Source organism: Panthera uncia, assembly GCF_023721935.1.
Source record: "Panthera uncia isolate 11264 chromosome A1 unlocalized genomic scaffold, Puncia_PCG_1.0 HiC_scaffold_17, whole genome shotgun sequence".
In the NCBI taxonomy this organism is placed as follows: Eukaryota; Metazoa; Chordata; class Mammalia; order Carnivora; family Felidae; genus Panthera; species Panthera uncia.
In genome coordinates, this window is record NW_026057577.1 from 114,615,529 (window position 1) to 114,680,879 (window position 65,351).

The window sequence follows — 65,351 nt, forward strand, 5'->3', positions numbered from 1 at the left end:
ATATAGATATAGATATAGATATAGATATAGATATAGATATAGATATATGTATAGATACAGATACAGATATAGACACACACATACATCCTATTGATTCTGTTCCTCTGGAGAACCCTAACACATTCATTGATTGATTAACTTCTTACTTTCATATATTTCTTATAATGTTTTATATTATAAACATTAGTATCATTTAAATTTTAGTATCATTTAAATTTTAAATTTAAATTTCAGTATCATTTAAATTTTAAATAATACCTTATTTTTTCATATATTCTAATGATAATTTTGAGATGGAATTTTAATGAGACATCTTAGAACTTTTTATATATTAGCATTATGAAACAATAACATGTACCCTTATAAGATAAATGATATTTATAGACACTATCACACCAGGAGAATGGGTTATTTCTTTCTTGAAAATTGAACTGAAACATATAAATTTATAATTCAATGTCTACTTTTGTGATTCAATGCATAATTACCATCTTCAATGTATGTAGCTATAGAAGAAATTTTTTTTGCAAAAGTATAAAGTAAATGAAAGGTGTGGTGTTTTATCGTTAGTTGGACTTTATTCCATTGCAAAAACAAACCCGTGTTTCTTCAAGTGAAGCAATGTATTTAAAAGATGATAGAGAATTAAGGGAAAGAGGAGAAGTCACATTGCCCAGCTTAATAGAATGATGGAACTGAAAGGTACATTTGGGAACAGTGCAAATGGAGATGGATTATCCAGTCCTTTGTATTTTGTTTCATATCCTGAGCATCACTATTTGGATTAATCATGTATATATGTTTAGCTTCTGCTCTGGATCAGTTTCTTCACGAATAAGGTCCGGGAATTAATTTTCAAAAACTTCCCCTAGTTCCAGTTATGCAGTCAAATGAGCACTTCCCCATGACTGGGCCTTGCAAAGCACTGCTCTTCTCTAGTGATCCATCAGGAGCTTGTTGTACAGTTTTTGTTTCTGCTACTAATCACCAATTGATTTTACCTTATGTATATCTCTCATTTAGCCTCACAAAGGGGGACCAGATCACTTCTATCAAACGCAATCATTTATTAAATAGTCTATTCATAAATTTATATTTGTACATGTATGTGAATATGAACATATATAAAGGTGCATGTGTATGTATATGCACACTTAAGTATATGCTCATACACAGTATACACATATGTATATGAATATGCTCATGTACAATTGCATGTATATATGCACATACTCATGCATGCAACTGTACAAGAGCAAATATATTTTTCCAACTTATCTTTTTGGGCCTAGATCTTGAATTTCCTTTTTTACTGCTTCTACTCTCCTTTTTCTGTCCTTTTTGAACATTTGCTATTCATTAAACACAATGGTTCTGTGTTGTATCTTTGCCAAAGAAGGGTCATACTGGGTCAATATTTTGGAGAGAGCTAGATTTACTTCTCAGTCTACTTTTATGTTGTTGTCCCAGGTTTATTGACAATATTACAGTATAGCAGAAAGATTCAAATGGCTCCATATGGTGTTTTGAAATCCATTCCAACTATGGGCTGAGAGTAACCTTAAGGTTGGACAGATTGCCAAAGTTCAAGAGATTCAACATTTCTTTAGTGTCAGAATCTACTTAAATGATTTCCTGATCCAGGGCTGAGACTCAGGAACATAATTATTCCTTTCTCTCTCCTTCTTCTGTAACAAAATAGGGATAATTCTCATGAGGCCACTCTGAAGCCCCTTCATCAGATGTGTGGCACAGCGTACTATCTTGTTGTGGACATTCTTGCTGGGAATAATGGTGACCTCTTGCTCATGTGCTTGTTCACATGGAAAGTTGTTACCCAGACACATGTAGTATGTCTCTATGAAGACCTAGGCTATATTCTTCAGTTTGGTGTGAATGCTGCCCAATTGGTGGGTCCCTAGTAAAAGATTTTGTTCTACATTTGTGAATTCATTTTTTACTGCCTTATTTTTGGTAGGAGCTACATTGTCCTATAAGATGTGGCAGCAGGTGAAATAATAGGTCTTTATCAAAAAACAGAGATTGATGAGCACCTGGGTGGTTCAGTCAGTTAAGCGTCCAACTCTTGGTTTCTGCTCAGGTCATGATCTCACAGTTTGTGAATTCAAGCCCTGCATCAGGCTTCATGCTGACAGTGTGGAGCTTGCTTGGGATTCTCTGACTCCCTTTCTGCCCCTTGCCTGCTCATTCTGTATCTCTCTCAAAATAATTAATAAACATTAAAAAAAAAAAAAAACAGAGATTGAGCCTGCCCAGTAGGATCACAAATGTATAAGTAACAGATCTGATGGATGTTTTTGCAGTTTTTAAAATAGCAAGACTAGCTACACATTAGAAGCAAAAATATTATTGAGATCAAAAGTTTAATGGTAAAAATGGTAGAAAGTTTATTGGTGGAAATCGGAAGATAGTGTCAACATTGAGTTCATTGTTCTCAGCATGGTAGACTTTGATCATGATTAGGAGCTTTATACTTTGCCATAAGATAATTTTGATTGGACAGTGTGTCACAGATGGTGAATGATTCTTCAACAATATTATAAGGAGTCTGTACTTAGTGTCTTTTTAATACTCAACTGAGATTAGATCTTTGAAAATAAATCCATAGGCATTTATTTACAACTTTTGCTCACCTGTGTACAATGTATAATGTAATGTAAATGCTGAACTTGCAGAGAAGAAGCAGAGATGGAAAGGACTGAATCAGTATGCATGAAGCTTGAGAAACATTGCTATAAGGAAAATCATGGTGGTCCTATTCTTTTGTCAATCAAACATGAGGGCAATCAGTGGGGATTTGTTTTCTTCAATCTTAAAAATACATTAAAAAGGAAATAGCTGCTTTTTCTGGCTTCCAGATGCTGTCATGTCTGCATGTGGAACATAGAATCACAGAAACCCCTTGGTACCATAGTGTTAGATTAAAGAGCCATACTCAGGACTTTCCATTTTTTTCCTTCAGAGAGGAAAAGGGAAAGACCACTTTCTCAATGACCCAATTATATTGTCAAGTCACTGAATTAATAAAACGTGGAGCCTCCCTTCCTCCTAATTCCTTTTTATTTGAGACAATATATCTCATTGTTCAAACTATTTTAAACTGGCCATTCTCTTACTTGCAGCCAAATTCTTTGCAACTTATTTGCATAGATTAATAACATTTGTTCTTTTCAAAAAATCTGTGACATAAAGCAAATATTAATAGCTTCATTTTAAAAGATGAGTCTCTTGCAGTTCAGAAAAATCAAATGAGCTGCTTAGAGCAAATCTATGATTAGAATTCTGCTAATTAATCCTGGAGCTTAAGGGGTATTATTATACAGTGTCACATTGCTTTTCAAAAAGAACACATGCAGAATGACTGAATGCTAATGAGTACACTTTTACAGTATACAGTGCCTCTCAGAAGAAAGGCATTTCAACGGGGGAGACCCATTCTGCTCTAAGTAGGTAGTAGAAGTAAAAAGTGATAATGGAACAATTGCCAAGTAGGAAAAACCAATTATTGTATGTACATTCTTTCACTTGCTCATTCATTAATTTTTTCATTCATTCATTCATTCAACATACACTTATTGAGTATCTTTTATATATCATGAAATATACTAGCATCTGGTGTTACAGAAATAAAGTATAAGTAGCCTTGCCTCAAAGAATATACTGTAATATACTATAAAGTATATAAATCTTATAAACATGTAAAATGTGGAATGAAATATTTCCCATCCAATGGATTTGATCCTGGATGATATTTCACCCTGACTCAGGGAGTCAGAGGTGATTAGCAATGAGAAGAAGAGCTAAGGACCCAGTGGATAAATTTGAGAGGCAGTAGTATTAGTGATTAATATATATATATATTTGTCAAGGAAGAACATTAATCAAGGGACATCAAGACTCCAAAAGAGATAACTAAGCAAACGAGCAGGTTGATTTACCACAACTTCAAAGGTGCTAAAAGTAGATAAAGAGTCCCAATAGATGAGGGTACTGATCTATTCATTGCTCACAGCACAGCAAACACTGAAAGCATCAGCATTGTGACATTTTTTCCCATCATGAGATGGTTCCACACAGACCATATAATGGCTTCACACTCAGTAGGTTGCACAGTAGTTAAAGAACCAGGAGTAAGTCTTAACACCTATTGCAGCAGGCAATAAGCAAGCCAACCAACCTCCCTTGAGAAGCAAGATCTTACATGGCAATCACAATGTAGATGCCTTGACTAGTTTAATTGTCTTTGTGACTAGCTACCAGAGGATGCCTCAGGGTCAGAGGATGGTGAAGCTTACAGCAGTCCAGTCTACTCAGCAAAGTGTCAATCTGACTCTTGCTTAGAGTCAGATTTCCTGAAGGAAGTCTGACATTTTACCTTTACCATTTAATGGCTCTACATACTTTGGCAACTTATTCCACCTCTTTGTCTCTCCATTTGTAATGTGAAATTTTAATAGTGTCTTGTCCATGAGATTGTTTAAAATAGGGCCTGACATTTAGTAAATACTAAATGAATGTTCATTTTTACTATCATTCAGTGCAGCGACAGTTTCAGGTTGCTGAAAGAAAGAATGAATATAATTAAAATGTAAAAATGCCAGTTGTGCTTTTGCCAGAGATATACTAACGCGTATATATGGTTGGAAAAATGAAATCAAGGACCTAATGTTGAGTGAGAAAGAGGAGGATGGCAAATGTACCCAAATGGTCACAAAGCCCAAAGAATCAATGTAGATGGATCATTTGTAATTCCAATACACTTTTTTTTTTCCAGTAGAGGATCAATGCCTATGTCCATCTGTTTTTTTTTACCTTTAAAAAAAAAAAAAACTTAGAAAATTGAACATTTTCTCTTACATTGTGTTTCTGATTATTACTGAAAGATCAATAACCGGATTTAAAAATTGATATATTGACTTGTAGAAATTTCAATAAAGGGCATAAAAATTAGTTATATTCCTAAAAATGTAAACACTTACTTCCTTCTCATGCCTGAAGTATTATATATAATATTGCTACCCTGGTCATTTTACCATTAATAATAATGACAATAATGTAACAGTAATAGATTATAGCTACTGAGTGCTTACTCCAGCCCTGGCTTTTTTTTTTCCAGCTTTAAGTACTATGCACAGACTAATTTATTTAACTCTCAAAACTATTATATAAGCAAGTGCTATTACTACCTCATTTTATAGATAAAGGAACTGAGGCATAGAGAGATTAAATTGTTCAAGGTCACAGAACTAGTTAGTAAGTGTCTGAATTATGACACAGAGACTGAACTATAGAATGTAAACACACAACATTAAGAAGGATAGAACCTGTTAGCAAATGTCAAGTAAGGAGATTGTTTTCTGAAAAAATGTAATCCACTTTTTGATATACCTTATTTATGCACAAAAAACCCATGATCAGTAAACAAATCCTTAATGAGTAAGTCATTTTGAACAGCCCTGCCCAAATTTACTGCTAGAGGTCCAGTGACCTATCTGCTGACCTGGAACTTTGGTGTCAAAAGTTCTTGCTGAGCTTTAACCATGCATATCTTATAGATTCCCAGACTAGTAAAGGGGCTTTATTTTCTGTCTTGATAGATTTATGGATTTATTTATTGTAAATTACTCACAAGAGAGAGACATTTCATTGTAAAACACCCCCAGTATTGATTCAGTAAAATGAGGGTGTCATCATTAAACAAATCTTCCCGAATACCCAAACTATTAAAACTAATTGACTGTGTCTCTTCTTGAAGGTTAGCTAGGCGTTTCATGTGCTCACTAAGGAAGGTTTTGTCTGGCATTTCCACCCCATTCACACACTATCTCAGATGACACCTCTTGCTCAAGGCTTCATGAAGATTTTCCCCGTCTTTTTATAGAAGAAAAGTAATCTAGGAATGCTAAAAACGAGAACTTTTAAAATTATAATCACTGTAATATACTCATTTCTGTTTATTTTTTAATAGTTTAATAGTTCAGTTATCTAAACTACAAACAATCTGTTTTTTAAGGGAAAAAACAATTATTTTACTTATAGTGTTTCCTATGGAGCGTTTTAGAATTTTTTTTCCAGTGTTGTTTTCCGTTATCCTGTATTAATTCTTTGATTTGACTAGTGGCTTAGAGGAGGGGCTGGTGTCCTCCTCGTTGTTGATTGCTTCTTCAGACAATTATTCCCAATTCACGTTATTTAAAATAAAGTAAAGGGATGTCTGGCTGGCTCAGTTAGTAGAGCACCTGACTCTTTTTTTTTTTTTTTAATTAATGTTTATTTATTTTTAAGAGAGAGACAGAGTACGAGTGGGGGAGGGGGAGAGAGAGAGGGAAACAGAATCCAAAGCAAGCTCCAGGCTCTGAGCTGTCAGCACAGAGTACAACACGGAGCTCGAGCCCATGAACTCTTAGATCGTGACCTGAGCCCAAGTCAGATGCTTAACTGACTGAGCCCCCCCAGGCACCCTGAGCATCTGACTTTTGATATCAGAGCCATGAGTTCAAGCCCCCACATTGGGCATGGATCCTACTTAAAATAAGTAAATAAAATAAAGTAAAAATAACCTATTTGGGGGGCTAGTGCTCTATAGCTGAATCACTGGCTCCTTCTTCATAAAGGTTAATGTTGGCGCATGAGGGTTTTCTCTGTCTTCTGTGGACGTGTCAATATCCACAGGACTGACTCATCCAGTTCCCTGACATACATGTTTCTTGATTTAACTTTACTTCATCCACACTACCAAAGTCACATGTTGAACACTGTCATTGCCGGAAATAACTCTACAACCCCAAATCACTGAAATAGAGCATGGGATTCTCTGATTAAATTTTCCTATAATTCTAGCTTGAGAGCTCCAATATCCCTACTGGGACTTTTCCTGAGTTCTTGGAGACTCTCTTCTTTTTATCAGTTATGTCCCCTTCTCCTTTTGTTTTTGTTCACATTCAGTTTAGTTTCCATGGTCTATCATTACAGTAACAATCTTGCTTCTTTATCTTAGATTATTAATTTGGCAAAACCCAAACCATGGGTGAACAAAAATATTTACTAACTTTCTATTATTTTGCAGCTGATTACTGTTCAAGAAAATTATGGATTAGAATAAAATTGGTACCACTGTCAATTTACGATTACCAGTCTCAAATGTTCTTTAATCAGCACAGAATTTCTACTATGTTTTTCCAGTTGACTCACTCTCCTGGCACTTACAACAAAAACTATTTTAAATCTTCTTTAGTCAGTTCAAAAACAATCTGCCATTCCACTGTAATTACTGTCAACAACTGGGCATGTTTTCTCCATCACAAAGACAATAGAGAACATAGACAAAAATTCACTCAAATTATTATTTAATTATTTGACATTTGCATATGTTTTCTCCTTGTTCCCTTCTTTAAGAGAAGTTGTATATTTTTTCTCTATAGCCAGTCTTTTCACCATTAATTGCTCTGGATCCCGCACATCCTAAATTTCTCAAAATTTAAGAAGGATAGTAGTTTGGAAACCACCCTGCCCTCATTCTGTGTAAGGGGAGATTTGGAGGGCCAAGAAAGAAAGAGTAGTTTACACTAGTGTGGTAGGACCTATAATACCTTACCCAAGAAAAAAAAAATATTTATTTGCAAATAATAGTTATGTAATTTTCCCACACAAGTGAAATCAAAATCATGTTCAAAGAAGGAATATGTTCTATGCAAATGAGATTAGACTGCATTACCACTGAAGTCAGATGAGTTTGATTTTTAGGTAAACAAGTGAAAAACTTAGTTATAGCTCATCTCAATAGGGAAGTAAGCTAGAACGGGAGCATCTGCTTTTGCCCTCACTTCTTGCCTACAGGCCATAGCACTTTCTATTTAGAACCAAAAGACATAAGCAAAACACAACCTTCATGATCATCCGACTAAGTTGAAATACTTTACTCTGTAAGGCACAGAAAAGAGACCAAGGTTGAATACAAGAATTGTGGGGAAGGGAGGGACTCAAAATTCAGGAAGCAAGGAGGGATTTCCTGAGGGCAGGTGGTAGGAGAAGATTTGGAAGCATGAAAATAGAAAATGGGAGGGTAAAAAAAGAAGGAACATACTCATAGCAAAGGTCCAAGTCTGTGAATTAAGAGAGAATATAAAAAGTCAAAGGTACCTTCTCCATATTCTCTATGCTGTATTATTCTGTTTTTATCATGTTTTTCTATGAAGAACATGATTTTCTATCTTATAACCTATGTTGTGTTAGGTCTACAGAAAATTAGCCTAACAAGCAGAATTTAGGAATAAAGGTGTAATTTCACCTTAATCATTTTGTGGGAGTTCCGACGGAGACAGAGACAAAGCTTGCTAGGCTTACCTGAGAATTGCTACACTATTTCTACTGGTCATCATAGTTATAGGGTTACCCAAGTGCCATGAGCATCTGAGAAAACTCTCAGGGACTGAAAACCATAAGAATAAACTTCCTACCTGTTTATACCCTTACCACCCCTAAACACCACTTCAACTCTCTCAGAGTTGGTTTCCATCTATTTTCATTATTCTCTTGGAATAGTTCTGTTCACTTTCCTATAAGTCAGTATATCGAGTTTCCCCCCCAATCCTCTCAATACTGGATCTTCTGATTGTATTCAAGTGGTTTTTCCATTTTCCAAAAATCCCTTGGCATTGGCATTGGCACATTTGCCACTTTTTCTTGTACTCTTTTGCCATTTCTTCTCAGTTTTCTTTCCATTTCAAATTTTTCTAACTGGTTCCTAAATGTTGAAATTCCTCAAGGCTTGTTCCTGATTTTCACTCCTCTCTCATGTTCCATTCTCTCTTTACACTGTCTCATCCATGCCTATGACTTCAATTACTGTCTCTGGAATAATGATTCTGAGATTTCAATTTTTAGCTCCAAGTTGTCTGAATTTCAGACCTATCACACTGGCTAGCTACATCTTCACTTGGATATCTCAAAGACACCTGCTGTATATGCTAGAATTGAACCCATAGCTTTCTTTCCAATCTTTGCCATCTTCCATTATTTCCTTGTGGGATAAATTGACATAATGATATTGAAAATTTATATTCAGAATTTGTGAGTTTTTTTAAGTTTATTTATTTATTTTGAGAGAGACAGAGGCAGTATGGGTGGGGGAGGGACAGAGAGAGAGGAAAGAGAGAGAATTCCAAGCAGCCTCCATGCTGCCAGCAGAGAGCATGGGGCTTGAACCCAGAAAGCTGTGAGATCATGACCTGAACCGAAACCAAGGGTCACACGTTTAACTGATTGAGCCACCCAGGCACCCCTACATTCAGAATTTGTGATGATAGATACTTGAGCCATCATTAAGGAAGAATTCATCGAAAGATAAATTTATAAATGGAAACAGTTTCTAGAGTGGTCTTATTTCAGTAAGATGGCTTCTCAACTGCTGTAGGCTATCCAGGGCAGCTGAATTAAAAGAAATTTCATTTAGTTCATAATATCTCACTGCAATGTTGTTTTTTTTAAAAAAAAAAAATAACGTTACAACTTGTGTTGTCAGAAAAAAATTATTCTTCCGAAGTAATGCAACAATGAAATATAGGACATTTTCATTTTGGATGAAATTCTTATAATAGGAATTGAAAAATATAATTGAGAAATACAGGATGCTTTAAAAATATGTATCATGCCATTTTGTTTAAAAAGAATTTTTAGTAAAATTGGAGGAAATGAAAAGTCATCATTTTGAATATTACATTTTGGATCTCCTGAGCAGGACCATATTAATAATAGGATCTCCACTATGAGGATAAAGGAAGATGCTAATTAATTTTAATTAAGTAAACCAGCCTATGGATTGGCTTTTGAAAAAAAAATTCTTAAGAATTTTATATCTCCTTTCAAATTACTGACACGGACAGAAGTGTGAGGTTATTTCTTACACTTTTTCATCGTACCCAAAGTGAAAGGGAAGTGGAAGCATGATGAAAATCGGCCTCATTTGCCCGTTTTGAGCATAATAAGGCACTTTTACACAGACACTTAGGGCTCTCTTGTGGTTGTGCTAGTTCTAATTAATGCCTGCCACCTACCATCCCTGGGCTGAAGAACGAAACCAAGAGAATCCCTTCAGGGGGAGGAAAACGAATTTTTAAAAATGTCTCTCTGAAAGATTTCCTGTAAGCACTTTACGAAACAACATGAAGTGATTGAAAAGGTGTCTCTATAGTTTTCATTAATATGCTCACACTCATGCTATGTATGTGGAATAATCAACAAAAAATAAGGGAGCATTTCTTTCCATGTAGGATGCAAACATTATGGGCAAGTCACATTTTAATTTCATACTTGATGTTTCAGCTTATGCTATGTTTTTAGTTAGTGCTGGCCTATTAAGCTGCTAATTTATCTACCGTTGTGAAGGCCTCTGGAAATGCTGCTCCATAAATAATAGAGCAGTGATCCATAACCACCTCCCATGTAACAGCATCGAGTCCACTGCAGCTAATAGGAACGAACTGTTGGTTGCTAGGTGCCAAAATGCTGCTTGCCTATTTAGGAAGTGATATAGTTTTGTCTCCCTGCTAAGATGACAAAACTGTAATTAGAGATTAATCAAGAGCTACATTAGTGCCACAGTTTCCTGCAGTCTGACTTTTGTTGCCCACCAGCAGTTAAGTGCATCTGCCTGTATTTACCAGTTCTCTGGAGATTTAGAAATTTATTGTCATATTTACGGGAACAGCTGCCGTGCAAGTTGTCAAATCATAAAGAACTAACTCAAGAGAATGCATATAATTAACTAGTCTGTCTTTAGTGTATTTATTTCTAAAATGACGCTTCATTTAAAACGATTAAATAACATATTACATAACCAGCTATTTTTTTTTTGTCCTTGGATTTTGTTATTTTTCATTAAAACATTTCCATAGTAATTTATACTGAATAAATAAAGATCAATTCAAATATTGGAAGGGAGACAAATACATGCTGATAGCAAAGGAAACTTGGATCTTGTGATTTTTCTGAGAGCTGGGCTGTTGATGTATGTTAACATCATTTAAGATCTAAACTGCTATGGTTTTTAAAGAAAAATAATGTGGAGTTATTATGGAATTCATCTTTGTTTAAGTTTCATTTGCTATTCCTTTAGAACTTTTGCTGTGTTTGCTTTGGGGCAAATTTTTCTGTCATTTCTCTTTACATATACTGGATTTTTACTTTTTCAAATGCTGTAATATTTGGGCATGCTAATGACAAACATTTTTCTTTGTTGAAAGCCTGATATTCCTAGATGAATTTTTGGTTTAGTTGATTACTATAGCAAATACAGTATCAAAATTAAGACTATTGAAATATTTTAAATCTTAATAAAGTTATGACCAACATTAAGTAATGAATGCCTTGTTATTTTTATCTATCTATCATCTATCTATCTATCTATTATTATCTTAAACCTTGAAGTGGAATTAAATATAATATGTATTTTTTTATTGTTTTAGTTGTCACAGTAAACAGATAAATAGTTTTAAATGAAATCATTGGAAAATTGTATTTGTATAAGTACACTTTATAAAACTATATATATATCAGACACAGACACAACACACATTTTTAAGCAGATTCATAGTACGTATATTATTTTGCATTTAAAGAAAATACACTTTGATTCCATTTTGATTCTTCTGACTTACATCAGAATTTTGTAGCAGTTGTAATTCACTCTACTATTCAATCTGTTAATACAAAACTAGTTGCATTACAACTTATAAGTCTTTAATCACATTAAAAACTAAAAGCTACTTTGCAGTAAGTTGAGGTTTTATGCTCAGATTTTTAATTACAGTGCTGTATTTCAAGTATAAAATACTCTTAGACATCCATTTCACTAATTTTGGGCTCCGTAGGAAAAGTACAATTTTCTCAGGATGTTTGAGACTTTATTTACTCTTCCTCCCTAAAAGCAAAGAAAACAAAATAGACTGTTATTGCTGCAATTGTCCTGTTTCTAAAAAATACATAACATACAAGTATATGTATATGTATATAGTCTTATTCCTATATATTCAGATAAAACCTCTGTCAGAAGTCTTTAGAAATATAATAAAAAAGAACTACAAGATCAGCTACAGAAGAATTTGTGCTGTCAAATTCATTTTGATGTTTGCATTTTTGTTTTCAGTCTAATGTGACAAACTTCCATCTATTTGAGAAGTATTGTAAATTTAGAAAAAATATGAAATCGAAGAAATGAAATATAGGAAGAAATTTTGCATCATTACTGAAAGAGCCCTGCAGGGACTGAACTGAGAGCTTGAAACGGATTCCCGGCTGCTAACTACACTTTTGTTTGTTTGTTCAGGAAAGCACCAGAGCCAACTCTAACACTGACAGTACAGAAGAAGCTGGCCGTTAAAAAAAATATGAAATGAGACTTCTACTGATAATTTATATATATTGGAGTACACACTATATAATTTTCGAAGAATATGGATTTTGGTTGAAATCAGGTAAGTTCGTTTTTGGAAATACCAGAGACTCATTTGGCAATTTTATAATTCATTTAGCTAGCATAGAATACATTGATTTTGAATAAAAAGACAACACCCTACTAATGTGTGTAGTTACTTGCAGGTATTTTAAATACTAATATTTGCTTCAAATAACTTCTTATATTTTTAATCACACTGCTAGCATCTGTTAGTAAATATATATTTAAAATGTAGAGTGTTATAAAATGAAAACGCTATTAAATAGAATCTTCTGGCAAAAGTGTAACAAACTGTTAAAAATAATTAATAGGAATTTTTCTCCCTCTCAGTATGTTCCCTTCTATTGAAGATATGGTTAGGACTCACAGTTCTTCAATAATGTTAATTATAAGCAGCCTAGTTATAAGCTGAGGTCACAAATTATTTTACATAACACATTATTACCAATGCAGAAAAGCATTTCTGTGCAATGGAAGGGGGAGTGCTTTAGAAGCTAATCACTAGACATGTTTTCAATACTATGTTATTTGTTCTACAGGTTATTTTAGAAACAATAATAATAGTAATAAAACTTGTTATTTTTCTTTTAGGAAGAAATTTAACACAATTATTAAAACCTAGAAAATGTCCATGAGCCTTGAATTATCAAATTCCAATGATTTAGTGTAGACTGAGGCTGAATATTCTTTCAACTTTGATGTACGAAATACTTCATATGTTAATTCATTTATTAGTGTGATGTGTTAATTAATTAGTGTTATAAACACTATACACAAACAATGAACACTATAACTTAGAGGATTAAACTAAATTCATCAGAGTCGGGCGCCTGAGTGACTCATTTGGTTAAGCGTCCAACTCTTGATTTTGGCTCAGTTCATGATATCATGGTTTGTGGGTTTGAGCCCCACATCGGCTTTCTACTGATAGCTCGAACCTGCTTGGGGTTTTCTATCTCCTTCTCTTTCTGCCCCTCCTCTGCTCTCTTTCTCTCTCTCTCCTTCTCTCTCTCAAAATAGATAAATAAGCGTTAAAAAATAAATTCATCAGATTCAAACATGTCTTGGAGTTGAATGCTATTTTGCTGTATTTTCATTTTATGGTCTCAGGAGAATTAATTTCCTTTGACTCAGTTTCCCCATCTGAAAACAAAGAGAGAAAATAAAAATCTAGCATACAAAGTGGTTGGAGATTTATACTGTTTGAAACATGTAAAATGCTTAAGGTTCTTGGCACATCTTACTGTTTCAAATAGTCCTTTAGATATGGTTATTATTCCTAAGAGTGAATGTCCTTAAAACCTACTCCTGAGGCCAGGGTTCTTCTCGGATCCAGGATCAAGAGGCTTTGAGTTGCTGGAGCTGAAGCTCCAGGAAGGAAGGTGAGGGAGCTGCAAGAATATGGCCCAAGGACAGGGCCACACACACCACCATGTTGCCTTCACTCTTCCTTCTTTCTCACATCAAGTTGCCGGGCCCTCTCTGCTGTCTGCTTCTTGGCTTTCTTAACCTTGTCATATGCAGCTGGCAGGAGAAAGGAACCCCGAGGAGCTCAGCCATCTTCCTGGCCCTGCTGTCTAGCCCCAGAGCTATGGATTGGCAGCTTAGTGACTGGGTCTGCAGACTGGAACAACAAGGACTGTGCCACAAGACAGAGTTTAGTGGACCGAAGTTGGAGGGCAACAGTGTTATCTAACCATGGGGAACAATTTGGAAAAAAGGAGGATGCACTTACCCCAGCTGCCTGTCGATCAGTATCTCCAAGCCTGAAAGCTGGTAGACTCCTTCTGCTAAACATGAGGATCAAAAAAGGGAGAAAAATAAAGTGAGGCTTAGTGATAGTGCGCATCCTCAGGAAGGCACCTCAAAGAAGGCACCAGGCTGCAGAAAAGTCAATGCAGCAAATGACCAACCAACAAGGAAGGGTGAGCACATCAGCAACTGATCAGATGCCTCGAACATGCCAAGTGCAGTGTTACAAGCCAGCTACTCTGTAGCAGTCAGGTGGGAGAGGAGTTGGGGAAGACCCACTTGCCGAAGCAAGTCTTCTTCACATGCCTAGGAGAGTATCACCTGCTCTGGGATAATCTGGATTTTTGTTTAGGCAGCAGGAGGGGAACTCTGTGTACATGCCCTCTTCATCTGAATGAGTTAGAGGATGTGGTTCTTCACTCTCCCACCTTGGGCCAGTCAGAACAACCATGCTAACATGATGAGGGAAATCTAAGGTATGCTTCCTATACCCAAAGAGAGGCTGCTGGCTCCCACATTGAGACTGTCACCTCACAATCACCAAGATTTGCAGTGGAGGAGGCAAAGTGTATAGAGGGGGCCAGCTGCTGCCCCCAGCAGAGGGGGTGCATCTGCTTCCTGGTGAGTACCTATTCTCAACCCTACAGATGTTAAAGGGCTCCTGGAAGAGGCAAGAGTCTCCACCACCAAAAGGAAACAGGAACTCTAAACTGGGACAGCCTTTTGGGAGGTAAATTTTACCATCAATTTTTTTTTAACGTTTATTTATTTTTGAGACAGAGAGAGACAGAGCATGAACAGGGGAGGAGCAGAGAGAGAGGGAGACACAGAATCTGAAACAGGCTCCAGGCTCTGAGCTGTCAGCACAGAGCCCGACGCGGGGCTCGAATTCACGGACCGTGAGATGGTGACCTGAGCCGAAGTCGGACGCCCAACCCACCGAGCCACCCAGGCGCCCCTACCATCAAATTTTAAAATGTACTTTCTCTTTGATCCACTAGTAGGAATTTGGATTTGAAGGAGTATCCCAAAATAAATATACAAGGATGTCCACTGCAGCATTTTTTATAGTAAACCCCCAACTGTAACAAACCAAAATCTTGGTCAACAGGGATTGACATATTAAAAAATTATGGTAGACAGATGACTTTATGGGCAAACTAGAAAGATCTTTAAGGAATAATGAGTGAAAAAAGTGAAGCCTAGTACAATATATAAAATACCACTTTGGGGTTTAAAATAAATGAATGCATGAAATATAAAAGGAGATACTCAGGTATGTGCACAGTCTTTGTCTTCTTTGTTTTCCTCAAAGCAATTATAAGAACTTAACAGTGGTTTCATTCAGAGAGAGGCTGAAGGTGGAAGAGAAGGACACATTTACTACTCATTTTATACCTTTCTGTAATTCAAATTGTCAAACCTTAAATAAGTTTCATTTTATTATCATTTTTCTTGTCAATAGTGGCTCTCTTGATGGGAGATTATGGTCCATTTTTAGTTTGTATCTTTGTCAAAGAGAGAGAGAAACTCATGGTAAGAAATAATTCTTCTTCTTCTAGATGCTGTATATGTCAATGAGATGTTTAGCTGTGATGCAGCCATTTTGTGAACATGAGGTAATCTAGTTAGTGGGTGGCAATCAGAAAGATAGAAAGACCAGGGACCTCAGTTTTCTTGATGAGTAGCTGAATTATCCAACCCTTCACTATTTAGGACATAATATAATGTAAGAGAAAAGATTATCCTTATTGTTAAAGTCAGTGGAGGCAGGATTTTATGTTACTTGCAGTTAAAATAAACCTAAACTGGTACACCATCTATTGAAGAGATAAAAGGCATGTTCTATGTTCTAAAAGGCAGGGATTGAGATGCAAAGGTCAGATTATACTATGCCACAAACTTCAGCTTCAAAGTGAGATACAAATGACTGTTAAATGTGAAAAACTCAACCTCACTCTTAAAGAGAAGGGCATTTTAAAACTACAATGAAATGACATTTTTTATCTCCATGTTGACAAAGAACAAAAAGCTTGATCACATCCAATAGTGTCAAAGGGAAATCCGCATACCCATTTATAAACAGTATAGAGCTACGGAAAGAATTTTGTTAATAATTTTCAAAACTAAAAATCGAAACCCAACAACTCTGCTTTGCAAGAGGATGTACATAATGATAGTCATTACAGCATTGTTTGCAAATTCAAATTAGCTAAAAACTACCCAATTGCCCATCGTAAGGGGAACAATTAATGAATCACATTACATTAATATTGAATTCTTTGAAGTAATTAAAAAAATGAAAATATATCAAATAAATATTGAGAAAAACAATTTGCAGAATAGTACAGAATGGTATACTGCCACTTGTGTTTGTGTGTGTGTGTGTGTGTGTGTGTGTGTGTGTGTGTGTTGGGGGTTATTTTAAAAAGTATAAACCGAATCTGGAATGATAAACAAAAACCCAATAACATCAGTTGCACTAAGGAGGGGGATTAGGTGGATAGGTGGATGCAAGCAAGAGAAGGAAGAAAGACTGACTTTCACTATAATACCTCTATGTACCTACTGAATTTTGTGCCATGCACTTATATTAGCTATTCAGAATGATTCATTAGTAGAAGGAGAGATAATCATAATAATAAAAGAATAGGTAGCTTTGCAGCCTTTTGGCTAAGATCAAGTGTGGTACCTGTTCTTATCCGTTTAATATCTGATTTTTCCTCTATCCAGTAAGAAAATAATAACTTAATGGAGGAATATCACAAGATATTAGCTAGAAAAATTATTATTTCTATAAATGTGAAGGTATATTCAATTTTAAATATTCATTTATTTAAAAATGTTAATAGATGGGTGCCTGGATGGCTCAGTTGGTTAAGCATCCGACTTTGGCTCAGGTCAAGAACTCGCATTTTGTGAGTTCGAGCCCCACATCGGGCTCTGTGCTGACAGCTCAGAGCCTGGAGTCTGCTTCTGATTCTGTGTCTCCCTGTCTCTCTGCCCCTTCCCCACTCATGCTCTGTCTCTGTCTCTCTTTCAGAACAGTAAATATTAAAAAAAATTTAAAAATAAATAACTAAAAAAATATATTAATAGAGATGGAATGAGTCTTCACATAACAAAGTGTGACTAACACGGAAAAAAAAGAAAATCAGGCAAACACAAAAATGTGCAGAGAATCTGAGATATATTTTCACTACCATTCTACAACTACATCGCTTTTAATATTCTTATTGGATTTATTTCAAGAATACACTCATGTTGAATGTACATATTTATTTACACAAAATTCAATTAGGAAACTAGTTTGTATTCTGATTTTTCCCTTTGTCCCATTTAATATATTTTGAGCATTTTTATTGTCATCAATGAACTTTAAGAAATAATTTTAATGGATATATAATAATTCAATGGCTGTGGTATCATTTTTTTAACTCTTTGTCATTATTCATAATTAGAATGCTTGCTATTGTCACATAAGCACTACAATGAAATTTTTCTACATATATTGGTGTCCGTCTCCTTAGGATGAGTTCTGGCAACAACTATTAATTGTTTTGCCAAAAGGTTATGTTGATTTTTACTTATGTAAGTACTTTATGAGAATCCTTGTCCCACCCAACAATTTCTACTTTTGGAAATTTTTTTATGTTTGCCAGTTTTATGAAAGTTAATGGCATCTTTAAAAATCTTGCATTACTTATTTGTAACATAAACCTTTATTTATGTGTTTAGCGTCCATTTGTATTCCTTCTGTTCTAAAATGTCAAATGATTTGGGACATTTTTTCTGTAGCAGAGTTAGTAACTCACTTATTTGACTTGAAAGTTATCTTTGTCTCTCTGTGTCTCTCTCAAAAATAAGTAACATTAATTTTTTTTTTAATTTAAAAACAAGGATGCCTGGGTGGGTCAGTCAGTTAAATGTCCAACATAGGTTCAGGTCATGATCTCATAGTTCGTGAGTTCAAGCCCTACATCAGGTTCTGTGCTGACAACTCAGAGCCTAGAGCCTGCTTCGGATTCTGTGTTCCCTCTCTCTCTGCCCTTCCCCCAGCTCACGCTCTGTCTCTCTGTCTCTGTCTCTCAAAAAATAAATAAACATTAAAAAAATTAAAAATAAAAAAAGAAAGTTATCTGTAGAATACTATTTGTTGCAAACATCGTATCTCATTTTGCCATATGCCTAATGAATTTGGTTTTGAAATTATAGACATGCAACATTTAACATATTGAATTATGTCTATACAAGTTTGCACCTAGAAATTTATCTCCCTTTCCTAAATATATTGATACTCTGTTATTTCTACTAGATCTTTTGAATGATTTTAACTTTTATATCTAATATTTTAGCATATTTGTGCATTATTTCCACCTAAGATATGTAATAAAATCTAGCTTCTCTTCTCTAACTAATTAGCATAATACTTCTAAAATCATTTAGAGAGTAAGCATTTATTTCTTCACTGATTTGTTATATAACATTTTTAGTCATACCAAACTATTATTTATGCTGGAATCTATATCTGATTTCTGAATCTATATATCTGATTTATCTCTATTGAGCCTCCTTATACTTCTTCAAAAATGAGCATGCAGTTTAAAATTTTGTTAGCAAATCTTTAAACTTTAAAATAAGGGTGCATGGATGGCTCAGTCATTGAGTGTTCGACTTCGGTTCAGGTCATGATCTCATGGTTCATGAGTTTAAGCCCCATGTAAGGCTCTGTGCTGACAGCTCAGAGCCTGGAGCCTGCTTCGGATTCTGTGCCTCCCTCTCTCTCTGCCCCTTCCCCACTCACGCTCTGTCTCTCTCTTTCTCAAAAATAAACATTAAAAAAATAAAAATAAAACTTTAGAATTATCTTTCTAAATTTATTTGTATTTATTGTATCCCATTTATTCTTCTACATGACCTTTGTCCATTCCCAAATAAATCCCCTTAGTGTTTTGGTTGGGGGAACACACACTTTGGGGAAAACACACTTTGGGGGAAAAATGCTGTTCCTTACAAAATCAAATCTTTCCATCAAACAACATAATTTTCATCTCTGCATGTAGCCATTTTTTATGTCATACATTATTGGGTTTTTAAAAATATTTTATGAGGATTTTTATGTGTTTAGAACTCCTATAAAATTATTTACTAAGCATTGTGGTAATCCTCTGAGGTAGATATTTTTATTGCTATTATCATGATGTGGTAAGAAAGTTAGGATTTACAGAGATTAACTAATTTACTCAACATCCCATGCTAGTGAGTGGCAGAGGCCAGTTCTATGTAACCCCAAGCCCGTAGGCTTACTTATCATGCCTGCTGCCTCCCAGTTATTATAGGTTTAATAACTCGTGAGGGAATTCTGTTCCCCAAAATACTACTTAATACAATATAATTAAATATAACAGTTTAATGGTCTTTTCCCACTTGCCTTTTTGTATAAAAACTGAATAGTTTTCTGAGAAATAGTTATATGAATAATTATTTTACTGTCCCATCATTTAGCTTTTTTACTTAGACCAGGACTACTCAACTTGCACTTATTTCAAGATTCCATAAATAAGACTCATAAGAAAAAAAAGGGGAAATAAACCTTCATTTTTAATCCCTATACATTTCAAAGGCATTCATACCTAGACTCTCATTTCTCCTGTCACTCTCCATACCCAGGAGACACAAGAGACCATGGAAGGTTAAACATTTCCCATAACAGGCTTGGCAAAACTCCACAATAGCTAGGTGACCAGGGTAGTCTCTGAAGGTGACTCTTTTCCTGAGCATGTTGTTTACTGCTGTACAGGTGTTTTTCAGCTGTATAATTATTTCCATCAGGGCTTTAATTTTAATGTGGATAATTTTGCTCTTCAGACTTCTCTGGTGTCCAAATATGCATCATTTATTAATATGCCCTTAAATTCATAGATAATCTCTGACTACCATTCTTCAGTATAAAATTAAGTACAGTTCAGGATATAACAACCACACTAACACTTAATGTTAGGTTTGCTCTTTTATTAACATGTATATCACACCAGGAAATTAACTTTGTACAGGTTAAGTTTTGCAACTTGAATATGAGATCCCAGGTACATTCTTTTATTAATAAAGGAAAAAAACTGGACCTGGAAGCATCGTTAGTATTCTATTCTTCAACTTCTTCATTGGCTAAGTAACTATTGATGTTCTAGAATTTTACTTCGTGTAACTGAAATCCCGGTGATAAGAGACTTGCTCCTGAATCTTGATAGATATTTCTGAAGGGGTTTCAATTCTTTTTATTTGAATCATGACACTGAACTGTGTTTTTTACTTTTGGTCACAGAGGAAAAGTGGTATCTATGGCAACAGAAAGTTGAAGTGTGGTTCCTGACAGGGTTTTCATGTGACAGAAATGACAGCCATCTTTGTTAAGTAATACTATGTTAAGATGCTATCTTTTGTGTCAGCTTTACTGTGATATCCAAAATTGTGGAATTACAACTTTAAAGAAAAAGACAGCTCAGCAATTAAAGGGGATATTATAGTATCTTTAGACGAAGTTCTTGTGACCTGCCTTTCGGTTCAGTGTTTGATTTATAAAGCAGCATGGACTAGTGTTTCAAAATCATGATTAGTTAATTAAAAGATGTCAGTGTTGTGCCTGCACCAAACATGTTTCTTAGAAAAGTGACTAAAATTACACATGTGGCTAATTTTGACTTCTTTCTTATCTTATGTGTTATAAAAATGAAAAGTTCAAGTTATTCAGAAGTTGTGGTTGGCAAAATTTAATTACTGTTATTTAAGATGGGTTCTTTTTTTCTCCTCATTTTATTTTTTTTAAAAAGATCCCACTATCTTCCTCAACTGCCCCGACATAAAACATAGAAACAGACACAGATAGACACACACCACACTTTTTTTTAAGTTTAAATTGAGTTTTATTTTTTTTTATTTTATTATTTTTTTTTTAACGTTTATTTATTTTTGAGACAGAGAGAGACAAAGCATGAATGGGGGAGGGTCAGAGAGAGAGGGAGACACAGAATCCGAAACAGGCTCCAGGCTCTGAGCTGTCAGCACAGAGCCCGACGCGGGGCTCGAACTCACGGACCGCGAGATCATGACCTGAGCCGAAGTCGGCAGCTTAACCGACTGAGCCACCCAGGCGCCCCGAAATTGAGTTTTATTTTAAAGTTTATTTATTTTGAGAGAGAGAGAGAGAGTAGGGGAGGGGCAGAGGGAGAGGTAGAGAAAGAATCCCAAGAAAGTTCTGTGCTGTCAGCGTGAACCTGACGTGGGGCTCCAACCATGAGCTGTGAGATCATGACATGAGGGGGAAATCAAGAGTCGGTTGCTTAACTGACTGAGTCACTCAGATGCCCTGAGATTGTTTTATTTATTTCGGTTTTGGTTTTGTTTTTTTATTTTTTTGTTCTGTTTTGTTTTGTTTTTTGAATTATAGTGGTGTATACCTAATATAACATGCAGCATTTTAAGTGTACTGTTTGGTGGCATTATTGTACTACCATCACCACTGTTCCTTCGTAGAACTCCTTTCAGTGTGTAAAACTGAAACTCTGGACTTCTTAAGCAATAATTCCCCATTACTCTCCTCCCCACAGCCCCAGGAAACCACCATTCTGCACTCTGTGTCTATACCTTTGACTATGCTAGTGCTGCATATGAGTGGAATCATATGGTACCTATACTCTTGTGTCTTATTTAGCATGATGTCCTCAAGTTTCATCTATTTTGTAGCATGTGTCAGAATCGCCTTCCTTTTTAAGGCTGAATAATATTCCATTGTATGTATATACCACATTTCGTTTATCCATTCTTCCATTGATAGACACGTGGACTTCTTTAATCTTCTGACTATTGTTAAGACGTGGTGCTGTGAACATGAGTGTTTAATTATCTCTTCAAGTTCCTACTTTCAGTTCTTTGGGGTATGTACCCAGAAATGGAATTTTGCTACATCATACAAAAATTCTATTTTTAATTTTTTTAGGAGGTGCCATACAGTTTTTCATAGTGACTATACCATTTTATTGTTTAAAAATTTTTTTTAATGTTTATTTTTAAGAGAGAGAGAGAGAGAGAAAGAGCCTAAGTGGGGGAGGGGTACTGAGAGGGAGACACAGAATCAGAAGCAGGCTCCAGGCTCCAAGCTGTCAGCACAGAGCCTGACACGGGGCTTGAACTCATGAGCTGTGAGATCATGACCTGAGTCAAAGTCAGACACTCAACTGACTGAGCCACCCAGGCACCCCATGAATATGCCATTTTAGATTCCCAACACAACAGTACACAAGTGTTCCAATTTCTCAGCATCCTTACTAACACTTGTTATTAACTGTACATACCACACTTTAAACAGTATCTCAGTATTTGAGGATAATGTAATGAAAGATTATGTGAACTCTGGTATCAATGTTCAAATTCCAGATCTTGAGTTTACTGTATGATATTGGCAGCATTTAACTTCTTTGAACTTTAGTTTTCCTATCTGTAAATAAAGATAATAATAGTACATACTATTGGATATGTTTTTGTAACAGGCAAGCAGGATACTGCATGTAAAATACTTCACACCCAAACCATCATCTATTTAGCCTTTACTAAGGCTCAATTCTTTAAGTGAGGGCAGACAAAGTATCTTAGTTCAGATTGCTGTAACAAAACCACAGACTGAGTAGCTTAAACAACAAACATTTATTTCTCAAAGTTTTAGAGTCTGGTAGCCCAAGATCAAAAGGCTAGCATAGTTGAGCTCTTGGTAAAGTCTCTCTCTCTGTCCATCTTCTCTTTGCATCCTCACGTGGCAAAGAGGGAGAGAGGGAGGGAGTGAGGGAGGGAGAGACTCAGAGAGGGAGGGAAGGAAGGAGGGAGGAAGATTAACTCTTTTCCTCTCCTATCTTGGGGGCTCCACTCTCATGAACTAATTACTTCTCAAAGCTCCCACCTCTAAATGCCATTACATAAAGGCTTCATCATATGAATTTTCAGGGGGCATAAGCATTCAGTCTATAACACGAGGAGACTAATGTTATGAAGATCTCAGTTCCAAGTAACAGAAAACCAGAAAGAATAATTACACTTCATTTTATTTATCTACATCTTTTTCTTTTACAAAGCCCCACTTTGGCTTCCCCACTATCCTTGCCGTGAGGACTCAATAGTCATCTTCCTTTCACTTATGGATTTCTTTCCCATTGTCATATGATTCCTTGATTCAGATCAGTTCATCAAATATTTGTATTAATTATATTTTTATGTGTATATCATCTTTTTACTACATTAGTAGATTCTTTAGGGCAGAAATCATTCCATATATTTTTCCCCTGATATTTTTTTACTTCTGTATGTAACATTGTTATTGATCAGTGTGCATTTCACAGTTTGTTGGTGTTAATATTTGACTAGTCCTAAGGAAACCTTGCTGTCTTATCGAATTTACATGTAGTTTTAAAAGAGGCCAGTCAATAGACTGAATGTTTATATTTAGAAAGTTTTACTAATTATCCTATGTCATTCCCCATATTGAAATTAGGGAACACAAGTGTTATTAATTCACTGATATTTAGAATTCTCATACCTACCAAGGCCAAGTTAGCTTAGTCATTTGCATAGATAAGAGACAAAAAGTTTTGTTTCCTGAAGATCTAGTTCAAGGTTCTAGTCAAACTAAGTTGATCCCCATATTGAAGCTATGCTTATTTTGCAGTTTTGGAGTTTTCTACCTTTTTTTTAGATGCATCTGTTGTGCTGAAATGGTGTTTCTCAAGACTTCCTTTGTTGTGTGTTGAGATGTACATTTTTGACTCTTTATTATGTTTCAGGCGTAAAACATCGGATGGGTTCTAAGGTGACCCTGGACTGGAATATTGAAATACCAACTTGAAAAATTCCTAGCTATATTATATTTGAAAAATGTACTAAACTTGGATAAGTTTTATTTTAATTACATGAAAAATGAGAATAATCCTAGCCATAGAATTAGAAAGATTTGAAAGGATAGCACATGCAGAATACTCATGACAATGCCTATCATAAAATAAGCTCAAAATAAATGTTATTCTGATTGTAATTTTGAATTGTTTAAAATAATGTTTCTCTAAGTCTAGACTTCTATCTCTTGTAGGTTGGATTATATTCGTATTTTGGGGGCCCTGATTTTTTAAGTGAACAGAAATAATTTTACTGAGAAAATGAATGCCTGTAGTTTTGGTATCATACTACCACCACTATTAAGCTATTACTCCTGGTACTCCTTGGTTTTTTCATGGTGAGAACAACTTACTGTCCTTGCAAAGGCAGAGATTTGGGAGAGTGTTTGGGAGAGAAGCAAGTAAAAAGCTAGCATGGGAATCACTGAGGGAGAGAGGATAGTTTATGGCAGCTAAGAACCCATGCCCTAGGCCAATTCAAGGGCTAAGTTCAGACATAGTAGAGGACACAAATGGTGGAGGTCACTCAGGGCTAAAAGTGGGAGAACAGAAAGTATTGTCCTCATGAAGTAATGATTATGAATTTATTATGAATAAATGAATGCCTTTCATATGAATTTTAAGATTTATAGATGACATAAAAGAATTGTTATACTATGTGATATATATGAAATCAAGGCAGAAGCTGAATTTGGAAAATATATCAATTTCTCAAAGATTATTTACTAATGAAGGTCTGTACTTCATGGGGGGCAAGATATATGAGTAAAGCAGAAAACCTATACAAACTGCTCCTTTTTAATATCTACAGACTAGGTTATCTCTCAGATAGTTCTATTTAAAGAAGAAAGATTGAAAATGTCTTTAATAATGGTAACATTTTACATTAAGAAATGTTTGAAATAATGTATTAATATGCAGAATTTAACTTTAGCCAATTGAGCTACACCAATACATAATAGATATCCTGATAGATTATTCAGAATATTAAATAGATTCAACATAAGGGGGAAAAAGTGGGTATAAGTTTTTACATATTCAGCCACACTAATATAAAACTCATTTTATAACTAATTACAATATTTCTGTGTCTTTACTGAAGTGTCAAACATTTATGTTAAAATTTCAAAATCACTATAATTTAATCACACATAAATACAAAAATTTTCCTACCATGTAGAGATTAAAAAGACAACATTAAAAACTGAACCAGAAGCATATTTTAAGTATTCACTGAAAATTAGTAAGAATTATTTCAGTGTCAAATTATCTTGCATTTTATTCAAATGCCTTAAGGTTTACATGTTTTCTACTGAGTTTTTGGATATTTAGATATTATTTTGCTAGGAAGAGTGAAGAAATCAAAACAAGTTTTTAAAAAGTGATATAAAATAAAAAAGTTCCACTGGGTTAGAGAAGAACCCTCGTATAGTTGTAACTTGAGCAATCACTGGGGATCAAACGCTAAATCCAAAAGGCAGCTGCACAGTACAGATGAACAATTTTGTTCTCCACAATTACCTTGATTGTAGATAATCTGATTTGGACTGCTGTGTGTGTGTGTGTGTGTGTGTGTGTGCGTGCGTGTGTGTGCGTGTGTATGTCTAATCTTATATAAGAGTTGATGCCTTTGGTGGCTGAATTAGGTCAAAATACAAAAGACAAAATAGATAATAAGTAAGAAACATTATCAAGATTTTAAATCCACAATTGTACTCTATTTCCCCAAACCCAGAGCTTTGATGAAAATTGTTTATTGCATGGCTAAGTTCTTATCTGAAGACATCTTCTGGGCTTTGAAGATTTTATCATAGTCTTAGAAATAAAAAATTGAGCAAATTGCAGTGCTTTTCTATAATTTTGTAAAACAGGGTGTTTCAAGATAAATTATACCAGTGGACTGTATCTGTCTTGTACCACAAAACACATGTAAAATACCTGTAATTTAGTCATTTCAAGGCATGCATGAAAAAGGTAATAAACACAAACACAGACATCCTAGTTTGCAGACATGCAGACTTCACAAGTTATAAAGATCTCAGGCTTACTAAATATCAAAGATGAAATCTGTACTGCACACCAAACTACTGAAAATTGCCTTCAAATTTAAGGTGCAATTTATTTCAAATGGGGTAAAGTTGTAGCTGGAAGCATTGAAGCAGACAGCTACACCTAGATTGATTATTTTATATTTACAATACAAACCCATATACAAATATGTATAAACAATATATGCCCCAAATTATGTTCTTTATTATTGAGTTTTTAAAGTCTTGAGAGTTCTAATAGTTAATTTATATCAAAAAGCTTTATTTTAAAGCATATTTTGGCCTTCAAAACTTTGAAAAAATTTCCAGTTTTTCTTAAGGTTTTTTGAACATTTTTATTTACAATAAAATAATATTAATGACATTAAATTATAAGACCATCTTGTTCCTTGTAGTAAACTCAGTTCAAAATAAAATGTGATTTTATTACTAAAATAAATATTTTTTTCTTTCACTTGACTGAGAGTAACCATCCTACTCTCATTTTTTCTAATAAATATATATAACCCCAGGTAGAAAGGATATGAAGGCATCAAGGGTGCCTATATATATTATATTAATATAATTAATATATATAAATAATAGAATATATAATTAATATATAATATATATTAATTAATATATATATTATATATATATAATGCAGTAAAACTATAACTGCAATATTTAGGTTTCACTTAACTTTATTGTTACAAGATGCTAATGTAAAGGAAAGAAGATCATCGGATCACTGAAGTACCCTTCCACCTGCTTTCCTTCCTTCCTTCCCCTTACCTGCATCAGATTGTGATCCATGCACTTTCCTCACTATTTCAGGGAAGGATATATCTAAATAAGTGGAAAATTCCTCAACTGCAATATGGATGCAGTTTCAATGGGCAACTTAGCATGTATAGAACATTGAAATTGATCTCTGGAAGAACAGACCTTTTGTCTTTTACCTATTCAAGAGAATGAATTAACTTAATTGACTTCTATTAAGTAAGAGAATTCAAAGTATCAATATGATGATAGCACTTGTCCTACCTATGCCAATTTAGGGAAAGGCATAACATAATTAGTAAAATTCATCTTTTGGTAAAAAGTAAAAAGCTAAGAGTAATGTACATATATAGGAGCAGAAAAGTTTTTACTCACAAAGTGACAATGATGGTAAAGGGTGTAATTGGATTTGTGTTGGAAAACTTCTGGTTTGAGTCAATTTTATAGAGTACTTTCTGACATTGTGTATTCCTCTTGTGATCTTGGTTACTTCAAAGGCTCTCCCTTTCCTTAATAGCCTTGTGTTTAGTGCAATGGTTTTTATGGTAGCCTCAGGAAAGCTTTTCTTATACTTCCATAAGGCAGCCTTCATGAGCTTGTGACCCGTGATGTCAGAAAGGGTTCGCCATTCAAAAGGACCTTGTGCTTGGTTTAATGTTGTCACTGTGTTGAAATTTTTGATAATATAATTGTTGAACTTGTGTTTAGACTTGTAAGTGAAATTCAGTGGAACAATGGGATATGAAGATGAACAGAGGAGATGCTCACATTATACACGTCTGTTGCATTTCATGCTGTGTCATTTGCATAGAGTATTTGCAACACCAGCAGCACAGAATTCCAGAGGACCCAGGAGTGTGGAAGCTCAGTTAGGCTCAGAGTACAAGCTAAGTGTGTTACACTTCCACTGAGTTAATGGGGGTGCTGACAAGAAACCACCCTTTATGTTATTCAAGCCAGAACTTGCTTTGAATATGGAAAGGAGGCAATGGCCTTCTAAAAACCCAGAGGATCAAGGCACCCTATCATTCTTTTTACCTGTATTACTTCCCGATATTAGCCAACACTAAGTTGAAAATGATAACTTAGAAGTAAAGGGCAACACACAGTTCGTCTTTCTTTCCGTTCTTCCTTACTCATTGATAAAATGTGCATGTGTCAAGTGAAATAAAACCAATGAGTTATTTTCTACCAACTTTTTCACTGTTTCAGTAACAGTGAAAGGCATACACAAACACAGCTAAGGAATACAAATTGTGTAATTTTGGTGATTCTGTGAGAGTTAAATGTTCTTATCTTTGCGTTAAAACTGGCATCACACAGTATAAAGACAAATGGTAAAATCCATGATAATATTTTTAACTTTATTTTGTCTTTACGTATAGTAACATTAAATAGTAAAATATATTATGACAAGTTGAGAAAGAGTGTGTGGAAGAAAGAAAAGGCTTTATATTTTAGCACCTTTAATAGTAGTTTTTCATGTTTTTTTTTGAACAAGAGAACTTGTGTTTTTATTTTTCATTGGGTTCCGTAAATTATGCAGCTGGCTTTGTATTTCTAAATATTTGAAAAATATGATTGAGTGTTCCTATGTGTATACAATGGTGACAGAAACCTGGTATGAGGCATGGGAAAGTAAAGAATTTTACAAACACTTCATTGTATCCTCACAAATCCTCACAAATATTCTTGTAAATTAGGTGGTAAGATCCCTGTTTGCCAGATAAAGAAAATGAGGCCCAATGTCATAAAAAAGGTAAAAGACAAAGTCATTATTTACTCTTAAGTCTGTCTGACTCCAATTCCTACACTCTCTCTACTCTTTTCAGTGATCATATAATTAACCCTTTATTTTAATTTCTTTTAAAGTTTATTTATTTATTTTGAGAGAGAGAGAGAGAGAGAGAGAGAGAGAGAGAGAGAGAGAGAGAGAAAGTGAGCATGAGTGGGGGAGGGACAGAAAGAGAAGGAGAGAGAGAGAATCCCAAGCACACTCCTCTGCACTGTTAATGTGGAGCCCAATACAGGGCTCGACCTCATTAACTGTGAGATCACAACCTGAGCCAAAGCCAAGAGCCAGACACTTAACTGACTGAGCCACCCAGGCGCCACCTATAATTAACCTTTTAAATTGGGACACTTCTCACAATGAAATGGGATGATAATAAGAAATACTCCAAGATTATTGACATAAACTGATTTAGGAAGCAAATCAGGATGTGTGTTTACTCTAGTTCTAACCTTCTTCTTCACCTGTAGATGGCCATTGACTTATATTTTATGATTCCCACTATACCCCTAGGACAGCAGATCTTGTTGAAAACTTGTTAGAGACTTCATGATTATTTGCTGAATAAACAATTCTTTGTGGAGTAGATGCTAACTGTCAAATGGTTAAGATTTTCCTGGAAGTATAACAATCACGTTAAACAAGGGTCGAAGTTGAAAAATCAGAAATAGATTAGAGTTGTAGGATATTTTATATTATTTAGTTTTGTGCCTCATAAACTCCAGACATTATTTCAAACAATATGGTATCAGGTTACTAAACAAATGGCAACATTAAGACCCTTTCTAGGCATCAAGGGTTCAAAAGTTTTAGAGAGTATCATCACTAATCCTATGTTGCCATAGGATTCTTTTCCTCTGGGAGATTCAACTCCCAGAGCATTTTATGGAACATTTATGGAAGTATGAATACAATTCTAAGAGTAGCTGTTAAGAAACTTCTTATTAAATGAAATGGTTTGGGGAAAGAGTTAAGATCCTTCCTTGGTAATAAAAGATGTGATTTTCATGCCAGATGAGAGAGACAGAAGTTATATATTCTGCTAGATGTAGCTTGTAATATTTTTAAAATTTAAGCATTAAAAAAAAATTGGATGCTCATAAAAATTTCTTGAGACTTACAATATTTAAGGCATGATTCTCCTTTCTTATTCTATTTCTCTCTTGCCCTAAAATTATTGAATGAGAAAACTTCCTGTCCTTCACTCTACTGATTACCATTTCTGGGAACATTGCCTCTGAATGCAGGACATACAGAAATGACATCTCACTGCTGGATGTGCTGATTCACTGGCACTAATATGTCATTTTCAGAAGCGTTCCCTCTCACAGATATTTCAGCATGGCAGATTCGTGGGTCGAAGGGTAAAAGCAGGTTACCTGTGGGTAGAAGCAGATAATGGGCATTTTATTACCCAGACATCTCTCGTTTTAAAGCTGCTATTCTCAAGGATTAGACAGATGACCTCCAGTCATGATTTTGATTCCATAAATTGAAATTGGTTTTAATACTGTTCATTGCTCACATGTGATTATGCATGAAGTTAATGTTATATGATTTTCCATCTGAGGTGATTTCTTAACCTTTTCTCTGCCTCACTCCCCTTAAGTCCACTGTATTCACATTCCCACAGGAATCTGCTATATTCCATAAAATTATTGAATAATAATGAGCACATTAAGAATATGATTTATATTTCTTTGTTATGTGTAGGATCAAGAAGGCTTAATTTATAACTATCATGTTTACAGTCAGGTACTGGGATAGTACTAAGTGGTAAATATGGTCCCCATCTGGTAAAAGATAATGAATTATAACAAAGTTACAGTGCTTATTATAATAGCAAATCCTTCTGTAGTGCTTACTTTATGCCCTCTCTTGTCATATATTTCAAATATATATATGTCATATATTTCATACATCTATATTTCAAATATATTTATTTAAGAAATATAGTGTTTCAGGTAAAATAAAACAAATGCACATGTAATTAAAGCACAAGTAATTTTGCAGTAAGCATATAAAAAACATACAAAAATGTCAAACAAATTTGGAAGAACTGCCACTTAGCTACTAGAATCACAAAAGGGATGCTACCATGTGCTAGGCATATCGGTAACCTCCAAGAAGAGTATGAGCCTTACCTATCACTCAAAGAAATTCAGGAAACAAGACTCACACATAACATATCATTAGAGAGCCAAAGAAAACAACACATAATTTAAAATTATGTGTATATTTTTATGTTTTTGCACTTAAGAGCTTCTCCTATGTCTTATTCTCTTTATTCTTATTCTTCTCAACTTAATAAAATAGGTACAATTATTTTATTTAACAGCAAACATTAAAATTGAAGAATGAACCTTCCTGATTTAAAGCATGTGCCCATTTAAATAGATGAACCAAAGCAAATAGTAAAAGTAATGAGCATTTGTTATATGCGTACCATACTGATACTCTCTATCATACTAGGTATCATTTACTTAAATCCAAAACAATTCTATGATATAGGCATATAACCGGGAAACCAGAATTTATAGAAGTTAAGCAATTTGCATCCAAAATAGTGCAGCTCTTAATAGGAGGACTGACATTGAACACAGGCTGGGTTACTTGAGAGGTCTCCTTCATGATCACTCTTTAATTCCCTATTCAGATGTTCTCTTAATGTAAACTGGGGACGTAACACAATGGCCTTACATTCACACCTGTTGTTGCTGGGAACATGACTGTCAAAATGGAGAGAAGTCTATGATTCCAAACAGTAAAATGGTTCCTAAAACTTTGTCTTGCTCCCTAACCCCTGTCATCTGGCAAGGCATTTCAGCTTAAATATCTGTTTCTTTCAGAAGCTTTCCCTTACATAACCATGTCAGTTGTCACCATTACTAACAAAGCACTTGGAATTACTCTGTCAAGCACTTGACAGGCCACATTGCATTTTTTTAATTAAAAGATTGGACTTTCTATCAAACACAAGTGAGAAGACTGTCCTAAAGATTATCAGCCAATGTGGGTATTGGCATATCTTGATGATGATTCATGTGAGTGAAATTCCCTAGCAACCTTTTCTTGCTTATGGAAACATGAATATCACCAGGATTTTGAAGGTCCATCAACAATGCAACTGAAGTTCCCACTTTGAAAGTCCATCAACAATGTTATTTAAGATTTGATCTGTACAGGAAAATATGGCAGGCCATCGTGGTGATAGGAATAGTGTATGCGTTATTGAGCAACATTAGGAAAATAAATGAAATTCATAACTAAAATTTCTCCTATAGGAAATGAGACAATAACAATATTCACCTTATAGATTCATTGTGTTTATATTTTTATTAAATGAGACTGTTTGATTAAAGTAATTTGGAATTACTGCCTCATAGTAAACAAATGAAACAAGGTATTCTTATTACAGTACTATTCCTATCATAAAGTTGTGTGCTTCTCTATAAATGTGGTATCTTACATGAAAAGCTTAGCAAGTAATCCTGCCAGGAGATTATAAGGCCCTAATAACATCATAATAAATAAAAATCTCATGGTGTGGAGATTGGTTTGCAATTTATTAATTTACGATGAGAATAATAACTGTCAGACCAATTATACTATTTATGTTGCCATGATCTGCAAATGATAATTGAAAGCAAGTTTGTTAATGTGTCATTAGATATTAAGCCATATTTGGACAGAAATTGATTGTCATCATATTCCTATCATCCAGTGATTAGTGCCAATGCATAGTTTTGAAAGAGTAAATAGAATGGGTTTAACGTAACTCAGACAAAAATAAGCTACCATGTGGTCTGTGTTGCATCAGTATTCAAAAGAAATACCAATTCAATCCCGAGGAAAACAATTTGAATTGCATGACATACGGTATAACGTCAAAATATCCCCTCCCTTTCTTTTGGCAATTCCTAGAAGATATTCTCTTTCTTACCTTCTCATAAATTTCTACTCGAACTCTTTACCTTAATGTTTTCTTCATTATTTTCCTGCTTTCTAACATGCATCACCTTTTCCTACCTTCATAGGCTATCATTTTCTTTGGACATCTGCTTTTAATATTTCTAATTGGGAAGAATCCTAAAATGCTTATTTTCTCTCTCTGTTAAATAACCATTATCTCCTGAAAATCAGAGAACCATTTGTACTTTTTTGCTACCCAGAAGTTCTCTACAGCCTAGCTGTGCCTTCTCCTTTTTCTTCATCTACCTCTCCCCACTTCCCACCCTCTTCCAGGTTGAAGTTGGGTTTCTCTCATATGTGGATGGGGAAAATGTGCATGCAGCTCATCCTGCTGGTGTCTCTCATGGTGTAATACAGCCAAAGCAGATGTTGGAAAATTTGAGCTATTAGAGTAGCAAATGTATCTGAAGCTGGGTTTAATGCTTCCTAAACTCACCAGAGCTAATTCTTCTGCAAGAAAAAATAATGTAAAAGGATCCTTGGCTACTAATTATTTCTCTTTTTTGCAGCTGAATAAAACAAGGACCTCTACATTCTAACCCATAAAATTTCTAGTAAGTTCCAGTTTGTGATTCAATCGTTCTTACATTATCTGGGGGTTCTCTGGAACACTATGGGATTAGCACCACATTAGCCAAAGCAATTTCTTTGTGATCAAATGTTGCCTCTCAATAAAAACAAACAAATCAGGGGGTGCAGTTCCTAACTCAAAATGGTATTGAGCTTATCTTTTGTTTGACTTTGAGCAACAGTATTTACCCTTGCCTATTACAACTTCAGTTATTGTTATCTGATATGAGAAGAGTGAGTTATGCTTATGGACACAAGCATTCATGTTGTGTCCCTATTTGGATGTTTCAAGTCCATGATTCCCTCAGATATCTCTAAGAGTCCTAAGACCCATAAAGAATTACTGATCATCCAAGTCTCTTATTTGCCTGAATCCTGTGGTTTTTGTTGTTGTTGTTTTGCTTCCTTTCTCAAAACAGTACCCTATCCCTCTAGCTAAACTGCTACAAACTCTTAAAGCATAAAGTCCTTAGAACAATAGTTTTCACCTAGAAATGAAGTTGTGAATATCCTTCAAGTATCCTCGAAACTCTCCACCATGAAATATACTCTTTCTGTGTGGTCAAAGTGTCCATCAAAGAAACAGAAGTCCTTAGGAATTTGAGTAAATAGTGTATACTCTAATGCTGGAAGTAAAAAGTCTCACTTGCTTTCCCACATATTTCAAACTTTGAGACCTGCTCTGATAAGCATTTCACTAGCATTTTCCAACCAGCCACTTTTCATCCATTGAAAAGTGTTCTTCATAATTATTTTTAGGTCTTGTAACAAGGCAACAGTGTAATTTTACCTATAGTTGTAAGGGCTGCACAATCTATTGTTTCCCAGTGACAACCTGTTTTCCAGTAGTTGTAGAATAATCCTGGAGAGATGGATTGAATATGACTGCTACCCCATTTATTTTTCTTAAGAGAATGGAAGTCAATGAATGTTAGGCTGAAATTCAATTTCTAATTGAAAATTCTATGGGAAATTCTCATGAGCTTTTCCAATTATGTGAATTTATATAAGTGCATAAATTTAATAATCTGGTATATTCTATTCTGAACAGAGCATTTTTTCCAAAATTATAAATTTTTAATGTTTATTTTGAGAGAGAGAGACAAAGCATGAGAAGGGGAGGGGCAGAGAGAGAAGGACAGAGAGAATCTCAAGCAGGCTCTGCTCTGTTAACATGGGGCTTGACATGGAACCCAACATAGGACTCAATCCCATGAACTGTGAGATCCTGACCTGAGCCAAAATCAAAGGTTATACACTTAACCAACTGAGGCACCCAGGAGCCCCTCCAAAATAGAAATCTCCAACTTCTCTTCTAAGACATTATGCTTAAGTTTTCTCAGTTGCACTTCTGTTGCACCGTAAATCCAACCTCCATCCGAGAATGATTAAGAGTGTGCTCGTGGCTTGTCGTTGTGCTGACAAAATTATCTGTGGATCAGCTAAATGTTATACATATTAAATGGAAAATTCATAGTAGTAACTTCTTTTTTTTAATGTTTATTTGTGGGCTTTTTGTTTGTTTTTTTAGAGAGAGAGAGAGAGCACAAGTGGGGGGGCAGGGTAGAGAGAGAGGGAGACACAGAATCTGAAGCAGGCTCCAGGCTCTGAGCTGTCCGCACAGAGCCCGACGCAGGGCTTGAACCCACAGACTGCGAGATCATGACCTGAGCTGAAGTCAGACGCTCAACCAACTGAGCCACCCAGGCACCCCATAATAGTTACTTTTAGAGTGTATCCTACATAAAAGTGGATCGTCTCAATACTACCCAAATATGAGATTGCATTACGAGTTTTATTATTTAAGAAGTATTTTAAATGATTTTAGACTTCTGCTCTTGGGAATGGTGAATTAGCTTATTTCAGACCAGCCCTCCCATTATAAAGCCTCAACAAATATAAGAAAAATCTCTCTTTGAGAGTACTGGAGAGCAAGCAGTGAAAGACAGAAGCAGGAAGAGCTAAAACATTTGAAAGGAGATAAGCACACTGAGGGGATTCTAGCTACATGTAGCTTCTCTACTGAGGGCATTTGTCAGTTCTTCCCTTACATAGAATATTAAACTCAAACAGAAAATAAAAGTTTTATGGGATAAGAAGTCATAGGTCAAAGTTTGGGACTTCTGTAGCCAATATGCTAAGGTCAAAATTCTGAAAAGGAGGGTGATACAGAGAAAGGAGGCACCCAGGCTTGCAAACAAGCACTTGCTCGTGATTTGTACGTATGCAGTATGAGATTCACAGATGAAAGCAAGAGTGGGAAAGATGACAGACTGAACACAAATTTGGACAACTTCTCAGTTTTGGACTAAGGTGTTGGCATAAGGACATACAAATAGACCAGTGGAACAGAAAAGAAAATCCAGAAATGGGTTTCCAATGGCACAGCACTTTCTATTTCACAAGAGAATAAAAACAGAGGTCCCCAGGCCCTATGCCAATGAGGAGCACAGGCCAAGTCTTGACTCAGGGCAGATTTAGGGCTCATTTGGGGCTCCCTCATTCACTGTCAAGGTCTGGGATGCTCTGGGAAGGAGGATGTTAGCCAGGCTTGGCCAAGCAGTAAGTGCCTATTGAGGTGGGTGTGGAGATATTTGGAAATATTTGTTTCTTAGCTCAAATAAAGTCCAGTTTGTGTGCATGTATGTGTATATATTCCCTATACATAATGTGTGGAGAAGGAAATATTTTCATGAAAAGATGCTGGAGCAATTGCCTAATGTCTGGGAAAAAATAAATCTAGAACCATACCTCATGGTGTACACAAAAAGCAGTTTGAGATGAATCATGGCTTTAAACCTAAAGAGTAAAAATATAGTTTTTTGCACAGAAAAAGACCTTAGTTACGTATTGTAGGAAAATATAGATGATACAGGGTATCAAAACAAAAAAACAGGACAGAATTATGAATTGGACTTAAAAATTTCTGCTCTTTACAAGGCAATTAAGAAAATTAAAAAAAAAGCATGCCATAAGACTGAGAAAATAAAGTTAATACGTATGTCTGACAGAAGTTTATATCCAAAATAGATAAATAATCCCTACAAATCTACATTAAAAAGTTAAAATCTCAATATACAAATAAGCAAAACTTAAGCAACTACTTCATAAAATAAGATATAGTAATGACCAATAAACACAGAAAAGAGTGCTCTCATCATTATTTGTCATCAGGGAAATACGAATTAAAATGGCACTGTGATATCATTATACACCACTAAATGGTTAAAATCGGAAAAGTTGGCAAATCCAAGCCTTGGCAAGAATGAGGAGGAACTTTGGATCTCTCGTACATAGTTGGTAGTGATGTGCACTGTTTAGCAGTAATGTAAATAACTTGGCATATTTTCATAATATTAAATTTGCAAATACCCCATAAATCGTCTGTACCACTCTTAGGAATTTTCTTCAAGAAAAAGGGAAACACAAGTCCACCAAAAGATCTGTATAAAATATTTATAGCAGTTTTATTTTAATTAGACCCAAAGTTGAAATGGTATATTCACACAAGTCAAGGTCTGTAAGAAGATATGAACTACTGATACATGCAGCAGTCTAAATGAGAAAAAAGAAGCCAGTGACAAAACAGTATAAACTGTAGAATTCCCTTTATATAGTGTTGTGGGAACTAAATTGTTTTTCTAGAAATCATCTCTCTCATCAGTTCTGTCGGAGTCAACAGGAATTGGATAGAAATATCTAGGAGTGGGGTGCCTGGGTTAAGCTTCCAACTTCGACTCAGGTCATGATTTCGTGGTTCATGAGTTCAAGCCCCGTGCAGGGCTCTATGCTGACAGCTCAGAGCCTAGAGCCTGCTTCAGATTCTGTATCTCCCTTTCTTTTTGCCCCTCTCCCATTTGTGCTCTCTGTCTCTCGTCTCTCTCTCTCTCTCAAAAATAAATATAAATATTTTTAAAAATTTAAAACAAGAAATATCTAGGATAAATGACAATTTTCTATCTCCTACTTTGGGGACTGATTGCATGGGTATATGTTTGTTAAAATTCATTAAACTACACTCAAGATTTCTGCAATTTTGTGAATTGCAATAAAAAGATTATTGGGAAAATATTATTTTTAATGTTTTATAATTCTATATCCAAGTCTTCCAAGGGGATCCAGATAATACTATTGTGTGGTGCAAAGAATAACCGTAAGGGTATTTTTTACCCATCCATATCCCTAAAGTCTGCAGAACACCTGAGTCAGAATTCCATCCTGTATTCTTGTCCCCCTTTTAAAAATTCTTGTCCCCTATTTCTACTTCTCTGTTGTATTTTCAGCTATAAGCAGCTCCATAATTTTTCTTATGGTAATTAATTTATCCTCCTTGAATCTTTCCATTTTGAAGCTTTATTCTTTAGCAAACAAAAGTCCATGCCTATAATTTTTTTCAAACAGCCAAGAAATCTTTCTCCACAGAGAACTGCGCCAGAAGAATGGATTGAATGCTCTCTGTCCAAGCACAGATAAAACAGGAATAAAATGGTGCTCATGAAACATTTTGTCATGGTAAAAGATGTTTAATGAATTTAATGGTTAATGGCATTGGGTTCAGATCAGCCATAGGAAGAGTTAATACAAAAGATACTGAGTTGGTACCCAAAGTTTTCCTAAGGGTTTTAGATAAGGTTTGGTGGGCACCACCAATGTTTTCTCATGTGCCACTCTACTTTTTCTAAATGCCACAAGTGAAGTACCTGGAGACTGACATTTTCTTTTCCGTTATTTTGTTCATATCCTTAACGTTAATTTTGTATAATTTCCCCCAGGTGTATCACCAGCCTCTGCAGTGCCTTTGTGGAAAGAAGAAAAAGGTTACCTTCTGGAAGATGCAGCCCTGTAAGTGCATGGTTTGGTGGGCAGTGACATTGCAGCGTGTAAGAATGTCTCTTTGGTAGAGGAAGACCTGCACTGGAGCACAAGGTATGTGGATTATGAATTAAATTTTACCCCCACATGTCCTTTCATGTAGGTCCTTTGTGCCATGTGCAAAGTGCACAGATATTCATAGCAACTCCACCTTGGCTCTTTCAGTGACATGTTTTTCCTTCTACCCTAACACTTACATACTCTGTATCAATTTGAGTTCTTGGCTGCAAATAAGAGAAATAACCTAGCTTCAAAGTAATGTTCAAAGTAATGGCTACACTGCTGATTAAAAAATATACATGTGTATGTATCCTTTCTGCTAATTTATTTCATTAGGGCTAAATGAAATTCATATCCATGTATTAAATGGATCTTTCTCTTTACTACTTTCCCTTTATTGATTTAGAGTAGTTGTTTGTACTTCAAGCATGGGAGATCCAAGCTTCTCCCTGTCTGTGTCTCTGAAGATTTAGTAGTAAGACCTTCAATTCTTTCATGCATCCCACCTATCGTAATGTGTCTTGATTATAAATGGTATTGGAAATAACGAGTATGGTTTAATTAGATCTAACTTTATTGTTTTGTACTTTAAATGATTTTTCTATGTAAATATTTCAGTCTCCCTTCTCTATCTTAAATGCCTATAAACTTTGTCAGAACTAAGTGTTGATAATCACACATAACTTTATTTAAAAAAATGAAAATCGGGGTGCCTGATCAGTCAGTTAAGCCTCTGACTCTCGGTTTCAGCTCAGGTCATGATCTCACTCTTCATGGGTTCAAGTCCTGCATCAGGCTCTGTGCTGACACTGAGGGACCTGCTTGGGAATCTCTCTCCCTCCCTCTCTCTCTCTGTCCTTCCCCTGCTCACGCACTTCTCTCTCTTTTAACATAAATAAATAAACGTTAAAAAAATCAAAATCTCAAGAACTTTAGTGCCATTAAAATGAAAGATGGAGGGCTGGGAGATGGCCAGCCTGCTTGTGAGGGTTTCCGCAGGCCAGGCCTGCTGCTGTACAGATGTGGGGCTGGTGGGGCTGTGGCCTCTGCCCCTGGGGTGGCTTGGGCAGCAGTGTCCTAGATGGGAGACAGGACGTGGGTCCCTATTCTGATTCTGCTGCTCCAGCGGATCAGGTCTGTCGCTGGCTAAGGTTTGGGGCAAAGGATGGGTCTCTGTCCTTGGCTCTGTGGCTGCTTCTGTGACTGATTGAATACACTGTGCCCTGGGTGGGGGCCGTGGAGTGGCTCCCCCAGCTAGGTCTCTACTAGGCTGTCTCTTTCCTGGTCCTTTCGCTGAAGAGAGCAGACATTTTGTTTGCTTTGGTCTACAGCCTTTGTTGCTTCCAGCTGGCAGGCGTCCCTGATGCCTGGTTTGGGGTCTGTGAGAGATAAAAAGAAAACCCAAGTTGCTCAGGGCTGGGATACCATCCTTGGCTTTACATTTTTCAGAGTTCTGAGTCCATTTATGATTGTCTGTTGAATTATTTACAGGACTTTGATGAATTTAGAGGGAAGGAGCCAGAAAAGCGACTCTATGTCATCTTGCAACAATAAGCTTTTTAAATAAGATTCAGGTTACAGTGCGTTGTCGAGCAATTTTAGAAACTTCAGTGTCTTCCATCCTGGCCATTTCTCATTGCCCAGATTTTATCAGTAATTTATTTTTAAAAAGTTAGTTCTTCTGGGTCTTTATTCATTAAAATATTCAAAACCTTTTTATCTAATTACAGAATATTTTGTTAGTATAATTTTATCCTTTTCTGCTACAGCTGTTCATATTTATACTAATATTTATGCAAGATATATTTCATTATCCCATTTAGGCAAACATTGTGATAATTATGTGTCTGATAATTAAATGTCTTCTTAACTAAGCCCTAGCAGTTATAATAAATTCAGCTGAGTGATTGACTCTGGGATGAGTACATATGCAGGAGAAGACCATTTGGCTTTGTTTATTAATACATCAGATAAGCTGCCTTTTGACATCCTAATAGAGACAATATTTCTCTTTTGCTTTAAAAATGAATCATTTAGCCTTCTACAGCATAAAAGATTACATTGACTCTGAGCTGACCTAGGTAGCAAAAGGTGAACATATTTGCTTTGTAAATTTGACCAAGTATGAGGACAAGTTTTACTTATAGCAAGAATGGCTTCACTAATACTGAGGCAAATGAGACTTGCCTCCAAGCTTTGCCAAAGCTTTAAAGTCAACTTTAAACAATGGAGTTTTCTAATGTAAAATGCATTTGATTACAAGTGTCAGGCACAGATAAACCACACCTGCCGTAGATAAATTAGTATGCATTGGGTAACAAAGACTTTGCTAATCTGAGCAAGAAGAATTGTATTCCGATCATTTTAAGGTTAGCAGTAAGGTAGCCCCTTTTACAGAGAGCTAATAATGGAGGAACTTGGATAGGGTAGTGGGCTGTACAGGGCACATGAGCACCGTCATCAGAGTCCCCTTCCAAAGGTATGGAGATACTGTATAGAAATCCACTGTCATGCAAAATCCATAGGCTTATGAGGAAGTCTGCTTTGTTAACTAAAAGTGAACAGAATCCTTTAAAGGAAAGATTCAATTTTGAGCTTTTTGATTGCTACTGATCTCTCCCTTTCACAGCCCCATCAGAATAGGATTGCTCAGAAGGTACTTGTAGTAGACTGAATTATGGCCCTCCAGTAATGTCTGTGCCCTACTTTTGGAATCTGTGAATATGTTACTTTACAGAGCAAAAGGGATTTTCAGATGTGATTAATTTAAGGAGCTTGAGATGAGGAAGATTATCCAGGTAGGAACAATGTAATCTCACAAGAGTCCTTATAAAAGGGAGGCAGGGAGGTCAGAGAGAAAAAGAGACATTTAAATCATGCTTGGTTTGAAGATAAACCGTGAGCCATGAGCTAAGTAATGTAGGCAGCCTTTAGAAGCTGGAAAAAGTCCTGCTGGCACACTTCAGACTTCTGACTTCCAGAAATGTAAGATAGTAAATTTGTTTTGTTTTAAACCACTAAGGTCACACTAAGTTTTTACAGCAGCAGCATGAAAGCAATACAGCCCTCTACAACCAACCAGTAGAGTTTGCCATGAAAAAAGGTTTGACCGAGTCTTTACATTTCCAGGAATTCATTCATTTGTATTTACTTGATTTATGTGTACATTTACACATACAAATTTGTGTACATTTATATATGTGAGTTAATATTTTTGCTTTGAAGTTTTGTACTTTTCTATGGACTTTTTTTTTTTACTCTGAGTATAAGTTATTTTTAAAAATAGAAAACAAGTGCTATTTTGACACATAAAATTGAAAGAACATTTCAGTCGTGCGGGGGTATGTCGGTTGTGGAAACACGAAGTAAGGAATCCTATTCAATAATATTTAAATACAATCATCTTTCTTTAGCAGGGGCAATCCTAATGTCAAGAAATACTTAAAAAAATCTCAACAAAGCAATTTGAATATTATTCTCTCTCAGGGGCACCTGGGGTGGCTCACTCTGTTAAGCTCAGGTCACGATCTCGCGGTTCATGAGTTCCAGCCCCTCATCGGGCTCTGTGCTGACAGCTCAGAACCTGGAACCTGCTTTAGATTCTGTGTCTCCCTCTCTGTCTGCCCCTCCCCTGCTCACTCTCTCTCTCTCTCAAAAATAAATAAACATTAAAAAAAATTAAATATTATCCTCTCTTTGACTGGAATTCTTAGGCAGTACCTTAGAACTTTTTTTTTTCTTATGTATGCCAGAAGCCTCGTACAAGTATGTTCATGGCAATATTATCACAAATTCAAGTAACTGGACACTACTCAGATCACCACCAACAGAAAAATAAATGTATTAACTCTGGTATGGATTACTGTGCAGCAGCAAAAATGAATTCACTTCAGCTAAACACAACCAGAACATGATGAAAAATGAAAATACAAGTCAGAGATTTCATATGATTCCTTTTGTATGATGTTCAATACATAGACAACTGAAAATATCATTTATAATACCAATGTTTGTGGGGAAAATATTCAGAAAAGTCAAGGAAATGATAAAATATTTAATATGGTGGTTAACGGAAGAGAAGAGAAGAAACTGTATCAGGGATCAGTGGAGGATACACAAAGAAATTCCCATGTTAAGGTAATTTTCTCCTTTAAATTGATGTGTTTTACTGTACTGTAAGCCTTTATACTTCATACATAGTTTATAGGCTGTTTTTATCTACTCAATATTTGGTAAAAATTGTATAAAAACCTTAATTTATTAAAACTACAGGCTCTGTGAACATGAGCGGTTTGGGGTAAACTGTAGTAATATTTATTTATTTATTTTTTAACCCAAGAGACTTCCTACTGTTATTGTTTTGTTTTGGAAAAAAGATAATTTTTAAAATATTTCAATGAATTTCCAAATAATTTTTTAATGTTATGATAGTGACTTTGAGGTTTAATTTCTATTATATAGTGGTACAACGATATGAACTTATATTCACTCCTCCAAATTTATCAGTTTCCTTCTTTTAGGTTAATAATTGGTCAGTTTTTCACATCCTTTGCCATGAGACTGTTATGTTTAGGGTACGACATGCATTTTGTATAGTTGTTAGATCGAACTGTTAGTTATATTTCCAGATGTTCTACATTCATATTTAACTTTAATTTTAAGACAATGAATGTCCTAAGATTTCTACATCTATGATGTTTTTTAGTTTATTTTAATTTGTAGCACTTTTAAATATTTTTTCATTTATGCATAAGAATTCATGACTACTATAGCATCTTCTCTTTTTCCCATTTTTACGTATACTATTTTGGTCTTGATTCTGAGGTGACTGTCAGTTTTAAACACCTTTTTTTATTTTTTAAATTATTTCTGTTTGCCCATATTTTTCCCTTAACACTTATAAGTCACTTTAATTTGATCTCAAATTGACAGTTTTATTTGGAGGGTGAATTTTAAACTGGATTCTGTTCCTTTTATCAATTTGTTACTCAGTATTCACTATATGTGACAAAAATATTTTTACATTTCTGTGGATTTCATGTGGATTTCAACTTTCTCTGATATCCATTGTGAGTTTTCAATTTTCATTTGCCCCCCTCCACTCTTTTTGTAACATTGTTTGTTGTTTGAATGTGGTAAGGGTGAGTGTGGAATTTTCTCTAAGTTTCTATAAGTACTAATTTAATTGAAGAAAGTCCAACAAATGACAAGACTTGTATTTGGGTGTCCATTTGCTGGACACTGTGCAATCTGGAATGATTAAAATATTAATCTTGCCTCATCTGCTGGTAGTAGACACCTAAATATTATCTCAATTATGACACCTTTGAAGTAAAGTTTAAATATTCACTATAAATAAATATTGGATTCATGCCTCAATCATAACTCGCTATGAAAAGAAATTGTCCCTGACACAATAACTAGAATCATTTGTTATTTAACTTCTTAGTTTTCCTGAAGATAACCCTCATCCTTTGTAGACCTCAGGTGAGTATGCTTATTCTACATCACTTTTCCCTTTCTTCATGAGTCTTTCCCAGCCCTACTCTAACTGCCTCAAATTATTTTAACGAAAGCAACAAAAACCTCTGTGTATTCTCTAATTCCTCCCTGCTCTCATTCATGTGCTTATACTTATGTTTTAGATCTTCTATAGCTTTAAAATTGGTTGTTTGACTCCATAGTCTACAAGGATTAAGGGCTACATCATCCCCTCCCTTTACTAGGCTACAAATTGAGTTTGGGGTGATAGTGATTTGGATGAACCGAGCTGAGCTTAATATCTGGCAGTATGAATTAGATTTAAATTCTCCCTGCCTCTCTCTATCTCTATCTCTCTCTCTCCCTATCTTTATCTCTATCTCTATTTCCATCTCATATCTTCTTTGTCTCTCTCCCCACTCAATTCCCATGTAAGCTATAACTCCTATTAATTGACATTAGATGTTCAAAGGAACATCAAATATGACTTATTAGTAGTCACCCAAATGCAAATCTCTAAGCATTTCAGGAAAGCAAGCCTATATCTTTGATTCAGGTTCTATCTGTGTAAATGAATGAGAAGGAGAAATATTCGTAACTTTTATGGTGTCACCTCTTCACAGAAATGAGAAAAGACTGCCAGCTCAGCTGGAGAGCATTGCACAAAGCAAAGAGATTCTTTTCCTCTTCTACTTTAATATGTAGTTTCTGCCGTCTATAAAGAGGGATTTTCTCATGCAACAAGTTAAAATGGACCTGCTACAGTCACATTTAGTGTAATTTTTGAATTCAGACTAAGTTCAAAGCAGTTGATTCTGTTAACACACAAAATATCCTAAAATGTAAGAAAAATTAATAAATACAATAAAATATAGCTGCATATAGACAATTACTCACTTAAAAAAATATGTACTTTCCATATTAAACCTACCCCCACCCCTGTCAGGTGACATCAAACTCTGGCAAAACTAGTTTGTCCCACTTGATGCTTACAACTTAAATATTGAGTACAAAATATTCGCAGCATATTGACAAGCTTATCACTTGCTTCTCCGCTGAACAGCATGTACAGCCTTTAACTAATCCTTCTCAGCTCTGAAGAACAAACTGTAAGAATCAGTCAATATTTTGTCATTTCAGTATTACTACATTTGCCCACAAAATCCTACACAGATGGAGATAAAAGCTCTCCTACAAGCAAAGAGGGCATTTTTTCCTTTGCCACAAAATATTGATGAAGTGCTTTATTGAGGTGGAGATCTCATTAATTATTTGATTTACAGAAAATGAAGGCAGAGGGAAATGAGTGCCCTGGCTAATACCATGATGTACCATCTTGAGACTTAAGATCTTTTTAATGTATTCATCAGAGGTGCATCTGAAAGGGGAAAGAGTGAGCTGAATGGGTCCATTAATTTAATTGAAGCAAGCTCAGACAAGAGATAAAACATCCCAGCCGGCTTCTTTTCATGCAGCATGAGCACTGTAGTAAACAGGCAGAGATCCAAACACACCAAAAAGAAATAAAGGTACATGGAGACTCTAGAGACTTCAAGGCCATGTAATATCAACAGATGCAGAGGTGAATAAACCCTGAAGAGGCCCTCTCTTCATATACCACCATGTCAGTGTTCCACGGGCACTGTCTAGGCTTTATTATGAAACTCTGAATGACTCGGAGGTTACATGTAAGTAATTTAGACTTCCTAAGGCAAAGTTACATTTGTTCTTTTTCTTTTTTTTCCCAAACTTCTGAGAAATAGACTCCATCTCCTGCTCTTGAAAGGAAGAGATGGAAGAGGGGAAATGGACTTCCACTGATCTCAGAAGCATCTTTAAATGATGTTGCTCTTTTCAGCTATCTGTTTTTGAAATGTAACAGTCAGAAAATTCTTTTAGTCCTGAAGAGGTTGGGGCCTCTCCATGCACTCAACATTTGTTGTCAGCGGTCAGCATAAGGGTACACAGCACATTAATTCAGCCCTTGGCTGTGCACAAGGACACAAAACAACCAAGGCGAGTGTCCCAACTCAACACAGAGCCTGTCTGTTGCAAGTTATTTCATCTGATAAAAGATAATTTCCTGTGTTTAATCAAAATTATATCTTTAGATATTCACCAGTCATTAAATATCATCCTTTAGAGGTAAAATCACAATGTATGCGTTAAAAGTCATTAGTGAGTATTAAACTAAATACTGTGTATAGTTTTCCACGAAAATGTTGGAAAAAACTTAGCATTGAAAATGCTGTTGCCAAACAAATTTTCAGTGCCCGAAAATAAATGAAGTTTGTAAGAGAAACAGGCATCTTTTAGTCAAATTAGATTCTCCTCAATATCACAATTTTAATGGCAATAATAAGCATGACAAAAATACTTTGGTGTCTTGGATTGTAAATGTAAAACCAGTGATAGAAAATAGGCATTTTCATAATGACAACAAAGATATATTTTCAGACCTATAAATTATGATTAAATTTTGGATATCAATTTTACAACCTCATTCCTTAAAATCAAGTAGTTTTAGGAAGAAGAAGTAAACACTCTAACACTTGAAAGCATTATTTTTTTCATTTTTTACCATGCCTATGAGGCATTTCAGTTTTTAAAAAAGTTTCACTATTTTTTATTCTTCAAATGATGACATTGTTTTCTTTCTTATACATGGAAACTGCTTCTTTCTTACCTTAAAATTTATTTTATCTGCAGAACGCATTTTTAAATAGATTTTTTTTAAATTTTTTTTAATGTTTGTTTATTTTTGAAGGAGAGAGAGACAGAGTGTGAGCAGGGGAGGGGAAGAGAGAGAGGGAGACACAGAATCGGAAGCAGGCTCCAGGCTCCGAGCCGTCAGCACAGAGTCCGACGCGGGGCTCAAACTCACAAACCGAGAGATCATGACCTGAGCCGAAGTCGGACGCTTAACCAACTGAGCCACCCAGGCGCCCCTAAATAGATTTTTATGTGGATTAGGAGTATATAAAGTAGGTTAGATAATAGTTGTTATTTAAGTATATAAATTTTACAAGTCCAATATTACAAGTGATTCTAAGGAGTTAAAACGTGTTTTATATTTGAGTAACTTACTTTTTGAATCATCAAAATCAGTGGGAGAAAACTAAGAGGAAGCTATTAACATGCTTTTTGAGACTCCTGAAGTGGTTAAGCAGCACCCTGTCTCATCCTGTTCTGAGACCACACAAGTGCAAGATCGGAGCAGAACAAGTACAGTAGCACTTTCCAGATAACACCTCTGAGAACAGAGCAGGCCCTTTGCACAGACTCAATCACTGAACAACTCCTGATAGATTTTGTATTAACAGTTAACTTACTTACATTGGTGGTTCCACTGAAGCACAGGTTTGTTTACTTTCTCTACCTTGCCTTGAATCACCAGAAACTACATATGGGAGAAATTCTATGCATTACTCTAAAAGTTGGCATATATGTAGCATTTGTCCAATATTGCATTTAAGAAAAAAAAGAAGTAAATGTGGTCCGTAAGTAGCATCAGTTCTCTGACTCATAAAACTAAGGCATTTAATCAGTTTTTACAACCTGTAATAATAAGTAAGCAATTTAGCACTGATTCATTACTACAGGGGCACCTGGGTGGCTCAGTTGGTTAAGCATCAGACTCTATTTTGGCTCAGGTCATGATCTCCTGGTTCCTCAGTTCCAGCGGAGCGGGGCATGGGACTCTGTGCTGATAGCCAGACCCTGCTTCCGGTCCTCTGTCCCTGTCTCTTTCTGCCCCTCCCCCACTCACACGTGCTCACTCACTTTCAAAATAAATAAATAAACTTTAAAGCAAATCATCTCACTAAATGTTTTCTCTGTTTATAATTATTTAAGTAACTATTATTTTACATGGCTACTTTATGGAGGATATGATATTCAAAGATAAATTTGCATATTAGATTTATTAAAGATACCTTATAAACATTATTGTGATGTTATAAAATAGGATTACGTTAAGACACAATTGAGACTGTGAATTATTTTCATTACTTGTACAGTTAAGTCAGTTTGATATAAAACAGTGTTATGGGTCCATAGCAATTGGTATTGGCTAAATAAATGGCCAAAACAAAATTTGCTTTGGATTTATTCTCAAGCTATTTGGCAACTGCTTCCTAACTCATCAATGCATCATCATAATCAGTAGCAATAATAGAAGGAGAAGAAAATGGTAATTTAAGGCCTAAATATGCTGTGTGTTAAGCATTGTACAAAAGGTACAATGATTAAGAGTATAGGTCTTAGAATCAGTCTGCATGGGTGAAAAACAGGCAAATTATGTAATTTTTTTGTGTATCTTGATTTTTTTCATTTGTAAAATAGAGATTATATTATGTATGATAAAGGGTTGTTTTGGGAATTAAATGAGGTGAATATGTAAACCACCCTAAGGAGCATTTAGTACACATTATTATTATTACATTATAGGTGATCACACATTCCATTGGAAAAATGAGTGAACAATATGAAAGTATCTAACCAAAACTTGATTTTTGCTTTTTACTGATAATAGAATCATTTTCTTTATTCTTCTTCATGCAATGTCAGATATTACTTAAATTTCAGTTTATAAAATAAAAAAGATTAAAAACATAACTTCAGAAAAATAAGTATTTGTAAAACATGTATACTTTTCCCCCAAACCAACTGTAATTTTGACTTTTTTTTTTACTTTACCATAGTATATACTTACCATTGTTTAACAGCATAACTTTATTAAAAATATTTTTAAAGTATGAAAACTTTTTCCTCCCCTGGCTTTGTGATGTTCATTTTTATGACTACCATGGTTTCTGTGTACATGTTGCATTTCTTTGTGGATCAGATGTTCATGGTGGACTTTGATTAATATATTATTAAAAATCTCCTCCCCTATCTATTGCCCTCCACAGATTCTCATGAATGTTTGTTGTTACCTCAGTGTCTGCTGAGGTCAATCATTCCTTCAAGATTTGGAGGAAATTGTCTTCAGCCTTCTGTCTCTTGGTTCATGGAAGGCCCTTCCCAAAATATCTGAATCACTTCTGGCTCCAGTTAATGTCCTTCCTGAGCTTTTTATCTCTCTCACATTTCTCCTCTTCTTTACTTCTGGGGTGTGTGTGTGTGTGTGTGTGTGTGTGTGTGCGCGCGCGGCCAAAGAGGGAACTTCGTTTATTTCCTTTGATTCCCTGGCATTCCCTTTCCCTCACTATACATACAGAGCACATTCGCTTTTTAATTTTTAAAGTTTGGAACAGCAACGGGTATTCCACAATTTATAACTCAGAATTCTGCTGCTAAAAACTCCTTAGTTTCTATTCTGCAGAGTTCTTTTTTTTCCCCCTCTTTGTCACCTTTCTCTACTGGTTCTAGACTTTGATAGCAAAGGCACCTCACTTCTTGTTCCAACCTGCTTAGCTTCGCCCTCCAAAAATTATATCTTCATTATCTACATTTATTCTTAAGTGACCCACCTTTTGTATATAAATATAATGTAAATAATAAATTATGCATCATGTGTTTGAACAAGATTGACAGAGTGTTTTTAATTGCAGTCTTTTTTCTCTTACTGGTCTTTTCCATATCCAACAGAGATTTCCTTATGAAATTGGTATTATGATAAAAATTCATTTATATTTAATTTGTAATTATAAATTCATAATTTATTATAAAATATAATTTTATAATTTATTTTAAAATTTATATAAATTTTTGCATGTAAGTTTTTGCCATCTTTGGAAAGCTGAGCATTTTTTTAAATACAGCTTTAAATGAAATACCTTTGTGATATACATGAAAGTATAGAATTTATTTAATCTTTGATGCATTTTATTATCACTGAGAAGACCTTTTAAAATGTGTCTTAAATAGATCCAATACTTATGTCACACTTGAAAAAGATAAATGTAGGTCTTTTATAGGCCCTTGAGATTAGAATTTAGATTATTACATTTTAAGTTTGAGATAGATTGAAATGTTGAATGGAACTTAAATGATATGTGGACTAAGATTTTCTTCTTATTTGTATAACTATTATAGCTTTTAAAATTAGTCAGTTTTATATTATCCAATTATGAATCCTGTAAAACATTAGGTGCTATAGGAAATGGTGAACAATAGACTATCTACTTCCCATCATGAAGGTTGTGAATTGTTTCAGGTGATGTGACTAATATGCCAGTTATAAGATTGATTCAATATAAAATATATTATGTCTTACAAATCTAATCATGTTCTAAATTGCATGTAAGGATTTCAAGTAAAGCAGCCAAAGAAGGCTGCTTTAGTGAAGAAAAAGTAGGCCATTGAAAAATGAATAGGGTTTGCGGGAGAGCAGTTGAAATGAGTAAATTCATGACTTCGGTATAATTTGAGGACAGCCAGGCTAGCCTTGGGAAAGGGAGTGACCTGTCTCTATTATTCCTGTCCAACACGGAGGCTCTGCTTTTTGAAGACCTAAGGCTTTATATACTCGGAGTGCATTTATTCTGTACTTTCAGTAAGAATATTTAATACAATTACATTCTTTCTTGTAAGCTTTATATATATTTAAATTATACAGTACTTTCATGACTCTTTTATGGAACACACACATATGCATACACACTCATATACACTGGTTCCTTGGATTTCCAAGACAAACGAAAATGCTGATTTTAAAATTACTTTGTTATGATAATTCAAGTAATACACTGACAAATGGTTTTGTTTATTTTTATTAATCTACATTTGGAAAGAAGTAATATTATACTTAGTTTGGAAAAGGTTTTCTCACAAAAGATAGTCAGTATACACATTTATTATTAAAAACTCTGGCCATTTTATAGTTGTATCATTACTTTCACATATAAGACTAATGTATATATAACAGTAAAAAGTGGAGTAGCAGAGTGGTTAGGCACATAACTTTGGAGAAAGCCACAATTTATTAACTACAGAACACGTTGAATTTAAGATGTCTATTACTGAAATAATGATCCAAGTAGTCAGTTGGATGCAATCTTCTAGACCTTAGGAGAAAAGTCTGGGTTGGAGATATAAATTTGTGAGTGTTTTGCAAATGATGACAGTTAGAATTATGACCTTGGATCATATGACCAAAGGATTAAGTATAGAATTGAGGACTGAGCATTGATCACCCTAACATTAAAAGGTTGGAAAGAATAAGAAAAATGAGTGGGAAAATACTGAGAAAAGGAATAGAAGGGATATAGAAGACTAAGTGAAGAACATATATCAAAGAGGAGGGAGACGTCAACCCATCTAAATATTGTTAAGTACACAAGAAGAATGAGTAGTGATCATTAGATTTAACATTGGGAGATTATTGGTCACTTTGGCAAAAGCAATTTTGGTAGAATGTTATTGGCAAAAATTTGATTTGATTGAACTCAAAAGTGAGTGGGTGATAGTGTGTATATATAAATATGTGCAGGCCATAGAATGCTCTTTATCAAAGAAAACAACAGCAACAACAGCAAAATACTGCAGAAATTACCCTAAGAATGAAAATCCAAAATATTGCAATTAAATATCAGGGTTATTCTCTCAGCATTGGTATCTATATTGTCTTCTAGTTTTAGTAAAACAATAAAAAAGAAAAAAATAATTAGAGTAGTATTGGGGAAAAAGATATAATCCTGAAAACCTAAGAGGTTCTAGTGAAAAATTACCAAAATTAATGAGATAATTGGGTGAGTTACTTTTGTACAAAATTAAGTATAAAAATAAATATATTTTCTATATTCTAGTAATTAATACTCAAAAATGTATATGGAAAAAAATGTACTCATAACAATTTGAAAACTTATAAAGCATATAGAAATAATTTGTTTTAAAAAACTATAGTATCTCTAAAAAAGCAACTTTAAAAAGACCAAAATATATCTAGAAAATGGAAAGAGAGGACATGATTTTGGAAGGGAAAACATCATAAAAGTGACAATTCTTCAAATATTTTTCTATAAAGTCAGTACATTCAATTTTTAATTGGATACCTTTTTTTCAAGCTCATATTAAGAATAATTTCCTAATACTTTTCAGTTAAGAGAAAGCACAGCTATGGTGTCTTTGCTTTACCAGGTGATGCTATGAAACTATTATAATGATTCAATTTGATACTAACATTGCTTCTAGGAATACAGAGCATGTAGAAACTTATCCCATTCAAAGTCAAAATATAACTGGTACTGAAATAAAGCAAGACAATTTAGTGTTTTGTTTTTTTGGGTTTTTTTGTTTTAATTAATTAATTAATTTTGCTCTAAGGATAATAGAGATGTTCGAAACCAAGTCTTGAATCACTAGTGCTATAAAACAACAAATATATATATATATATATATATATATATATATATATATATATACACACATATACACACATATATACATATGTTCATATATACATATATTCATATATACATATATTAATATATACATATATATATGAAGTGTATCTATATATATATATATGAAGCATATATATTACAAACTTTTACAGGATAAAGGATAGGATTAAAAGATCTAATAAAAAGCCAATATATGTGAGAGAATAGAATTTGTAACCTGTTGAGAATTTCTGTCATAAACAAATAGCTCATAAATTAGAAAGAAAGGGAAACATTTCAATAAAATATAAGCAAAGGGAATCAAGAGGGTTTTACAAAAGAGTAAATCCAAACAGCCAACGAACATGAAAAGCTCTTCAAATACAGCAGCAGTCACAGAAACACATTAAAGAAAAAATAAGATATCAATTTATAGACATTTTCAGAGAAATTAGAGTGTCATTTGTAGAGATGTGAGGAAACAGTATTCTCATCAGTTGCTACAAGATGTGTGAGTTGTTAGAGATTAAAAAACAACAATTTGTTGACATCTATTGCAATTAATCATGTGAATATTTTTGACCTATCAGTCCTACACTTAGGAATCTATAGCTCAGATATAAAAACTGTTAGAAGTCATTCACAAATATGAAAGGGTTTGTATAGTAACGTTGTGTGTAGCAGCAAAAGTGGAACACATGAATGCAAACATCAAAAACAAAAATAAAATGATTTAGAAAATATCCACCACATACACACTGAAAAAAATATTGCCATTAAAAAAGAGTGAATTGTAGATAGGTCTGTTAATTAGAAAAATTTTCATTAGATATTTTTTAAAAGGAAACAACTCAAGAAACATACACAATAAGGCTCCATTTTTATAAAACTGACAAAAAGGTTGTTCTGTGTGTTTCTCATTAAATAAACAGAAAAATTATAAAGATTGTTGATACAGGACTGCAGAGAAGGCAGTAGGGCACAAAATTGCTGTTTTTTGTTTTGGAGGAAGAGAATAAAAGAGTCAGAAGTGCAACAATATGTATAATTTGATCATATTAACCCAGTTTAGTAAAATTTTCTAAAGATGTGTATATAAGAATTTTTTAAATAAAAATATGCAGATTAGTAGATGCAGTTTGAGAAATAGTTTTAAAGTAAATTTTTATTCTGATCCTTTAAATTTTATAACCCCCCCTTTTTTTCCCTTATGAATTTCCTTGATAATAAAGGAAAAAAGGTAATATTAAACCTGGTCCTGTGGAGTAAATCCTCTTGAATTGTCTGATTTGCGGATTATATTTTCTGACCATTTCTGAAATTCAACACTGAGATTCCTTTGGCTCTCATTCTTAGCATAACAGAAGACAGAAGCTATCACTACTAAATTAGTTTGTTAGTCTTCTATTACAGAAAAATAATTTGGGAATAAATAATTTAAATTATACATAGTTTTATAAATATTTTTTTTCTTTTGCTTTCACTTAGAATACCACTAAAACTTGGGACCGTTGACTAATCCCAAGATTGTATATCAGGGAACCTGGTTTTAATCTCCCTTTTATCACTAACCATCTATGAATCTGATTCCAATTCTCCTTCTGCCACTAACCAGTTATTTTTGGTCAACTTATTTTCACATTTATTGGACAGAATCACTAATATTTAAGCTACATAATTTCACAGATTTGGGGAGTGTGGCATCTTTTTAAAAAATATTTTATTTATTTTTGAGAGAGAGAGAGAGAATGAGCATGAGCACAAGTGGGCAGGCACAGAGAGAGAGGGAGACACAGAAACGGAAGCAGGATCCAGGCTCTGAGCTGTCAGGACAGAGCTGGAACCCACCAACCTGAGCTGTAGTCTGGCGCTTAACCTACTGAGCCCCCCAGGCACGCTGGGGAGTGTGGGATCTTTAAGAAGGAAGAGAAGTCTTACATAATTATTACTAAGACTGCCATCAAAATTAGTCACTAAAATAAAAATAGATAATATATCTTTATACAGTAAAAGGGGTACATTTATTTTGAGGTTGTCATTAGTATACTAGCAAAGGTGATTTTTATATATTTTAGAAAAATCTATTTTATAATATGTTTTATGTAAAACGCAATGTCTATGGGATGTTAAGTTAATATTTATGGCAGAGAAAAAGCGGTTTGTAATCAAATATGTTTATAGTTAACCCTGAGTAAATCTAGATTGAATAGGTGTCTTTTTTGTAGGAATTATTTGAAGTTTTCTTATGTTTATATTTTCTATAACTTTCTCAGAGGAGGAATAGAGGATATACTACTTCACAAATATATTTCATGACCAAGTTTTTTTCTCCGAAATTTCTAAGGTTTCTTGAGTGACATGAAGAAATGTTAAGCCAGATGCCATATTTTCAAAGTAAAATTTAAAGTAAATAGAAACAAACTGCCACCATCAACAAAAGCAAAAGTAAAAAAAAAAAAACAAACAAACAAAGACTGAACTAAAGTCCCAGACTGTTTCATTATTTAAGAATAACGATTTCTGCAAAGCTACACATTAAAAAAAATTTGTTGACGTTTATTTATTTTTGAAAGAGAGCATGAGCAGGGGAGGGGCAGAGAGAGAGGGAGACACAGATTCTGAAGTGGGCTCCAGGCTCTGAGCTGTCAGCACAGAGTGGGGCTCAAACCCACAAACTCTGGGATCATGACCTGAGCAGAAGTCAAATGCTTAACCAACTGAGCCACCCAGTGCTGCACATTTTAAATAATACCAGCTTCTTTAACAAAAACATTCATTGAATAGTTTTTTAACTTATGCATGTAAAGATAGGTTAAAAATGAATAGTAGTCATTTAACATCTTTTTCTAAACCCATGCTATGAAAGAAAATCTTTCATAAATTAATCTAGATATTTAAAATTCATTGATAATTTTATATATTTCCTTTGCTATCCAGAGAGGTTTAATTTAACAGATGTCATAATTTATATCTTCATATATATTATAATCCAGGGTTCCACATAAAATTATAATAATGAGGAACGTGAATATTATAAAAATAATCCAAGATTTAGAAAATAGAATTTAAAAATATGTATCATTCTTATAATTTCAAAAATATTACTACTGAGTGCTATGATTATTTTTTAAGGAAGTTAATATATCCATATTTTAAGTGGAGTTAGGGAACAGTAAGACCAGACTACTTCTGAAATTTAAATTTATTTTCCACACTCAGAAATATTATATGGAGTGGATATTATTGGCTTGGAGGAAAAAGCACAAACATTTGGGACCACAACTTTTCCTTTAAAGCACTGCTTTAAAATCATTTTGGAAAGAAAAAATCATAGATTAACCCAAAGTATTTCTTCCTTATTTTGAAAAGTGCCTTTCAAAGATAATGAGGTGAATAAGGATCATAATATTGAAATATAAAAAGCAAGTGCATACATGCTGGTAAATTTACCTCTTGGAGATATAATCACCCTCTCATTTGGCATTTTCCTTTCTCCTTTTCTGTCTTCAATTGTCAGTATATCTTTATATCTTGTACTGTTCTAAAGGCTCGGTGGGTGCTCAGAAAGTCATGAATAGCAGTAATAAGAAAAGTAATAATGTAGAACAGATTTTTCTATAGGTTAAGCTGTGAAAAGAAATATTGAGATTAATCAGAAATCAGAATTATGAAGCTTTCAGTTTGGAAAGAGAAGAAATAAAATAAAACTATAGTACTTGAGTTATCTCATTTAACACCATTGTGTTGAGAGGTTCAAGATAGAGAAGGCTGGTTAGAGGATGATGGTTGAAGCTTGCTTTTTTCACATAGTCTGTACTTAAGTCAAGGCATGTCATTGGGCCCCTTTGTTAGTACACCAGGTGCTGATGGAAAATCTTGACATATTTTTGCTACATTCTAAAAAGAAAAAAATTATACCACTAAACAAAAACTCTAACAGACCTGTGCTCACAGTAGCATTACAGATTAACATTTTTATTTCCAGCTTTTGTAAGTATATTGAAAGTAGATGTTTTCTAAAGGCTTTATGGAGGCAAAGAAGATTTCTTATTATACACTTAATTATTAAATCAACTTTAAAAACGTGTCAAATTATATACTCTGAAAGGTAAATTAACTTACAAATAAAAAGTATTTTCCTTATAGATAATTCCTTATAATGCAGCCATTGGTTTGAAATTAGGGAAAATCATGGGTTTTGAATACCTTATATAAATTTAGATATTTGTCAAATCAAATCTAAAATTCTGTGCAGCAATGTAACTTTAAATATCTCTGCTCGTCTTTGATTTTACAGAGGAAAGGTTATCGCATCATGTACACTGTGGGACACTCAATAAACCCATGAAAAATTAATAGAAAAAAGAAAACAAGGAATAAGGTAAATACCACCAAAATGATCACATCAATACAGTCTGAACAGTCCCTTGAAAGTGTAGGAGACAGTAAGATAGCTTTAAATATGGGATTTAAAATCAATTTAACAATGGAAACTAAATATACAGGAACTAGTACCATCTCTATTTTTATTTCAAATAATAAAATGGATTGTGTAGCAAATCTGTGGGAAGTCGTATTTCCATTATAATTTATTCTGGTAAAAAATTCATAGTTGTCAAGGTACTCAAGGTCTACTTTTTTTTATATAAAACCTCTCTTAGTCTTTCCTTTATTATTCAAATAGGTTGCTATGGAATCAGATTTCTGACACTTTATTATCAAAACATCTTTTGACACTATAAAGAAAATATATATTTTGAGCAAAAAAAAAATAAAAGTTTAAGGTAAAATTAAAATGTTCTCATAGAGAATATTTAAAAGACATTATTTAAATTTAATTTTTTGTTTTTTAGAATGAAATGATAGCATTATGATATTTGGCCCCCAAAGGCAAAATTCTTGGTATGCAAATATATGTAATATTTTGATAGATGACATTACCAAGGCATACATACACACACAGTTTCTTTTTCTATACTTAATTATAGAAAAGTTAAATATGCTACTTTAATTAAACATTTATGGCAATTATAATAATTATAAGCAAATGGCATTGGTCTTATGTGAATGAAACAAACCATTCTGTTTAATAAAAATACTTGAGACAAATATCCCATGAGGTAAAAACTATAACAAATTAAAGAACTGGGTAAATTGAAGGTATATTTGGTTTAGTTCATTATATCTAGCTAGCTAATAGTCATTAAAAATTTTGAACATTATGCTTGACTCAAATGAATAGTGTATAATTATAGCTGATCATTAAAAAACCCATCTCTCAAAAATTGACAGAAGAACTAGACACAAAATTAGCCAGGACAAAGAAGAACTCAAAAGACAAATTAGCCATAAGGTTTAATGGGCATTTACAGAACACTGCACCCCAAAACATCAGAACACATTTTTTTTTTCAATTTCCCACAAAACTTATGGCAAGATAAATCATATCATGGGCCATAAAATACACCTAACCAAATTCATAAGAATTGAACTCACTGTGTTCTCTGACCACACGGAATCAAACTTGAAATCAATAATTGAAAGATAGTAAGACAATCTCCTGACACTTGGAATCTAAAATACACACTTGTAGAGAATCTTCGGGTCAGAGAGGAAGTCTTAAGGGAAATAAAAAAAAATACACTGAGTTTAAAGCAAATGAAAATTCATCAAACTTTGTGGGGGCACAGTTAAAGCAGAGCTGAGAGGGAAACTTATAGTACCAAATGCTTACATTACAAAAAGAGGAAAAGTTTCAAGTCATTATTATAACCTGCCTCAAGAGACTAGAAAACAAAGAGGAAAGTAAAATCAAAGCAGTCAGGAGGAGGGAAATTATACAGATAAGAGCAGAAATCAATGGAATTGAAAATAGAGAAAATAAATGAAGCAAAAAACTAATTCTCTGAAAGATCAATAACATTGATAAAACTGACAAAAGGAAAAGAGAAGACACAAATAATCAATGTCATGTATGAAACAGGGGTTATCACTACAGATGGCACAGAGAGTAAAAGCAAAATAAGAAGAAAATACTATGAATAGCCCTACAAACACAAATTTGATAAATTAGAAGAAATGGGCCGGTTCCTCAACAAACACAAACTACCACAACTCAAGCTAGAAAGATACATAATTTGAATAGTCCTACAACAAGTAAGTATCTCCAGGTCCAGTTAGTTCCACTGAAGAATTCTACCTAATGTTCAAAGAATTAAAACCAATTTTATACAATCTTTCCCAGAAAGTAAGAGGAAAAGGGACACTTCCTAAATCATTTATAAGACCAGAATTTACTCTGGTATTCCAAGTTGAGACTAAAACAGTATAAAAAAATACGGATTGATACCCCTCATGATTATAGGTGCAAAATCCTTAACAAAATATTAGCAAATGAAACTCAGTAGTATAGACGAGTGATTATACACTATGACAAAGTGAACTTTATTCCAAAGATGCAAACTTGGCTCAGTATACAAAAGTCTATCAATACAATCATTTGACAATATTCAACATCAATTTATGATTAGAAAAAGGAAAAAAAATCTTAGAAAAATATGAATAGAGAAGGATTTCCTCAAGTTGATTTTTAAAAGTCTCCAAAAGCTTATAGGTAACATTATTCTTAATGGAGAAATATTGAATGTTTTGTCTCTAATAAAGGACAAGGCAAAGAAGTCTTTTACTACTCTTAATAAGTGTTGGAAGTTTTAGAAAGCAAAAAAAAAAAAAAGGGAAATAAAAAGTATGCAGTTTGGAAAGGTAGAATGAAACTGTCTCAATTTGCCAATGATACAAATTCTGGATAGAAAATCCTAAGGAATCTATAAAAAACACTCCTAGGACTAATAAGTGAATTCAGCAAGTTTGGGAGATACAAGTTAAATATATAAAAATTAACTATTTGTCTTTATACTAGTAGTGAACACTGACAATAAAAATACATTATCATTTATAATCACTCAAAAAATGAAATATTTAGGTGTAAATCTAAGCAAGTTTATGTAGGACTTGTATGCTAAAAACTGCAAAATGCTAAAGAAATAAATCAGAGATTTAGATAAATGGAGAGAGACTTATTGTATCCATGGATTGAGAGACAACATAATAAGTCAGCTCTCACTAAACTGATCTATATATTTACTGCAATTGCCCTCAAAATCTCAGCAAACTTTTTTATAGACATAGTTAAGATTTTTCTAAAATTATATAGAAACTGAAAGGAAATAGAATGGCAAAAACATTTGGGAAAGAAAGAATAAAGTTAAAGGAATCATTCTATCTAATTTCAAGGCAGTATGTAGCTATAGTACTCCAGACTGTGGTTTTAACAGAATAGACACATAGATCATTGGAACAGAATGAAGAACCCAGAACTAGAACCACATAAATATGCCCAAATGATATTTTCTCAAAGCTGCAAAAGCAATTCAATGAATCATTTTGGGCAGTTGGGACCTCCATAGGTTAAACAAACTAACTTTTACTATATCTCATAACTTATAAAAATTGGCTCAAAATATTGCCCAGTTTGTTGGCATATAATTTTTAATAATACTCTCTTATAATTGTTTGTATTTCTGTGGTGTTATTTGTGATCTCTCCTCTTTCGTTCATGATTTTATTTATTTGGGTCCTTTCTATTTTCTTTTTGGTAGATTTGGCTGGGGGTTATCAACTTTGCTAGCTCTTAGGTTCTTTTTGTTGTTGTTGTTTTGTTTATTTGTGGTTTTTTTTGATCTGTTTTGTTTTGTTGTTGTTTTGCTTCTATATCATTTATTTCTGCTCTAAATTTTATTATTTCCCTTCTTCTGCTCGTTTTAGGCTTTATTTGCTGTACCTTTTCTATCTCCTTTAAGTGTAAGGTTAGGTTGTGTATTTGAGATTTTTCTTGCTTTTGATATAGGCCTGTATTGCTATATACTTCCCTCTTATGACTGCCTTTGTTGCATTCCCAAAATTTTGGCATGTTGTGTTTTCATGTTTTCATTTTCATTTGCTTCCATGTATTTTAAATCTTCTTTTTTAAATATTTATTTACTTTTGAGAGAGAGAGAGGAAGAGAGAGAGAGAGCACACACACATGAGTGGGGGAGGGGCAGAGAGAGAGGGGAGAACAGAGGATCTGAAGGGGGCTCTGTGCAGAGCAGCAAGCCCCATGTGGGGCTTGAACTCACGAACCAAGAGATCATGATCTGAGCCAAATTCAGGTGCTTAATTGACTGAACTGCCCAGGTGCTCCCCACCCCCATGTACTTTTTATTTCTTCTTTAACTTCCTGGTTAACCCTTTCATCCTTTAGAAAGATGTTCTTTAATCTCCGTGTATTTGTGGTCTCTCCAAATTTTTTTCTTATGATTGACCTCAAGTTTCATAGTGTTGTAGTCTGAAAATATGCATGGTATGATCTCAATCCTTTTGTACTTGTTGAGGCCTGATTTGCGACCCAGCATGTGATCTCTTTGGAGAATATTCCATATGTACTTGAAAAGAGGGTGTATTCTGCTGCTTTAGGATGAAATGTTCTGAATATATCTGTTAAGTCCACCTGGTCCAGTGTGTCATACAAAGCCATTGTTAACTTTCTGATTTTCTGCTTAGATGGTCAGTCCAATGTCGTACGTGGAGTTTTAAAGTCCCCACTATTATTGTATTATTATCAATGAGTTTCTTTATGTTTGTTATTAATTAATAAATTGCAGACTTAAATATAAACATAAAACTGTAACAGCTTTAGAAAAAGATAGGGAAAAAAAACACTTAGGACTTAGAACAAAGCAAAAAGTTCCTATACTTCACACCAAAACATAATTCATAAAGTAATTGATAAACTGATAAATTTCATCAGAATTTAAAACTTTTTCCTCTAAAAGACCCTGCTAATAAGATGAAAAGACAAACCACAGACCAGGAAAAAATTTTTGCACACTACACATACAACATAGTACTGAGTATTTATAGTATTTAAAGCACTCCCAAACTCAACAGTAAAATCCAGTAACAACCCAGTTAGAAAATGGGAAAAAGACCATGAAGAGACATTTAAGAAATACAAGATATAATAGGGAATACGGATGTGTAAATAAACATATCTAAAAATTTTAAACATTAGCTTTATGGTAATGCAAATTAACACCACAGTGAGATATTACCCACATATCAGAATAGCTAAGATAGAAAATAGTGACAACACCACACCATGGCCAAGATGTGAAGAACCTGTGTCACCCAGACATTAGTGGCAAGATTGTGAAATTGTACAGCCACACTGGAAAACAATTTTGAAGTTTCTTCAAAACAATTGAACATGTAACTACCACATGGCTTCCCTATTGAGCATTTATCCTTGGGAGATTAAAGCTTATGTTTACATAAAAACTTGTTCATAAATGATAGCAGCTTTATTCATAAAGCTGGAAAACAACCCAGATGTCCTTAGATAAGTGAGTGGTGTATACATACCGCAGAATACTACTTATGAATAAAAAGAAATGAATTACTAATACACTTCATAGCATGGATGAATCTCCTGAGAATCATGCTGAGTGAAAGAAACCATTCCAAAAGGTTACATTCTGTATGATCCTATTTATATAACACTATCAAAATGACAAAATTATATAAATGAACATTTCTGTAGAACTTCACAGTGGTTACCAGGTGATAAGGAGGGTGTGGTTGAGAGTGAAGTGATTATGGCATGGCGATATAAGGGATTTATGTGGTGATGAAAATATTGTCCATCTCAACTGTAGCAATGTCAGCATCTTCAAATATACATGAATGAATGAATGAATGAATGAATGAATAAACTATGCATGAATAAAAAATGAATAAAGCAATACTGGGATAAGGAGGTAACAAAAAATAAAATTAGAACCCTACCCCAATCTTGGGACAAAAATTCATTATAAATAGATCCAAGATTCATACAATTTATAGGTATATATGTATAGGTATAGATTAAGAAAATATAGGCCAAATTTTTAAGAATCACAAAATGAATATAACCTTTCCAAGTAATACATTAAATAAAAATCCATAGAGTAATAATTCTTGTAGATACTAGGACACAGGGGTGCCTGGGTGGCTATGTTGGTCAAACATCTGACTCTTGATTTAGGTTCAGGTCATGATCTCATGGGTTGTGAGAGTGAGCAGTACATCAGGCTCTGCACTGACAGCACAGAGCTTGCTTGGAATTCTCTCCTCTCTCTTCCCCTCCCCTGTTTCCCCTCTTGTGTTCTCTGTCTCTCAAAAAGTAAAATGAAACATTAAAAAAAAAAAAAGAAGATAGTACACAAAGTTGAAATTACAAACTAAAAAACTGAAAAAAAAACATTCAATGTAAAATGAAGAGTAAATTCCCTTACTTAAAAAACTCATTCAAAAGACTTTTTATATTAAAAAGAAGTTGCAGAAAAAATATGAAGATCCACGGAACAATGAACTGAACTTTGTTCAGACTGAAGTGGCCTTTTAATATACTCTGGAAATGTAAACAGATGCAATGCCTCTTGGGGAAACATTTGTACTGTCCATCAGAATTCAAAATGTGTGTATCTAGCAACCTCACTGCTATGAATTTAACTAAAATATATACTCACAGAAATTCACTGTGGTGAATTGCATCATAATTTGTAATATCAACATTACAAATAATTGAGAACTGGTTTAATTAAGCATGATGCATCCATAAAAAAACCTTGATGGCATTGTATTTAAAAGTGATAATTCTGTTATGTGTAAATAAGCAAATGAGCAAAAAAAAATACGTGTAGTATGGCAAAGTATAGAAAAATATGTATCCCAAATTACCTCTGTATAATTCTTTTAGAAAGGAGTATGTTAGTGGGCACATACATATAATTATACGCATTTTTCACATTAAAATTGATGTTTGGGACATGTTAAAATGATGTTTGGGACAATGGAAGACTTTCATCTTTCATCTATTTACAATACTTTATTATTCTATTCTTAACTATGTATTACATTTATTTATTTAATTTATTTGTAAAAAAACACACAGGCACATGCAAAATAGAATTATAAACTGAACTCCTGCAACCCATCATTCAGGTTAAAAAATAAAAAAACTTGTCAGTCTTCTTTCTTCTGGGTCTCTCTGGCCATACCTGACACTTTTTATAGTTAAATCTAGGGGGCACCTGGTTGGCTCAGTAGGTACGGCATCAGACTCTTGATCTTGGGATTGTAAATTCAAGCCCCATCCTTCATCTATGAAGGATGATGAACATAGAGGCCATGTCTTTGTGCTACATTTTTTTCTAATCTTCTAAAAATCCTTTTTATTCCTCCATTCTTCCAACAAATCCCATTCTTATCTCATCAAATAATTTAGGAAAAAAAAACTAACTCTAAAATATTTTTCAACTTGATATATTTTATATTTCTATAGAAATTATGTTAAGAAATTCACAGAACCTGAAATGTCAACAAGCAAAATATTAAGATTCCTACTTTTATTTTAAACAACAAAAGAAGTCATGCCTATATAAGAGTTAGTTTCCTCATGTCTAGATCAAAAGCATATTGTTTTTTAAAGAAGTTAAAACAAACAAAAATAAAACAGGGAGCACAGAGAAAGGCAGGTTATTCTGTGTTGGGATTGTCCCGAATTTGAAATTTAGGTGTTGAACTATTTGGAGAAATCTCTAGGCTTTCTGCCATCATAGGGTAAAAGTTAAACTGGATGTAAATATAGATACAAATATAGATTCAGATGTAGATATTGTGTAAATTTTCTAGGGCTGCCATAACAAAGCAGCTAAATTCTAAGACCCATATGGATAGTGACATGAATATTTATGCTGTTGCCAGTGCTTATATCTTAATAAATACTGGTTGAATAGATGAGTAAACAGCTGACCTACTAATGAGAGAAACTTAGTGAAGTTATTCTTCTATAATGCCTAGATTGCATGTGGCTTATTTACTAACTTTATTTAGATATTTAGGATAAGTATTTAGCAACTACTCTTTATCCAAACTAAATAATATCTTGTAGTCTTATGGTGTGTTTATCATTCTGGTTATCATTGCAATCCATAATAATGCATGTAAATCCTGGTTTTGTCTTCTCATCTGGAAAACAGATACACAATCAAAAAAGGCATAAAAGCTATTGTTGATTTTAAAAGTTGCATGTTTTTAAATTTCTGGTTTGAAAAAAAAATATAAAGCAATTATTTGAAGCAAATGTTACAAATAAACCACAATCCAAAGTAAGAATCTTATTAAAATATTCACTGGACATTTGCATATACAGATATAGCTAAATACATTTCTATAGCAAGTACAGTAGCATTTTCCTTAATAAAGTATTCAGTTATAGATGTAATTCTAAATCAATAATCATATAAATTAAATCTAGAATGACAATGTTAATAGCACTGACATAGATACATGGATCTCCAATTTGGTAGAAAGCCATTCAAATTATTAGATGCAGTATGTTATATATTAAATATATTAAATGTTTGTATACATGTGTATATATAACTGATCCTGCATTTTCTGAGTTTACTAGTCACATGTTCTAGTGAAGAGCATTTCCTCTCCTTCTATGAAGCTTTCTGGCCAATGGAATCATGACAGCAATTGAACTTGACAAAGTCCATGTGTTGGCCTATGAAAGAAGGATGAGGCAGACCTGTCAAAATGCCATAAACAAAATCCCACATCAGAGATAAGCTTGCAATTACACTTCAGTAAGTCAGAAAAACAAGGGAAGTTAGGCTGATTTTGAAAAAAGCCATTCTTTCTTTGTAAAAAGTAAACAGTCTTTCAAATGGGATTTGAAAGCAATTGTTTTATATAAAGCTATAAGTCATAAGCACCACCTGTCACCAAAGCTCACTCAAGAAATATATAATGTTTCATCTTTACAGTGTTGATTAACTAAAGCAATAACACCCACACTTCACACAAATAAAATTGTAAAGTGATGTTTAAGTACTTAGTTTCAAGCATGTCTCTAAAATGTTTTGTATACCATAAAGAGATTTTCAAAAACTTATGCTTGCTATCTTCTCTAAAGAAATTTATTTAAATATCCATGTACAATAATGAAGTATGCATATTTCAAGTCAATAAAGAGCACTTTTGCTTCAGCAAATGGGTTTGTACCACCTAGAACTGAAGTTTTTCTCTTGTAAATCTACTTCATTGATGCAAAAGTAACCCTATAATTTATATGACATATTTTTTATGTCTCTCAGCCAGACATAATTACAGAATATAAAATAACCTGTATACCTTGAGGAAATTATTTCTAACTGCTGGATATTATATTCTGCTATGGTGACCAACCATTCCAATTTGTCTGTGACTGAGGGGTTTCCTGGA

General features: G+C 34.1%; 1 pseudogene; it reads left to right on the forward strand.

Moving 5' to 3' along the window:
- The first annotated feature begins 16,877 nt into the window (after positions 1-16,877).
- On the forward strand, positions 16,878-17,014 carry LOC125935917 (uncharacterized; annotated as a pseudogene).
- The last annotated feature ends 48,337 nt before the right edge of the window (positions 17,015-65,351 follow it).